Genomic DNA, 72089 nt, shown 5'->3' on the forward strand with positions numbered 1-72089 from the left:
GCTTGGCTTGGGTTAGGTCTTACTCCTGTGAATAACTATGTCAGAGGAGGGTAGCCCTGGGCTAACAGAGTGGACTCTACAACATCCATGCAAGTGGATAGGAGGGGGCAAATCTTTGAGGAGAGCTGAAAAAACATAAGTTTCTTCAGAAGTTTCCAATGACAGAAAGGTACCAGATAAAAAGCCCTGCAGATATCCACTGCACAATGTGCATGTGAATGTTGGTGGGACTAGTTCTCTTAAACTAAAGACCAACCTAAAGCACCAAAAAGCAGGAGAACACTCAATCCAAAGAGATATCTAAACACTGAGGAAACAGAATTAGTAACAAAGGGAGGCTCTGTATTTTTCTGCTCACTGTTATCTGGGTAAGCCATTTCAGAGGAGGATTGACTTCTTTGCCTTCTATATTTAAATGATATGCTAATTTCCATGAGCTGGATTGTCCTATAATGAGGGAAAATGCTGATTTATCAAGTTTGTAAGAGAACAAAGTCCCTCTTAGCCTCTCCCCTATCTTCCCAATCTGCTGGATGAAGACATTTACCCCTGTTAACATATGAACATACAGATAATCTACACAAATAAATCATAGACATATTTTGCATTTCAATACACATAAATCCTATGGGTTTTTAAAATACTTTAGATATAATTTCACACTTAAAGAACACCATATCCCCCCATCCAGATTCTCCCTGACTGGCATTTTACCACATTTGCTCCTTCATTTTCTGCCTTTATAGATGCGGATATGGATACAGATATACCCATCATTGCGAAGTTTTTCCTGAATCGTATGAGGGAAAGTTGCAAATATGATGCTCTATCATATCTGGATCCTTCAGTGTCTATTTTCCCACATCCTTTCCCCAAACAAGGACACTTTTCTGCATTCTACCATACACATTTGCCAATCAGGAAGCTGGCACTGATGCTACTGATAACACTACTCTCTGATCCACCATCCACAGATGCCATTCACATTCCTTCAACTGTCTCCGAAATGTCTATTCCTCTATCTCATTCAAGATCCAATCCAGAATCATATGTTGCATTTAGTTCCCTTTTATCTAGAGCAGTTCTCATTCTTCCCCTGTCTACCATGGCCTTGACGTTTTAAATTCCTTATCTGTGTTTAGCTCTATCTTCATTCCATGCAATGTCCTTCAACTTGAGTCTGTGCAATGATTCCTCAAGCTCAAACAATAATGCCCATGCATTCTTGAAAGCAATACGCCCCAGAAACGATGCTACACTGCTCTTCTCAGGGCACCACACAGGAGACAATGTAATGCTGACCCATTCTACCATGGTGATGTAAACACCGATCACCTTCTGTGGCAGGCCTTCAAAGATGTCCGAGCTCTAACCCCAGGAACCTGCAGTATGTCACCTTAAGCGGCAGAAAAGACTTGGCAGATGTATTTAATGTCAAAGACTTTGAGTTGTTAAGGTCATAGTGGATTTTCCAAATGGGTCCAATCTAATCACATGAGTCCTTTATAAAGAAAGAAGTGAAAGTTGCTCAGTTGTGTCCGACTCTTTGCGACCCCATAGACTGTAGTCTGCCAGGCTCCAGGCAAGAATATTGGAGTGGGTAGCTGTTCCCTTCTCCAGGAGATCTTCCCAACCCAGGGACTGAACCCAGGTCTACCAAATTGCAGGTGGATTCTTTACTATCTGAGCCACCAGGGAGAAGAGACTTTATTAAGTCAATAGAGAATCAGAGAGATGGTGGTGTGAGATGGCAATCCAACATGGCTGGCTTTGGAAATAAAGGCAAGGGGCCAGGAACCGAGGAATGCAGACAGCCTCACGATGACAGAAAAGGCAAAGAAATGGAATCTCCCAGGAAGCCTCCAGAAAGCTACAGAGTCCAACTTTAGCCCAGTGAGAATCCTATCAGACTTCTCACCTACAGAACTGTAAAGAAAATATCAGTAACTGAGTATTCTTTAAGCCCCCAAGTTTTTGGTAAGTCATTGCAGCTTGCAGCAGCAACTGTAAACAGATATACTTGGTCAAAATGATGTGTTTGGTTGAAAACTATTGCATGGGCTTATCTGAACACAACAGGATATTAAAAGAGCATTGTGGTTCTCACAGATCTGATCAGAGGCTTGAGAACAAAGGCTTGGCCATGGTCAGAAATCAAAGTAGCTCTGAAATTCCAAGAGATGGGATGCAGAAGCTATAGTAATAATTCCATTCTTAGGTGTTATTCCACCAAGCCTATGCACAATGGGGAATGAATAGCTAACGCATTTCGCCAAAGGAGTTTAGATCTTATCCCAAACAGCTCAGAGAGAGAGAGCCCTAAGCATTTTGTAACTCTATAAAGATGAGGTTTTCCATTCAGCTTCTCCCTAAATCTGTACATCAGTTTCCCCTCTTTTAAATGTAGCTTCTGGTTTTCTCTTGGAGTTCAAGTCCACACTAAACTCAAGATCGGTAGCAATCTTGATGCTTTTTAAGTCTTTGCTCCTTCCTTCCCTTTCTCTCCTTTCTTCTTCCCTCCCTCCCCTTTTCTCCCATGTTTTTTCGTTGTCTCTTCTCAGTCTTTATGGAAAAAGAGAAAGCACATTCCTGGGAAGTTCTCCAACCTGTTTTCCTGCTATATCTTTGCACTTACAGTCTTCTCTGCCTGAGTTGCCCCCTCGCCCTCTCTGTTGGCACTTATCCTTCACCAAGAGGAATTCTCTGCTCTTTCTCTAAGTCCACCAGGAGGAATCATTATCTTTTTTCCCCCCACTGGTGGTTTTTTTAATCGAGGTATAGTTAATGTATAATATTATGTAAGTTACAAGTGTACTAATATAGTGTTTCACAATTTTTAAAGGTTATACTCCACTTATAGTTATTATAAAATATTGGCTATATTCCCTTGGGTTGTCCAATATAACCTTCTACCTTATTTTATGCACATTTGTGGCTTAGTCCCCTACCCCTATATTGCCCCTCTCCTTTTCCCTCTCTTCACTATTATCCCTAGTTTGATTTCTATATCTGTGAGTATGCTGCTTTTTTCATGATATTCACCAGTTTGTTGGTTTTTTTTTTAGATTCCACATGTAAATGATGTAATACAGTATTTAGCTTTCTCTGTCTGACTTATTTCACTTAGCAAAATGCTCTCCAAGTTCATCCTCTTTGAGGCATTACTGTGTCTTCTCTGACCTTTAACTACAGCATCATTAGTGACATTAGTTTTCTCTCTTTCTCCTTCTCCCAGACCCTAAGCTCCTTTCAGGAGTTATCATCAGCAGTTTAGCACTGTGACTGGTCTGTGATATGGGCAGTATGTTCTCATACCAACCTCCACATACGGTTTATCATATGAAGTGTAAGATGTGTTTGCTGAAAGAGGACAGTATTTTCACTCATTCCTACTTTGCCTCAAGTAAAGATTCACAGAAAACTTTTAGAGGAAGCAAAGTTGATTAGATCTTTTCGATATAATCCTAATTCTTTAGGATTCTCAAAGGGGCAGATACATTTAATGTCCAGCTCCTACCCACTTCAAGAATCACTTCTAGGGGGCTGGGAAGGAGCAAGTGTGACACAAGTGTGCTGCTAACCTCGTTTTTATTGTGCTGTGGAAAGGTGGGAGCAGGAACAGGGGATCTTCACTTAGATTTTAATGTGGGACACAACCTTCTGGAAGAGTCTGAGCACCAGGAACTCTTAAGATAAGTGCTTCAAGAAACCTGGAAGGTAGTAACAAGAATGTCAAAAACTTACAAAACTAGAATTAACCTTTAAGTTTCATGACTGCTCATAGAATTATAGGAAACAAATAAAAGTTTAGAGCTGGAAGGGATTGTCACAAACATTTTAAAACAATTTCTAACCCATCAATTGTTACGGATTACTGATGAACTTTGTAGGTGGACTTCTTCAGTGTTCCTCTCATCTCTTATCCTGACATTGCCAGTGGAAAGTTCCCAGTGAATCGCTGCTTTAGGGACAGGGATAGGAGGGGAGAGAGATGCAGCTACTTGCTTTGCCCACACCCAGAGGGTAGATTCAAAAGATAAAAACACTGGAGACACAAGGACAGTCTATCCCCATTCTCAAGATCATTTATTTATGTTTTCTATCCTTTGTTTCATTCTAAAAATTATTTAAGAGTCTATGTGAAAACATATTTGCAATGCTACTGTACACATGTGCAGTATTATTGAAGGACAACAAAATCAGAGACAAGATTAACACACAAAATCCTTGAAGTATATTCCCTGAAGAGGATCAAGACTTGGCTCTGAACTTCCTAACTGCCAAGTAAAGTGAAATGTAATTGATTACAACGTGTAGACTGTCTAAAAATGAAAACAAATCCCTTTTTTTCAGAGACGCACAGCTCTTGATATTGGGAATTGCGAGAAACCTCTCCTGTGATTTCCCATGGAGATCAACATCCTCAACAATAGTTTCTGCCATAAATAAAATGACAAACTTAGAATGACTTCCTCCTCTTACCTTCCTGTATGCAAGTCAAACAGGCACAATGCCAAGGCATAGCTATTAATAGTACGCAAAGGGCCAAAGCAGTTAAGTCGAAAGCAATGTTTTTTTCCCCTTAGCTCTTTAAGATTCAAGGGGGAGGAGCGGACTCCTGTAGTCTTAATGTAATCTTCTTTGAATGACATTTTTTACAACTAAGTTTTTTATTTGAAAAAGTTCCACAAAGAAGAGTATATAGTCTGTTTAGAACCTAATTTTCAGGTTACTGAGAAAGGGAAGTTTCCTACATACATTTTAAGAATAAACTGAGAGAAGGGCAGGTTTGACACATCTTTAGACATTTTATGAATAATAAGGGGTCTAACCAGGACATGTGACTGTCCTGGTGGCAGTCCCACCTTCACACAGGGTTATCCTTAGGCAGGGCCAAGATCTCCCCCAGAAACTAATTAATTATTTAACCTGAACACACAGGCAGTTCATACCAGAAGCATCATGGGTTAACACATGTCCACAAAATTTTCACTGGAAAATGTTTCCATTAAGTGATGTACATCACCTGAAGTGGCTATTAAAAAAAAAAACAAAACTCAAAGATATAGTCTAATTTAAAGAACTAATGTAAAATATTATTTAATACAAACTAGTTAAAATTTAGAATCTCTGAGCTCAAAATGACAGGATTCTGGAAGGGCTGATGTTCATTTGTTCTTTCTGTTTATAGGAACAGCTGTCTAGTTTATGACATCAAGCTATGTCATCAATTTCCAGCTATGATAGAACACCTGTGTTTCTGCTGGAAAACAAAGAACCATTAAAAAAAAAATAGAGGAAGAAGACTTGTTGCATCTTGCCAAAGCAATCAAGACATAAAGATCCAAGGAAAGGGAATGGCAGAGAGGTGAACTAACTTCAGTGTCAGTTTTTCTCCTGGGGCGTTTTCTGAGCCTCGGTCTAGAGTAAGAGATGAGATTTTGGGCAGAGAACTGCTAAAAGGCAGATGATTTAACAACTAAAAACATTAACTTCTGTAAAGAGAAAAGTAAGTGAAGAAAAATTAAAACAGGCATATAGAAGTTACTAATTATACCCAAGTAGGGAAGATAATCTCCCTTCCCACAAGTGACCCCCAAGGGATTGTGACCTCTGCACCCTGATAAACTCAGTACCCAGGTCAGGGGTGGGTGGGAAGTTTACTCCCCACAGAGTCACCTGCCTACTGCACCTGGTACTGCCAGCCCGGATGCCACCCTGGAGTGCATGTCCTGTCCGAAGGTGGCGTGGAGCACATCCCACACTTTGGGTGGGAAGGAGGCAGGAAGAGGAGGCTGAGCATGTCCTGAGGTGCCAGGGAGTGGGAGAGTGGGTGCTGAGAGCCTGTCTGAGAGAGGGGAGCTGAGATGGGCCCTTCTGTGGGCCAAGCCTCCAAGCCATCAGCACATGCTCAGCTGACTCCTAGACTTCATTTTAAAAACATAAGTCAGAGATAAAATGAAGAGTTTTAAGACAACAGCATTAACCACAAGCATAAGGCCCTTGTGGGCACAGGACACTGTGGCTGCCCTGGCAGCATCCCCATGAACCTGGCCTTGGTTAGAAACGCTGTGTTCAACATTATGCAGCCTGGGCATCATCTGCTACCGGGTCTTCCTCCTGTGCCAAGTTATTTCCTGCTTCAGCCTCTGTTTTCTTGATGTTTTGTGCTTCACTTAAAAACACATTTTTTTTTTCTTGCTAGTAATTAGCTTTAACAATTCCTCATGTCTAAACTCTTCCATAGAAAATGCGGAATGAAGGTATGGCTAATTTTCAGGGATAGCATGTGAATATTCTTAAATAAACAAACAAACAAGCAAAAAATATATATATATATACATTTTCATTGGTTTTAACTAGGTTGGGTTAAATTTTATTTCTATGATTCCCCATGCTATTTTATTTTGATCATCAAAGATACTATTTAATTCTCCAAGGGACTTCTTCTGACATATTAGTTTTCCTGATTTTAAGTGGAAAATTAGAATATCATACTGGTTTGCATACCTAGATCTGATGAATGAAAATATTAAAAACTGAAGTTTTATTCAGAAAAATACATTTCAAACTCCCAAAGAGGTAGATGTGACTTTTCTGTTGGTTGTTTTTACTTTGGTTTTCAAGATTTCTGATAAAGAGTGAAGCCCAAAGCCAAATAATCACACTGAAAACACGCTGGGCTAAGATTGACTAATGTCTGTAATGGTCCTCTTTTAGAAACTTGTGTGAGATTCTAACTCTGGCAACCAAGACAGGATTGTGAAATTATAACTTCTCATGGCACAGCTAACATACTTTGTTTCCTGGCTCCAAAGAAAAGTATAATCTTAACATGTATCCAGTACCTCTTAAAATACACTCTGACTCATCTCTCAAACTCCAGGCCCTATATTCCTGCTATAAATTTGATATTTAAGTACACATTGAAGCCTCAGGGGATATGAGCTTGGTTAGCAGGGAGCCCTATTTATAATCTGAATCTCCGTTTGTTTTTCTTATCTTTCTAAGAGATTTCTGGCTCAGTTATCAAGGTGGAGTTGGAAGCTTTAGCAAAGAACTCGGCAGTTTAGGCAGTATAATGAGGGAAAGAGGCCTTAAAGGAGGGGAGGTTATTGAGCCCCATGACGGTGAGGTCAAACAATACCAAAACATTGGCGTTTGGAGCACAGAAAGGTTTATTGTGGGGCCTTGCAAAGAGCCGGGTGCCTTATGCCTTTAAAACTCTGAACTCCCCAAAATGTTTTCCAGGCAAGCCCTTTTCTAGGAAAGGTGTGTGAAGGTGTGTGTGTGTGGTAGGGTGTGGCGTGGGGTGTAACTAGTTGTTGCAGACTTCTTGATATCAGATCCGGTATTCTTGAGGTTAGGTCATGGTCAGGTCATGATATTCCTGCAAATCACCACCAAAACAAATGCTATTCTCTGTTATGACAAGAAAGGGCAAGGTTCCAAAGCTCAACTTTCACCCTTCGAGGTCCAGGCCTTGGCTAAGCGGAGGAGGGGTCTCTGTGCAGGCCAGTCACCCTGCCCGGGGAGCATTTGTCTGGCACCGGGACTGGGTTCACCCGCCAGTGCCAGGGCTGGCTGAGGAGGCAGATCTCAGCTGGCGGGGCCAGGTCTCCAGACCCTACCCAGCCTCATCACCGAGGCAGGCAGAAGCCCAAGACAGAGCCCGTCCTCAGGCTTTTCATTTACACCACAGAGAATCAGTTGCATGGGATCAATAGGAATACACATTGTAGCAAATACCAGTTAGGTCAATTCCCAGCTCATAATTGCCTTTCTTAGAAAACAGCCCCAGCCACAGGTGGAGCTGAAATAATGCTGTGCAATGCCCTGAAGTAACGTTGTGCAATGCCCTTGGAACTTAACCCTGACCTCTGGCTACCTCTTAGGGGTCGACAACTGATCTAAGCTGTACCAATTTTGAAGCTTGAATGGAGAGACTGAAGCTGGTTGAAGCTCTTACCTTAATGGCCGCGTCTGTACATACTCCAGTTGCTGGGCCCTGCATGAGTCACGTAGGGGGTGCCTGGGGAGAGGTTTGCTGCTGCTTCAAGGCTTGGGCCCGGCCAGGGGTGGCCATGGAGAGGGCCTGGAGCTCTAGAGACACAGCCCTCAGTCTCTTCTGGGGTCCCCCAGCTCACCCGCAAGTCTGGGCCAGGGGCCTGCAGGGCCCGGGGCGAAGACCTCAATCCACCTCTTACCATGCTCTGGGGCAAGGACCACTGGGAGCTGACTGTTGGCTGAGCTGGACTTTTAAATTCCCAGCTCAGGGTCTTGCGATAATGACTGGGTGCCTGCCCTGCTCAAAGGGGCAGCAAGACTTGGTAACCAAGCATAGACAACTAGACAACTAGACAACTAGACAGGGGAGTTAGAACTCATTCTGTATTTCCCACCCCTCTACCCTCCACTTCTCTTGCTAAGATCTCCAAAACATACCTTGTTTTACCTGTCGAGTATGTGGGAGGGGTGGCGATAACTCTGACGATGAGGTATTGGGAGGCCGTGGTGACAGGAGGAGAAAGGGAGTTCCCAGAAGCTTGGCTGGTATGCCCCAATTCAGTGTTATGCTGGAGAAGGTCGTATTGACTTGAGAGAATCGACTGTTACATATTTTGGTAGCTTGAAATGGCCCAGACATCCTGGAATGTAAAGTCAAATGGGCCTTAGGAAGCATCACTACAAACAAAGCTAGTGGAGGTGATGGAATTCCAGTTAAGCTATTTCAAATCCTGAGAGATGATGCTGTGAAAGTGCCGCACTCAATATGACAACAAATTTGGAAAACTCAGCAGTGGCCACAGGACTGGAAAAGGTCAGTTTTCATTCCAATCCCAAAGAAAGGCAATGCCAAAGAATGCTCAAACTACCACACAATTGCACTCATCTTACATGCTAATAAAGTAATGCTCAAAATTCTCCAAGCCAGGCTTCAGCAATACGTGAACCGTGAACTTCCAGATGTTCAAGCTGGTTTTAGAAAAGGCAGAGGAACCAGAGATCAAATTGCCAACATCCGCTGGATCATCGAAAGAGCAAGAGAGTTCCAGAAAAACATCTATTTCTGCTTTATCGACTATGACAAAGCCTTGGACTATGTGGATCACAATAAACTGTGGAAAATTCTGAAAGAGATGGGCATACCAGACCACCTGACCTGCCTCTTGAGAAACCTGTATGCAGGTCAGGAAGCAACAGTTAGAACTGGACATGGAACAACAGACTGGTTCCAAATAGGAAAAGGAATACATCAAGGCTGTATATTGTCACCCTGCTTATTTAACTTCTATGCAGAGTACATCATGCGAAATGCTGGGCTGGAAGAAGCACAAGCTGGAATCAAGATTGCCGGGAGAAATATCAATCTCAGATAGGCAGATGACACCACCCTTATGGCAGAAAGTGAAGAGGAACTAAAAAGCCTCTTGATGAAAGTGAAAGAGGAGAGTGAAAAAGTTGGCTTAAAGCTCAACATTCAGAAAACGAAGATCATGGCATCTGGTCCCATCACTTCATGGCAAATAGATGGGGAAACCATGCAAACAGTGTCAGACTTTGGTTTTTTGGGCTCCAAAATCCCTGCAGATGGTGATTGCAGCCATGAAAGTAAAAGACGCTTACTCCTTGGAAGGAAAGTTATGATCAACCTAGATAGCATATTCAAAAGCAGAGACATTACTTTGCCAACAAATGTCCATCTAGTCAAGGCTATGGTTTTTCCTGTGGTCATGTGGTCCAACTTCCTGCGAGAGTTGGACTGTGAAGAAAGCTGAGTGCCGAAGAATTGATGCTTTTGAACTGTGGTGTTGGAGAAGACTCTTGAGAGTCCCTTGGACTGCAAGGAGATCCAACCAGTCCATTCTAAAGGAGATCAGTCCTGGGTGTTCACTGGGAGGACTGATGCTGAGGCTGAAACTCCAATACTTTGGCCACCTCATGGGAAGAGTTGACTTATTGGAAAAGATGCTGATGCTGGGAGGGATTGGGGGCAGGAGGAGAGGGGACGACAGAGGATGAGATGGCTAGATGGCATCACCAACTCAATGGACATAAGTTTGAGTAGACTCTGGGAGCTGGTGATGGACAAGGAGGCCTGGAGTGCTATGATTCATGGGGTTGCTAAGTGTCGGACGTGACTGAGTGACTGAACTGAACTGAACAGATCAAACCTCCCATTCACCCACCCAGTAGCCCAAGATTTGATTGTTTTGGTTGTTTACCAGGGCTATGGTTTCTGATTTTACTACTTTCTAGAAATGTTCTCTGGCTGCCTCTTATTGGAGGGAGTTCTGTGGCTCTTCCCTGGTGATGGTCTGAGGCCCTTGTCTCCATTTATTACCATTATTTATAGACCTGCCTTAATTCCTAGTCATGTGGGCCTCCTTGTCCATGGCTAGCACATAATAGATGCTTCACAAACGTCCCTTGTATCAGTGGGCCCATAAAATACATATTTTCAACTCACATTAAAACTAGGAAAAGATAGATCTTCACTAGCAGCATTGTTTTTTCATTCCTTTATTCATATATGGAACATTTAACAATGTACTTGGTCCTGGGGATTTACCACAGAGTAAAGCATGTTTCTTTCCTTCAAGCTCACAGGTTTTATGAGGAAGACATGTATAAATAATCACATTACACTTACATCTATGTATTAATAATAAAACATGAATAAAGAGTCATGTTCAATTTTAAGAATGAATGTGTTAGAGTATGGGTGTGTTTTTATAAAGAGTGTGTTAAGAATCATCTGTAATAATATGAAACTTGAAATATTGTAGGTATCAATCAGTAAGGCACTGGTTAATCAAATAATAATTACCAATAAAATAAAATAATTACCAATAAAATGGAATGCTATGAAGCCACTAGAGTCAGGTAGGATTGTGGGTGCTGATATGGAAAGAATCTCAAAGATGTATTTTTTCAAAGGAAAGAATAGTACAATGAAAAGTTGCATGTATATAATAATCCTTTTTTATTAAAACAGTATCTATATAATATATTTGGATGCAAGAATGCTATTACATGCATACCCCAAATTTTAAGGAAACATAAGGTTGTTATCTTTAGAAGAGATTGTGGAGAGATAGAGTTTTTCACATTTCAGTTTTGATATTTATATATTTCAATTCTCTATTATCAGTAATTGTAAATTTTATATAACCATTTGGTGGTGGTGGTGATTTAATTGCTAAATTATGTCTGACTCTCGTGACACCATGGACTATAGCCCACAGGTCTCCTCTGTCCATGGCATTTCCCAGGCAAAAGTACTGGAGTGGGTTGCCATTTCCTTCTCCAATAACCATTTGGTAACATTTATCAAAAATGTGCAAGTGCCTACCTTTCATTCCAGTATTTTTGGTACTAGGTACATAACCTACCAAACAAGAGCACAAAGATTGATAGGCAAGAATGTTTGGCCCATCACCTAAACTGGTGAAAATCAGGAGTGAAACACCCATAAACAGCAGACAGTTTAAATGAACTGTTACAGTGCATCTAAGCAATGGCATATCAGGTAGTGGTAAAACTAGATGAAGTCTTGGAAAAAAATGCCCCTGGTTACAAAGCAGTGTATTACACCTTCATTGGTGGTGGTGGTGGTTTAGTCACTCAGTCATGTCTGACTCTTGCGACTCTGTGGACTGTAGCCCGCCAGGCTCCTCTGTCCATGGGATTCTCCAGGCAACTATACTAGAGTGGGTTGCAATTTCCTTCTCCAAGGGATCTTCCAAACTCAGGGATCAAACCCGGGTCTCCTGCATTTCAGGGAGATTCTTTACCAACTGAGCCACCAGAGAAGCCCATCCCCATAATAATGAAAATATATATTCATATGGACAATAGAGTCACATCCAATGAGGGGATTCGGTCTTGGAGCAAAGTCATCAGCTGAGAATCAACTCCAGTCAGAACTGCATCTATGAGCGCTAGGAACACACCCAGCTCAGGCTCACCCTCCACAGGCCTGGAAGCAGCTCTCCGGAGGGTGAGTGGAGTCCTGGCTTGTATTTCACAGGCTCTATCAAGGCTCTGTGAATTTCTCTATTTGTCTTGCTTTCTTTTGCCATTTTCTCCATTTCTACATATTTTTATAACATGCTCATTCATAGGTTTGGTAGGTTGTGATACAATTACAACAGGTAAAGGTTCATATGGAGAAAAAGATCCAAAGGGCTATGTGCCAAAGCAGTTTACTTCTGAGAAAGGGGTGGAGATAGAAAAAGATAAAATACTTTTTCTTTGTGCCTTTTATACTGTTTGAGTGCGTATTGTTTTATACTTGGTAAAGTATATATTATTTTACACTTAATATTTTATGTTAAAAAGAAAATTAAAAAACTGATATGGCTAACACAAACGTAAGGAAGTGTGGAGGGGTATGAGACAAAGGTGTGTTGAGAGACTGGATTTGATTCTGTCGATAATGAGAAGCACATGGAAATTTTTAACCTCTAAGGGTGCAACATTCAGAAAACGAAGATCATGGCATCCGGTCCCATCACTTCATGGCAAATAGATGGGGAAATAGTGGAAACAGTGTCAGACTTTATTTTTTGGGGCTCCAAAATCACTGCAGATGGTGACTGCAGCCATGAAATTCAAAGACGCTTACTCCTTGGAAGAAAAGTTATGACCCACCTAGACAGCATATTCAAAAGCAGAGACATTAGTTTGCCAACTAAGCTCCGTCTAGTCAAGGCTATGGTTTTTCCTGTGGTCATGTATGGATGCGAGAGTTGGACTGTGAGGAAGGCTGAGTGCCGAAGAATTGATGTTTTTGAACTGCGGTGTTGGAGAAGACTCTTGAGAGTCCCTTGACTGCAAGGAGATCCAACCAGTCCATTCTGAAGGAGATCAACCCAGGGATTTCTTTGGAAGGAATGATGCTAAAGCTGAAGCTCCAGTACTTTGGCCACCTCATGCGAAGAGTTGACTCATTGGAAAAGACTGTGATGCTGGGAGGGATTGGGGGCAGGAGGAGAAGGGGACGACCCAGGATGAGATGGCTGGATGGTATCATGGACTTGATGGACGTGAGTCTGAGTGAACTCCGCGAGATGGTGATGGACAAGGAGGCCTGGCGTGCTGCGATTCATGGGGTAGCAAAGAGTCGGACACGACTGAGTAACTGAACTGAACTGAAGGGTGGTGAGATTCAAGTGGTATTTTTGGGAGATAGGAATGAAAATTATAGCACTGGTGAGAGGCAGACTGAGTTTATGAACTAGTTATCTTTCGGTTTTTATTTATGATATGAAAATACTCCTTATCTAATTTTGGATGGAAATACCTTGGGCTGGAGGTTCCTAGGGCACAGTGAATAAGTCCCGACGTGGCTTTTAAGAGTAGACGGAGGGCCACACGCTCAGGGCCCCCCTCTCTCTGCGGTCACCCTCATTTCGAGTCCTGGCTCCATTAAGTGTCTGTGGGTGTCTTAGTAAGAGGGAAATTCAGGCTCCTCCTGAGTCATGCAGGTGGACCGACAGTATTGCAGGAAAGAAAACCTCCCAGCAGAGGTTGGCCTTTCTGGAATACAGAGCTGGACCATCCCCATTCTGAGGGTATCAAGGGTGTCAGGGAATATGGCAGTTGTCATTGAGGGTGGCCTGCACTGTGCTCAGTGGCATTGACTCCTGGCAGATGGACTGGGCTCTTTGACTCAGAGTGATTTCGATTCCTTCAGCTGGTGAGGTTCACAGTATGTCACTCTCCTCCAGGACAGGCTTGAATGAAAACCACCGTGTCAATGTAAGGTGGGTGAGAGTCCAGTGGAGGACCAATCACTGGACTTGCAGTACTTCATGTTAGGGGAGGTGGCCCAGAAACTCTCCAGCAGAAGAGGCAGGAAGGGAGGTTATGTATCATTTGTGTGTTGATTTGACCCAGAATATTGTCTGCTCTTGTTGGCAAATACTGTATGCTGTCCAGGAACGTGGCAGTGGGGCTGGGTGAAGTCCTCTGCTCTGAAAGAGACCTATTCTAACCCCAAAAAGCTTCGGGGGGAAGGTCACTTCCTATCCCTTGCTCAGATGAGATAGCTTTAATCTATAATAAGTCTGAGGCCCATGTTGACACCATTCATAGAGACTGGTTATTTCATTATATACCTCACCAGTTCCTAAGACAGGCCTTCCCAGGAAGGGTGGATCAAAACCATTTCTAGTGTTGGTCACATCATAGAAATTAAACAACTATCTCCCTTTCTGTTTCTAACTCAAATCCAGTCCACTGGCTTCATTTCTTTCTACCTTTGGGGGTAACTTTATGTTGGACTTTTTTTAATCCTCTCTGCCACTTACCTTGATTGTGCATACATGCTAAGTCACTTCAGTGATGTCCAGCTCTTTGCGACCCCATGCACTGCAGCCCACCAGGCTCCTCTGCTCGTGGGGATTCTCCAGACAATAACATGGAAGTGGGTTTCTCCAGGGGATCTTCCCAACAAATGGATTGAACCTGCATCTCTTCTGTTCCCTGCACTGGCAGGCAGGTTCTTTACCACTAGTGCCACCTAGGAAGCCCTACCTTGCTCAGTAACCCCCAAATAGATCATTCCAATGTACTCATTCATTCATACATTCATTCATTTACTGTTCCAACAAGTACTGTGTGTGTTGAGTGCTTGTGTGGATCAGATACCATGTGAGGCACTAGGAACACAATGCTGAACAAAGGGAGTCATGGCCCTTGCCCTCATGCTGCTTGAAGCTGGGAGCAGGATTAAAGCATGAAACAAAGAATAACAGGAAAACCCAAAGCCACACTGTGAGAAGGCAATGATGGAGTGGTAGAAGGAGAGATTACACAAAAGGAGAATCATCTGGGGAGGAAAGCTGGAGAAGGTTTTGCTGGGCAGATGACTCTACTGAGCTCTTTTTTCAGAAAAGCCTGGCTTTTGGCCAAAGTTGATGAACTTCCTACCAGAAAGTGAAACAACATTTCCCAAGTCACTTTAAAAGAATGAGAAATAAGAGAGTCCTGTTACACCATAGTTCTAGGTCAATGGTACTTAGGCAGCTATAGTCACAGAACTGAGGGCCACTCAAGTAACTCTGAAGGACAAAAATAAATAAACAAACAACCAAAGACAACAAGCAGAAATACCCTGCTCTGCTTATTAAAGGGTACAGTCCCTTCCTAACACCTGAATCTATGAAGTTAAAAAGACAGCCATTTTCCACTTACTTTGGGCACTTTTTCCTTCTGAATGTTTTGTTCTGTCGCCAGCCTATTAAAACCCATTTCCAAATTTTTTTTTTCCAGTTTTTCAAGGTCCTTTGGGATTTTGACCAGCAGTTATTTCTCTTCTCGCAAAGAGACCTGCATTAAGCTGTCTCTAACTAGAACGGATTGAGTTATTTGACTTTCAAACTGAAGGAACTTTGGGAGGTAAATACAGGTGTCAGGCAACACCTTCTGCTTTCTGGAATCCCAGGATGGAATTTCCAGCCATAAGCAAAGCTAGTTAGCATTTCTGGATGGAGAGTCTGACTAACAAGCTCCTTTCTCAGGAACCAGGAATGACAGTTGTCTGGCAGTAGTTATTTGCAGCTGCAGAAGTGGACCACCCTGTTGACGTGTTACAGAGCTCTCTTCAGAATTCCCCCAGCCAAGAGGAGACTCATGAGGCAGGATTTTAGGAACTGCATGGGTAGCCATCTTGAAATTTCAGACAAACCTGTCTGGCTTAAAATCATGAAAATAAATAAATGCTATGTATTTTGAAAGAGAAACACGGCTATCTAAATGTGGGGAGATTGAAATGGATGCAAACATATATATACTAACTTCCTCTTTACCGACAAGACCCTGAAAAGACAATGGCTTCCAGGGCAGATGGATGAAAATGGTCACAGTTAGTTTGAGGTGTTTAAGTCATTAGATGCCGTACAAGCCACAGTGCAGTGGACTCACAAATTATGCAAGAATGACTGGTGGCAAAAGAACAGGTTAGCCAGTATATGGAAATGTTCAGCTCTTAAGAAACTGATCATTGCTAACATGTAGGAGTAATTGAAATAATTCCAAACCAACGAAGCTCATTAATATGGAAAACAGGGAGACAGTTCACGTAAAGTACATATATTTTGTACTTAGTGTAGTTAGCATTTCACATCCTGTGAGCATCAGGACAATCCATTTTTACATGTTGATATGAGTTTATTTCTCATAAACAAAACATTTTTATCATGAATAAGTTAAAGAGATGGAGAGATCTAAAGTTAAAAACAAAATTTACAGGGAAATCCCAAATGAGATCACTATTGTTAAGAATTTTGTCAACATACTTACAGACACTTCAGTGTGTGTGTGTGTGTGTGTGTGTGTGTGTGTGTGTGTGTGTGTGTACATAGGCTTCCTTGGTAGTTCAGCTGGTAAAAGAATCCGCCTGCAATGCAGGAGACCCCGGTTCAATTCCTGGGTCAGGAAGATCCTCTGCAGGAGGGCATGGCAACCCATTTCAGTATTCTTATCTGGAGAATCCCCGTGGACAGAGGAGCCTGTCCCTATAGTCCATGGGATTGCAGAGTCAGACATGATGAGCGACTAAGCACAGCACGGCACAGCGCATATATATATATGCTAATAATATATATATTAGATCTATATAGATAGATATATATAATAATTATATATATATATTAGATACTGGTATAATAATTTCGTATTTGCTACCAGGTTGAGACATTGCAGTAGATACACCGTCAATAAATATCTTTTTTCCCTACTTCTTAGGAAAGAAATCTGGTTCACTTATCATTTTCTTCTACCTTCTTATTCAAATTATGGTAATTACTACGAAAGAAAGAGGGAAGAGAAACAAAAAGAGACGGGTTGATCAATTTGGGAGCAAAGCTGGTGGCTGAGACTGCAAAAGCTGTTGGGGAGAGAGAGGCTTCAGGAAGGAGCTGTTACAGTGTGAAAGAGAACAGGCGGAGAAAGGTGGGGTGCAGAAGATCTTTTAAGATATGGTGCTGTGAGCTAGGAGCTGTATGTTCTTTACTTTTTTCTGGAAGGTGAGAGCAAAGACTGAAATTGCTGGCTTGGTTAAGTCTTTGGGTAGCTGGGCCATTTCTGTGAAGGTTGTGGAGCTGAGACTGGATCACAGTGGGATCTGGGATTCAGTTGATTTAAGCACAAATGGGATTATATCAACTCTGCTGCTTTGTAATTCCTTTTCTCTCAAAAATGCCGTGGTGCTTCTTCTCAAGTCAACAAATGTGAGTCTCTGTGATTCTCTGAAGTGCAGGCACAGAGTCTCTGGAGGGGAACAAATCACATCTTTCTAAACTGGGCCCACGTTGGTGGATGTTTAGGTTTCTAATGATGATGAACGCTATCTAGTCAAGGCTATAGTTTCTTCAGTGGTCATGTATGGATGTGAGAGTTGGACTGTGAAGAAGGCTGTGTGCCGAAGAATTGATGCTTTTGAACTGTGGTGTTGGAGAAGACTCTTGAGGGTCCCTTGGACTGCAAGGAGATCCAACCAGTCCATTCTGAAGGAGATCAGCCCTGGGTGTTCTTTGGAAGGAATGATGCTAAAGCTGAAACTCCAGTACTTTGGCCACTTAATGCGAAGAGTTGACTCATTGGAAAAGACCCTGATGCTGGGAGGGATTGGGGGCAGGAGGAGAAGGGGACGACCGAGGATGAGATGGCTGGATGGCATCACCGACTCAATGGAGGTAAGTTTTAGTGAACTCTGGGAGTTCGTGATGGACAGGGAGGCCTGGCGTGCAGCGATTCATGGGGTCGCAAAGAGTCGGACACGACTGAGCGACTGAACTGAACTGAACTGAACAGATGATGAATGTCTTTATATATCTTGGCATATTTATGTGACTATCTCACTGGGATAGACTATTTATACCTAATAAATAGGCTGTTTATTAGGTATGATATTTTACATTTAAAATTTTATTACATAATGCCAACAGCAAGTCACACTAAATTGTACATCCATGGAGTATAAAAGTCCCATAGCCACCCAAACTCATTCTTATCATCTATTAATACTTTGCAGGTGAGAACTGCCACGATTTAGACAACATGTCTAGAGTATACATCTGAAGAAGCTGAAACTGAGGAAGACTGAGGGACTGTCATCTAAGATGTTAGAACTGAATCGTTCTAGTCTGGTGAGCTCTCTAGAGGTGTCCTGTGCCTGGAAAAGCCGAATGACAATGATATCTGTTAGGCCACATGGGGGACTAACGCTGCCCAGAAGGGAAAGGGAGATACTGAAAAATCGTGAATGAAACCATTTTCAGTTCACCTCATCTGTGTAACCGGGGTATACACTAACCGGGTGTATATTAACTTCCTCTTTGCCGACAAGTGCCGTGGACTCACAAATTAAGCAAGGTGGCAAAATGACAAATTAGCCATCTGTGTATAAAGGACAATGTGTATAAAAGGACTTTGCGGGGCTTCCCTGGTGGTCCAGTGGTTAGGAATCTGCCTTGCAGTGCAGGGAACACTGGCTTAATCCCTGATCCGGGAAGATCCCGCATGTCACGGGGCAACAAGGCCCGTACGCCACAACTCCTGAAGCCCTCATGCGCAGAGCTTATGCTCTGCAGCAAGAGAAGCCACCTCAGTGAGAAGCTCATGCATCGCAACTGGACAGTGGCCCCACTCTGCAACTAGAGAAGGCCCACACGCAGCAACAAAGACCCGGCACGGCCCAAAATAAATAAACACAAATTTGTAAACGGTACTTTGTACATTGTTAGAGACTGAGGCATCACTTGCGAAAGCAACTGTCCCCTTCATTGGCACAGTTAGAGCTCTGCTTAGCTAACTGAAGAACTATAAACACTGTGCTTTGACCTTGCATCTCAGTGTCATTCTTATCTTTTGCAACCTGATAGCCAAGTTCCCAGTAAATGAAGTATTTATTACTAAAAAGTGCTGACAGGGTCATTGCCAATCTGGACCATGTTTCCTTGTGACATCCTGATGATTCAAAGCCGGAACATCTGATTCTGTGCTGTCCTGTAGCAAATGTACTAACAGACAGTATCTGCATCTATCAATTCACATCCCCAGTTGCCTCTGACCTCGGCCTAGGGGGCTTGTTGATTCTATGCTTATTTATGTTCATTTTGTCTCTAGAAAAGTGGTTCCAGATGGTCCTCTCTGAGTTTATTTTACCAGCTCAGGTCTTGCCTGATTCTTAGGGTTTTCGGTCACCCGAGCAGCTGTGCTTAACCTTGTCTGTTAGTCCCTGCCCAAGAAACCTATCCGAATTGGCAATACTTCTGAAAACACAAGTGAGACTAAATTACAAATGGAGAAAGTGTCTGGGTTAAAATAAACTGTCACCAGACCAAAGCTATCTCTTTCCAGTTTCTTTTATTCTGTAAGAAAAACAGGGAACTAGATCTGATCTTATTCTTAAGTGAGATTTGTCGTTCAAATCTTTTTAAAAGCACGTATCCTAGAATTTCTGTTCTGTAAGAACGGGAGGGAGTGCAGTTCAGTTGTCTGCTTGTATTAATAAAGCTTCAAATCTAATTTCTGCAGTTCTGCCTTTGGTATTTTATTTCGAACAAAAATAGCACAGAAAAAAAAAATGGATAGGGGACTTTGTAATTGGAGCGTGTCTTGTGTTGCCTAGTTACTGGGACCTTCTGGAGATTAGATTTTCAGGATGCTTAAATGCACAGAACAGCAAACAAAACTCTTACCTCGCCAGTAATTCCTCTGTGAGGACAGGACAACCTCTATGGTTGGAAACTTAGATGAAGGGAGAAAATCATAATAAATAATAATTATTTTCAACTATATCTGCCCCTAAGAGATGCTCTTGCCATCCCAGAGACATGGTCAATGAGAAGTGTTCTCATTCTATACGATGAACCTCATCCCGCTTTAATTCTGGGGATCCTATGATAAGTATCCACTGGCCCGCTTATCTTCAAAAGCTGCCCCTGCAATCTGAAAGAGAAGAGGGCCTTCTAATTCACTGGTCTTGAAAAAAGTAAAATAGAAACAGGCTTTCATTTCAAGTATCCCTAAGGAGGGCGCTATAGGATTTTTGTTAGAAATGGACCTGAAGACAGACAGCCAAGCCGGTGAGGGAAGTACACAGGCTGATCCTCCTCCTTCAGCTAATTTAGAATGAAACTTCTGCCAAATGATGCTTTTAGCTCAGCATCGTCATTGCCCCTTTCTGTGTTCTCTCCTGCATCACAGGAGGGAAATCTAAAATGTCACTTTCCTGAATTCCTTTCCAGGAGAATTCTGGGTTAAATCTGCCAATGATAGGAACTCAGGTGAGATTAGGAAGGAGAAAAGGAGAATGTGTTTTCTCCTGCGATAGCCACGGTAGGGAGCTAAGATCATTGCTGACAGCTTCCCTAGGATACAGAGTTTGGGCAGAGGGGCAGCCCACCAGACAAGCAGTGAGGTCACTGACGATGGTTTCCCTGCCATCACTGCATCTCCAGGTCTCCTAGAGTGCACTCTTGACCTTTGCCCCCTCAACTTTTCCAAATCTGTCTAGTTTTCTATATTAAGTAAATCTCCACTCAAAATGCCTAGTCATTTTTTTATCCTCCCTGAATAATCCTGAATGACACAGAGGTACAGAAACAAAGGCTCAATACTCTGGTTACCAAAGTTAATAAACCTGAATTTTTATTATCACCAAATTATAGACCAGTATATGGCTTACAGACATAAAAATACATATGGTATGAATTCATTTCTATAATGTTCAAAAGCAAAGTAATTTGTGGTGTTGGAAATAAGGACAGAGGTTATGTTTCGAGAGTACCAGGAGGGTCATCGGAGAAGGCAATGGCACCCCACTCCAGTACTCTTGCCTGGAAAATCCCATGGACGGAGGGGCCTGGTGGGCTGCAGTCCATGGGGTCGCTAGGAGTCGGACATGACTGAACAACTTCACTTTCACTTTTCACTTTCATGCATTGGAGAAGGAAGTGGTAACCCACTCCAGTGTTCTTGCCTGGAGAATCCCAGGGACGGGGGAGCCTGGTGGGCTTCCGTCTATGGGGTCGCACAGAGTCGGACATGACTGAAGCGACTTAGCAGCAGCAGCAAGAGGATCATGATTTGGTGAACAATTTGAAGGGTTTTGAATGCTGGTAATGTTTGATTTCTTCATCAAGGTGGTTCTTAGATGGCTGAATTCTTTTTGTAATAATTCTTTAAGCAAGAGAACTATAATTTATTTTAATATGTATTTTAAAAATGTAAGGCCGGTAGAAAATCTCATTTTTTAGTTTCGAGCCTAAAATAACAGTGTTGTATTTAAGTTCAATCTTACTCTTTGACAATTGCTAAAGAAAAAGGTAACTAGAGACGTCTGATTGAGAATTTTAACAATTAAATCAGATTATAAGTGTATAGAAGACCGAGCTCGAAGGCAGCAAGTGACCCAACTTCCTTAGCCAAAGTCTGCCTTCAAGCTCAGTCTTCTATCCACTTCTAATCTGATTTAATTGTTAAAATTCTCAATCAGACTTCTCTAGTCATCTTTTTTCCCAATTAAAAAAGTTTATGGTTAAATCAAAATCAACAGTATATAAAAACAGGTAAGTGGAATCGATTAGAGCTAATTTGTCATCTCAGGCATTGCTTAAGGAATGTCAGGCTCTCCAGTAAAAAGGTCTACGGGTAACATGGGTAGAGAATGTGCAGATCTTACCAAGGCATTCAAAATTTAGGAATAAGAGGCAGAGAGGCTGCTTCAACAACGGGCTATCGTGAATTGAATGTGGCTCTAACTCAGGCAAAAAACACATGCTGTAAAACATCACCATGAAAAATTAATTGAATCCTGCTTGAAAGCCCACTCTAATTTTGCCCACTTGGTCATTTCCCACAGCTTCTGCTACCACTGAGCTGCCCAGATAGTCTTCTCTCAGGGCTTGGGAATCCTAAGGCCTCCTGGACACATCAGCTCAGCATTCCCTTCCCTGCTGTTCTTGTCCAGAGAGTATGGGCTGACCGTGAGTGCCCTCTGAGTTAGAACCTTAAGTTTTATTAAGGGACCACTAGTTCCTGGAGAGCTCTGGATTCATAGTTAACAAAGGATAAGAAGGTTCTTTTGGCAGAGTTCTCCCTTGCCCCACACAACTTTTGCTAGGATCAAAATCTTAACATATTCCAGGACATTCTAGGTTCATTACAACACACATATGGTTTTGAAATCTTTAAATCCATGACTTTCAGAAATCAGCAATAGTGTGAATTTTTGAGCTCCTTGACTTTTTTTGAACTTGCATCCAGCATAATCCAGAAAGGACTACTTCTTACCATCTGTTTACTCAATGTCCACTATATTCCTGGCAGTGGACTTGGTGCTGAAGTCATATGATGACTAAGATGTAGGCTCTGTCTCCAGGAAGCTCTTGATTGGTTGCAGAACCGTCATGCAAATTGATAGTCTAGTCACAGGAATGAATTTTGGTGCTGGTTAAAGCACCAAAATTTAGATCCTGACTATGACTTTTAAAGACTACCCTGGTGGCTCAGACGGTAAAGCGTCTGTCTATAATGTAGGAGACCTGGGTTCGATCCCTGGGTCAGGACGTTCCCTGGAGAAGGGAAAGGCAACCCACTCCAGTACTCTTGCCTAGAAAATCCCATGGACAGAGGTTTCTGATCGTTCTTTGCTGGTGATCTTCCAGTGTAAGGCTAACTTCTATTTTGATTAGGGGCTTCCTTAGCGGCTCAGGAATAAAGAATCTTCCGGCAATGCAGGAGCCTCAGGAAACATGGGTTCGATCCCTGGATCAGGAAGATCCTGTGGAGAAAGGAATGGCAACCCACTCCAACATTTTTACCCAGAGAATCCTATGGCCAAAAGAGCCTGGTGGGCTACAGTCCATAGGTTTGCAAAGATTTGGACATGACTGAAGAGACTTAGTATGCATGCACTATTTTGATTAAAGAATTTTTTTCAGAGAATTCATCCTGCTCAACTTCATTTAAAAGTACTGAGCCTAGGCATAGTTTAGGAGTATCCCAAGTTCAGAAGATGAAAAGAATATACACATAAGTATTGGGCTGGGACTTCTTGCTTGAAATTGATACTAATTAAAAGTCCTGCTGCTACTGCTAAGTCGCTTCAGTCATGTCCGACTCTGTGCGACCCCATAGACAGCAGCCCATCAGGCTCCCCCGTCCCTGGGAGTCTCCAGGCAAGAACACTGGAGTGGGTTGCCATTTCCTTCTCCAATGCATGAAAGTGAAAAGTGAAAGTGAAGTCGCTTAGTCGTGTCCGACCGTTAGCGACCCCATGCACTGCAGCCTACCAGGCTCCTCCGTCCATGGGATTTTCCAGTACTGGAGTGGGGTGCCATTGCCTTCTCCAAATTAAAAAGCCCTAAGAGCAGGGAATCTTATGGCAAGAAGCTCCTATAATGGTGACTTGTAAACTAAGTTTGAGAAGGTTCTGAGAGATATATTGATGTTGTGTTGAAAGAAAGGTCAAAGACAGTGCCTAGTATGTTTAACTGTCACCTGTCTATCAACAGATGATACTTCAGTGATACTGCTGCTGCTGCTGCTGCTAAGTTGCTTCAGTCGTGTCTGACTCTGTGCGACCCCATAGACGGCAGCCCACCAGGCTCCCTGTCCCTGGGATTCTCCAGGCAAGAACATTGAAGCGGGTTCCTATTTCCTTCTCCAATGCAGGAAAGTGAAAAGTCTAAGTGAAGTCGCTCAGTTATGTCAACTCTTCACGACCCCGTGGACTGCAGCCTACCAGGCTCCTCCACCCATGGGATTTTCCAGGCAAGAGTACTAGAGTGGGGTGCCATTGCCTTCTCTGAGTGATACAGCTGAAAGCATGGAAATTTAACATAGTTTTTGTAGTCTCCAAGTTTCTATATCTTTTCAGAGCAGAACATTCTATCCTAAGTCAGGAATTATTCCTGAATTTTTTTTTGTCTGGAAAATAGATTAGCTGCCAAATTTGATCAGAGACTTGAACCAGAAAAGATTCTCAGTCACGCAAGAGGTTTTTTTTTAACTTAATATTTATTTCCCTTGGGTTCAAACAAATCAGAATTTGGTTAAAAAATCTGCTGAAGGACTCTCCTTCAGTCTTAATGGAAAGATCTGGTGATGAATATCCAAAAGATCAGGAATTACAGGTCATGTGACTTGGGCTGGATGACAGGAGTAGAAAGAACTGGGTGGAAGTTGGGGGTTTCCACCTTGAGTAAAGGAGAAGCCATTGCTTGGCTCACTAATCACTGCAAGTAAGGACTAGAGAGTTCAAGAGAGCCTACTTTCAATAGACGCTGGAAATCTGCGTATGTCTTTGGGTTTTCCTTATTTTTAATTATGGTTAACTAATTAGGAACTAGAAAAAGGTAAAAGGAAAATAACTTTGCTTCTAGTTAGGATCTAGAGACATGTAAAAGCCTTTTGCTTCCATGGGTAACAAAAACAAAGATCCATACAAAATTTAAATCATAATTTTCCATGGGGCAAGCAAAGAGCAGTGGTTACTTGGAAGCCCTGATGAACAGAACTGGCTCAATAATTCTCCTTCCAAACCAAATTTTATGGAGAAGTCAACAGTAAAGAAGGAGGATGGTAAGTAGAGAGGAAATAACAGAAAACCTATGTTCCTATGGTAACTGAATTCTAGGACCCTGATTGAGCTGGCTCTAAAGATGAACCAAAAATACTTACATAAAAAGTATTATGTATTATTAAGTATTATTACTTATCTTTCTTGTAGCTCAAATACTGAAAATCAAAAAGGCAGTGACAAGGAAGATGGCGTTGTGCTCAACATGAATTTTTATTTGAGAAATGCAAATTAAAACCACAATGAGATGCAATTTTAGAGCCACTTAGAATGACTAAAAGTATGACATCAAATGTTGGCAAGAAGGAGAAACCACTGGAACATTTATACTGGCTGGTGGGACTATAATTACTTTGGAGCACTCATTGGCAGTTTCCTATAGTGTTATGTATACCTATTCATGGCAAAGCAGTTCTATTCCTATGCATATACCTAAGCAATGTAAAAAGTTTATCCACCAAAAGATTGTAAAGTAATGTTCTTTACAGCAGCTTTATTCTTAGTAGCTGAAAATACTCCTAAAAATATAAGCTTGTTAAAAATATAAGTGCCTGGGACTCCAGGCACACACTTTTGGATCAGGAATGGCATTGAGGAACACTGTACATAGACCAAACACATGTTGATTGATACCATCAAGAGACCACTGAGTTCAGTGACTACCCTCCGTAGTGGATGTGTTTGCCTTTCTCAAGAAAAGCACCAGGAGTCTTTGCACTTAAAATAACCAGGCACCAAGGGGTCAAGTGGTGAACCTTGCTACTATTGGTTAACATCTGGGTCATGCAAGTGGCATTTTCTTCTTCACTGTGCTCTCCTTAATAAATGTCAAATATTTCTCTCCTGGCAATCAACACTGGGGAGTAATCTGCTTTCCAGCTTCCATCCAGGGTTAAAATAAGTTTGAAGTCCTTCTCCACAAAAACAAGTTTAGCAAATATCAATCCTTTCAGCAAATAATTGAGTTTTAAATTGTGTCTTAATAACATTCTTCCATCTTCCAAACAGCTGGGCTGGAGGAATTTTGTGGGAATGTAAATCTGAAACCCAGGGGTAGGAGGTGGGCTGGGGAGGCAATTTCACAGGGTCTAGTCAATGAGTTGTCATGCCAATCCACATTTGCAGTGTTTCTGCTTATTCAGTGAGTTGAAACTAGAAGGAAGTATTTTTTCTCCAAACATTTCTCCTAATCACTTTCATGTGATTGCCGTCTTTTCATCTTGTGCAGAAAGTCTGAGCCCAAAAAGCAGACTTCATTTCTGTGCTATTGATTGAAAGAGAAAAAGTGTGCCAAGAGTACCATAGGAACTTCCATCTAAAGAGACTAATCATCTTTTATTTCTGCTGAAGAAATAAAAAAGCAAGTGGGTAGGTGCTCAGGTATGTCCAGCTCTTAGGGACCCCATGAACTGTATAGCCTGCCAGGCTCCTCTGTCCATGGGATTTTCCAGGCAAGAATACTGGAGTGGGTTGCCATTTCCTTCTTCAGGGGACCTTCCCGACCCAGGGATCGAACCCATATCATCTACATCTCTTTCCTTGGCAGGCGGATTCTTTACCTCACCATAAGAGAGATAGGTAAAGTGGATTTTTTTTCCTAACCCTACCTTGTGAGCACACATGTGCAGGTGTGTGCCTTTATGTGTATGCATGTATACCCACAGATGTGAACCAATGAAGTTAGCGCCCTCCAGGTTACAATGGGAGGCCTGGAGCATTCCCTATGGACTCAGGCACGTAAGTGTGTAAGCACACAGGACAATGGTTGGCAGATCTCTGATAATTAAAACATTAATTAAGACCTCTGATAATTAAGACTCTGATAATAGCCTGGCCAGTGTGCCAAGGCCCTGGGAGAAGTACTGCTACAGATACTGAAGTCTAGCCCGGTGAAGCCTCTTAGGCTGACAGATAGGAGTGAATCTCGAAAGTCCATCAACTCTGCCAACTCACTTTCAAATGGAAGGCACGCCAGGCTGACTCAACAAATAACTCAGCATCAGCCAGTGGGAAAGTCTGCTGGAGGAAATGAAGGAAGACAGAAGGGGTGAGAGAGCACAGGTCTACATGGGAAGAAACTGATGATTTGTTAGGTCTGACTTCTGTCAACAATCAAGGCAATTCATCCTGGTGTCATCTTAATTATCTTCTATGCAAAAAAAAAAAAAAAGGCAATAAGGGGCAACGATTAATTTGTACTGTAAATTGATTATTATTTTCTCTTTCTAGGAATTCTTCTGACTCACAAAGCATATTATATAACCATCTGTTTTTCCCTAAAGATTAATTCTGCTGCTGCTACTGCTAAGTCACTTCAGTCGTATCCAACTCTGTGCGACCTCATAGATGGCAGCCCTTCAGGCTCCCCCGTCTCTGGGATTCTCCAGGCAAGAACTCTGGAGTGGGTTGCCATTTCCTTCTCCAATGCATGAAAGTGAAAAGTGAAAGTGAAGTAGCTCAGTCGTGTCCAACTCTTAGCGACCCCATGGACTTCGGCCCAGCAGGCTCCTCCGTCCATGGGATTTTCCAGGCAAGAGTACTGGAGTGGGGTGCCACTGCCTTCTCCGAAAGATAAATTCTAATCTAATCTAAAGATAGATTCAGTCATTTCTGTCTCCTCAGAAAAGGTACTAGCATCAATACTGAGCATCTGTGTGTGTGTGTGTGTGTTGATGGGGAGTGGTATTTGGTGGTTTTTCTTTTGCATACAGGTAAGTTTTGTGTCCTTCAAGGGAACTCATGGCTTCCCTGGTTCCTCAGATGGTAAGAATCTGCCCGCAATGTGGGAGACCTGGATTCGATCCCAGGGTTGGGAAGATCCCCTCGAGAAGAGAATGGCAACCCACTCCAGTATTCTTGCTTGGCGAATTTCATGGACAGAGGAGCCTGGTGGGCTACAGTCCATGGGGTCACAAAGAGTCAGACATGACTGAGTGACGAACACTTTCACATAAAATTTCTCTTGCTTTCTGGTCTCCAAACTCTAATGACCAGTTGTATATAGGACTACATGGTTTACAAAAACCAGGGATCTAACTTATCTTACTCTGGGGGCTTAGAAGGAAAGAGAACCTTCCTCAAGGTGATGATGAGGAATTCACACAAGTCAGTACTTCAGAGGGGATATGGGTTCTCACCTGGCTTGGCACCATTCTTAGAAGTGATATCACTTATCTACTCAGGTTTGACTTCTTTTCTAAGGGAATAGAGACAGCAGTGCCTCCCACCTCTTTTTGGAAAGCAAGAACAAATGAGCACGATCATCTGCTTTTCTACCTTCTGATTTCTCCTGTTTGCTTATTACATACTCTCTAATAAAGGGCCAGTGGGCATATTTTATCTATTTATTTAACACTTATTTACTGTTTATTTATTTAACACTCATCTATTGATTCAACAACTTTTGCTAGTATCTGGCTAGGAATTATATCTGCCCAGGTGTAGCTGGGGGCAGTGGACTGGGCGAGGTGGTGGTCTGCTCAGACACTGTCACCTGGAGTAAGTTGTGTCTGAAATCAGGAGGGGAGAGCACCTGTTTGGAACATGATATAATAAATGACTTATAAGTAGCTTCTTTAATCTCTGCTCCCACTTAGTCCCTTCATCCTTTGGTCTTGGACCCTGAGGATGCTAAGCTCTCTTGTTTTCTACACAAAATTAACCCAAAGAACTCTCAGACCAGAGCAGTCAGCAGAGGAGCTGCATGGTCTCCACACATGTGGCCAGCCTCCCAGCCCTCCCAGAGACCCACGTCTTCACTCCCCACTCCCAGGAAAACCTGGCATCCTGACCTGTGCAGAGAAAGGACTGAACTGTTTGTTGAGTCAGTGAGAAAGTGGATAAAAAAGTGAGTTCACTTTTTTGTGACACCTCTGCTCTTCCGTTTTTAGTCTGAGTGAAGACGATTCAAGAAGAACATTCTCTGACAGAGGTGAAAGCCAGCAGGCATTTGTTTTATGTCCTGGAGAACAAGCAAGGGGATCTGAAGCAAAGCCTTCCTGCGGAGCCCTGAGCTCCTAGGGCCACTGGTAATGATGTGGTTTTGAAGTATGGGCAGTGGATCAGAACCCTGAGAAAGGAGGTTCCTTGGGACCCTGGGCTCTCTGCTCTGCTAGCCTGGACATCCTTAACAAGAGCACTGGCGGGGAAGAAGGGCAGCAGTCAAAGGAGAAAAAGTTATCAGTTACACTCTGGATTTGGCCATGTTGTTTAAGAGACATCTTTAATGAGCAAATGATAAAAACGTACACCGTACATTGAGTGGAGAATTCTGTGGATTCAATCTGAGAAGTGGATCTCTGTTCTGGCTGTAGGGCCAACAGTCATGCCCAGAAACACGAGTTCAAGTTTGGTAATAACACGCAGGATTCTTCTAACAGCTAACCTTCAGACTCTATCAGGTGGCTCTTTCCTGACCAGCTATGTCATTGGAGGTACGGGCCTTCAAGAATTGTCTCCTCAATAGCTCCTTGCTTACTTACAAACTTCCATGGACACCCAGTTGCTTCTGTAGCCCCTGTAAAAAACCAGATAAACCATGACACTTAGCAACTCATCATTCTTTAGAGATCAGCAATGCAGAAATAATATCTATTGTTTTTATCATTTGAGTCTGAAGAAGCGTCTGAGAATCTATAACCTGATACACTGAATGTAACACACCAGGCGAGCAGCTTAGTCTTTCAAGGAGATTTCTGCATATCAGCTCTCTGGAGAGGCCGTAGGAAAGCCTGTTTTGGATTTTTCTCTTTTCTGGCCTAACAGAGTTTTGCATGCCCACGACAGCTCCCCTCCTTGGGCTCATGTGTTTCTGAAAATTCTTCCTTGCTCTTAGCTTACCCTCTTCTCTGTGAGCCAGTCTTTTCATGCCTTTAAATGTTAACATTTAAAACACATCCTCAAGCCTTTGGCCTCCTAGAAGACTTTTCAGAAAACTCCTCTCTAAATTCTTCACTTTGGTTGGTTCAGCTAGAGCTGGTTTGAAGTCGTAAGAAGCCATATCTGTGATTTCTGTTTATCATTTGCATGCTGTCCTGTGTTTGCATTTAAGTTAGACTTTGTATCTGTTCCAGGTGGGCAAGGAAGGTCTTTGACTTTGCCATAATCCAGAGAAGTTCATCATGCATGTAACAGATGATGTGAATGGGGTCTAACTAATCAGCATAAAGGGTGGACAGACTGAACTTGGCAGAGAGGAAACGAGACATGAAGGCCTGACGGTGGCTGAAGAAAAGACAGAGTTATCCCAGTGGACTGCACTCCTCTGACGGGTTCCTGTTCAAATATGACAGAGAACAGCAGGGACTCGACGGATCAGCATTTACCACCTGATGGATGTTTGGTTGTTTCCTGTTTGGGGTTCTCAGTTCAGTTCCTGGAAGACATAAGCCCTGCAGACTGTAAGTTCCAATTAGAGGGGAATTACATCTTTTAAAAAAATACTGTTTCCAGAAATACAACATAACTAAATAAAATCCAGTTCTGAAGGCAGGAAGAAACACCCGTCTCCTAATGTTTAGCTGAAATAGCTTTTCCTCCACCCTGTGGGACACATATTGTTCAGTTCCTTCATTGAAGACAGATTGGAAAAATGAGAAGCAGTTGAGCTGGGGAAATTAATTATTGTGTCAAATGCTGTAATGCTTTAAATGTAGGATTAGATGGACTTCATCTGGGGACTAATTGTTGAGAGGCAGCATAAGATAAAGGAAGAAACCAAAAGCAAGATGTTCTTGAGTCAGTCATTTAATCATCCTCCTAGACAAAAGGTAACATTGTGTTATAAGTCTTCAGGTTATAGAGTAAAAGATGCCTTTTATATTTTCTTGTACACCAAGGGCATAATCTGACCCAGTTGTAACCCAACCTGTGAATCAAAAAGGTGCTTTATAACAGGATTTAATTGTTCTTGTCTGGAATTTTTCCCCTCATTGCAGTTGTGGGATTTAATTAATTTTTACCCAGAGGTCAGTCACTTCAAGGCAAATGCCATAAAAGGACACAAAATTGTCTTAATGTGGGTTAGGATTAGATGCAGGCTGTTTCATTTTATTACTATTATCAATTGTTTAAAGAGCTTTGCTGAATGATCTCATTGTACGTGTGCCTTGAGGCTTTCTAGAGCAATTTGGAAAATACATTATAGAATAAACCACAAGATTATTAAAACGACTTTAAACAGCATGAGTGCAATTTCCAAAGGAGGTTATAATACCCATATTTACTTATATTTCATCTTCTTAAGTAATTATTCACACCCCATATTTCAAGAATAAAATTTGTAAGAATGAATCCCCACTTAATTATCTCATCCCTTCTTTCTTCTTTTATTTCTGTTCTTTTTATTTTAAGAAGCAACTTTCTATCTTCTAGCGAGAGCTCACAGGAGAATTTAATAGCAAGAGTCTGAGTGATTTAGATGAAAAGATCAGAATCCCTCCTTCATGTACTTTCCTTTCTATACATCTAATTTTTTCTCCATCAAGGAATACCTTTTGAAAAAAAAAAAAAAACAAGCTGAGTGGGTTTGTTCTCACCACGGTTGGCAAAGGATTAAATACATGGTTTCTTCTTACTGCTCTTTTATCGCCTGTTTCTTACCTGTTTCTGCCCCCATGTTCCCTGAAGTGTTAACGACTGGGCTGGAGCCTCTGATAACTGCCACGGAGAACGATTAGAACAAGGATGGAGCAAAGAACAGCTTCTCCAGGGACATCTGCTGGCGTCTCCAAACCCCTGTGACCCCAGGGGCCACAGGAACAGACTGGATGCAATTTGCCTGAAGAGGCTGCCTATCACTAACCTGTTTCAGACCAAACATACCAACATATGAAATATGAAACCCGAAAGAAAAGGATATTCTAAATAAAGACCTTTTCATCACTTCATAAATATATTTTTTCCTCCTTTTCTAATTCCTCTTTTTTTGCCTTTCTTCCATATTAATGATCATAGATATATTTCAAATCAAGATCTCTATCGCAACCCCTCTTTTATTTCTAGGTAGAATGTTTGACATGAAAGGAAGATTTTTCATGAAAATATGAAATAACTTGCTTGTCTCCATTGCTAAGAGAGATAGAGTGTTGGATTCTGTCTTCAAGAGTTCAAGATCCAGTGATGATATTAACTACTGCACATAACTACACAGTACCTCCGTTTATTTCGTTGTAAAATAGGTGTGTGTGTTAGCTGCTCAGTAGTGTCTGACTCTTTGAGACCCCATGGATTATAGCCTGCCAGGCTAATCTGTTCATGGAATTTTCCAGGCAAAAACACTGGAGTTTGGGTTGCCATTTCCTTCTCCGGGGGATCTTCCCAATCCAGGGATCAAACCTGGGTCCCCTGTATTGCATGCAGATGCTTTACCATCTGAGCCACCAGGGCAGTTGTAAAATAGGTATGATATCATATTTAATACCTCCATTGCACAGAGCCTGGGTGAGGCTGGAGTGAGAGAAATACTGAATAAAACTTAAAATGGAAAATCCATGCTACAGAAATATGAAGTATAGTCATGGTAAAGGGTAGTGTCATAACTTGATCTTGTCTTTTATTCCTTATTTGCTTTTTAGTTTGCTTTTGGCATTATGCCAAGCAAATAATACCAGCCAATGTTTATGTTTCAAGCACTGTGCTAAGTGGTTTGTATATATTATTTATTCATATAATTATGGGTTGCTATTACTATCTCATTCTTACAGATGAGGAAACAAAGGCACAGAGAGATAAAATAAGTTGCCCAAGGTCACACAGCTGGTAATGTAGTGGGTTGAATTTTGCCCCTGCAAAAGAAATGTATCCCAGTCTTACCCTCTGTACTTGGGCAAGAGACTATTTGAAAAAGCGTCTTCATAGATATAATTAAGTGGAAGATCTTGAGATAAGGTTATCCTGGATTATGGTGGGCCCTACATGTAACGTGAGCATCGTTATACAAAAGACAGATGGGCACACAGACATAGAGGGAAAATGACCACGTGAAGACAGAAGCACGGACTGGAGAAATGCTGCCATAAGCCTGGACATGTCCGGGGCCACCAGAAAAGGAAAGAGTCATCGCTAAAGCCTTCAGAGGAAGCAAGGCCCCGCTGACTGCTTGATTTAGGAACTTGAAGTGACTAGAACGGTGGGAAAGTGCCTTCCTGTTGTCTTAAACCACCCTGTTTGTGGTAATATGCGAAGGCAGCTGCAGGAAACCACCACAGGGCCCACCCCAGGATTCAGAGCAAGTATGACACCAGAATGGAAACGCTTGGTCATTTTCTCTTAATTTCCTTTTTATTTGAAATACAAGTAAACTTGGGAGAAAAGCAAAATTTCCAACTCAGTGTGCTATGATTGTTTCCGTGAAATGAAAGGGTTAATAAATTGTGGGCCTGTGCTCTTACACAAACTAAGACATCAAATTCATTTTTATGTGAGGACGGGGTTGTTGAACACTAAGCTTTTCAAAATATTTGGTCCCGAAGTTCAGTTCAGTCGCTCAGTTGTGTGTGACTCTTTGCGACCCCATGAACTGCAGCACACCAGGCCTCCCTGTCCATCACCAATACCTGGGGTTTACTCAAACTCATGTCCATTGAGTCAGTGATGCCATCCAACCATCTCATCCTCTGTCATCCCCTTCTCCTCCTGCCTTCAATCATTCCCAGCATCAGGGTCTTTTCCAGTGAGTCAGTTCTTCACATCAACTGGCCAAAGTACTGGAGTTTCAGCTTCAACATCAGTCCTTCCAATGAATATTCAGCACTGATTTCCTTTAGGATGGACTGATTGGATCTCCTTGCTATCCAAGGGACTCCCAAGAGTCTTCTCCAACACCACATTTAAAAGCATCAATTCTTCTGTGCTCAGCTTTCTTTATAGTCCAACTCTCACATCCATACGTGACTACTGGAGAAACCATAACTTTGACTAGATGGACCTTTGTTGGCAAAGTAATGTCTCTGCTTTTTAACATGCTGTCTAGGTTGGTCATAACTTGTCTTCCAAGGAGTAATCGTCTTTTTATTTCATGGCTGCAGTCACCATCTGCAGTGATTTTGGAGCCCCAAAAAATAAAGTCTGACACTGTTTCCACTGTTTCTCCATTTATTTGCCATGAAGTGATGGGACCCGATGCCATGATCTTTGTTTTCTGAATGTTGAGCTTTAAGCCAACTTTTTCACTCTCCTTTTTCACTTTCATTAAGAGGCTCTTTAGCTCCTCTTCACTTTCTGCCATAAGGGTGGTGTCATCTGCATATCTGAGGTTATTGATATTTCTCCCAGCAATCTTGATTCCAGCTTGTGCTTCTTCCAGCTCAGCGTTTCTCGTGATGTACTCTGCATAGAAGTTAAATAAGCAGGGTGACAATATACAGCCTTGACGTACTCCTTTTCCTATTTGGAACCAGTCTGTTGTTCCATGTCCAGTTCTAACTGTTGCTTCCTGACCTGCATATAGGTTTCTCAAGAGGCAGGTCAGGTGGTCTGGTATTCCCATCTCTTTCAGAATTTTCCACAGTTTATTTTGATCCACACAGTCAAAGGCTTTGGCATAGTCAATAATGCAGAAATAGATGTTTTTCTGGAACTCTGTGGCTTTTTCCATGATCCAGCAGATGTTGGCAATTTGATCTCTGGTTCCTCTACCTTTTCTAAAACCAGCTTGAACATCTGGAATTTCATGGTTCACCTACTGTTGAAGGCTGGCTTGGGGAATTTTGAGCATTACTTTACTAGCATGTGAGAAGACTGCAATTGTGTGGTAGTTTGAGCATTCTTTGGCATTGCCTTTCTTAGGGATTGGAATGAAAACTGACCTTTTCCAGTCCTGTGGCCACTGCTGAGTTTTCCAAATTTGTTGTCATATTGAGTGCAGCACTTTCACAGTATCATCTTTTAGGATTTGAAATAGCTCAACTGGAATTCCTTCACCTCCACTAGCTTTGTTTGTAGTGATGCTTTCTAAGGCCCACTTGACTTCACATTCCAGGATGCCTGGCTCTAGGTGAATGATCACACCATAGTGGTTATCTGGGTTGTGCAGATCTTTTTTATACAGTTCTTCTGTGTATTCTTGCCATCTCTTCTTAATATCTTCTGCTTCTGTTAGGTCCATGCCATTTCTGTCCTTTATTGAGCTCATCTTTGCATGAACTGTTCCCTTGGTTTCTCTAATTTTCTTGAAGAGATCTCTAGTCTTTCCCATTCTGTTCTTTTCCTCTGTTTCTTTGCACTGATTGCTGAGGAAGGCTTTCTTATCTCTCCTTGCTATTCTTTGGAGAAGTAACCTACAATAATTTAGTTTTTTTAAAAAATTTAGAATCCTTTTCAGAAAGAGAAAATAGTATATTAACCCTCAGCAAAGATAAGCAAACTTACTAACAAATAAATCCTATAAGGCTCAGTGGCTCAGTGGTAAAGAATCCGCCTGGCAATGCAGGAGATGTGGGTTTGATCTTGGGTCATGAAGATCCTCGGGAGAAGGAAATGGTAACCCACTCCAGTATTCTTCCCTGGGAAATCCCATGGGCAGAGGAGCCTGGTGAGCTACAGTCCATGGCATCACAAGAGTCGCACATGACTGAGAGACTAAAGAGAAACAACAACAAACCCAGTAAGAGCAGAACACAAGAACATTTTACTTGATGAGCTAAGATCTGTGCTATTATTATCAGTAACGATGACAATGTCAGCTTGGGATCAATACATTTGTCTTGTGTACTTAGAGAAAAAACAAAACAATTCCTTAGAGATACTGGGTCTCTTGGGCCAAATTAAAACTCCTCTGAACAATCTAGCATTTCTTAACATGGTTAATATATTTTACTCATGAATAAATTATTGTTCCAGAAAATTCTCTCCATTTCCAGTGATTTATAATACACCATTAGAAAGCTTTTATAAATATAATTCTTTGGAGGTTGAGTAAAACTTTGGGTCGCGGCTGCTTCCTCTCTTCCTTGCCTCTGGGACATCAGCTATGCACGATGGCAATTCTGCTAGATTGCTCAGGAATCGCTCCTTCACCTTCCTCTGAGAGACACAGAGGAGCAGCGAGTTTCAGGGAAAGAGGAAGTGAGCACCACAGCGAGGATCCCAGCCTACCTCTGAAAGCATGCGGAGCAGCTACTAAGCTTTGTCTTTTCATGCTCAATAAAATTTGAATCTGCTTGAGCCCATTCCCTAACTTCATCTCTGAGGTCTCGCCTAACTCTGACTCAACATTTGAGATGGTTTTTGCAACCCTCCCCTTAGTTTTCACAACCCTCCCCTTGGTTTTCCATCTAGTCCATCAGATTCAAATGTCCTTACTGTAGCCCTTCTTTTTCCCTGTCAGTTCAACCTCAACCTGGGGCTTCTCTCAGTTACTCATGCTGTTGAGCTCAACACCGTTCTCTCTGGAATCAAGGCTCACAACTTTGCCGTCATCTTTGATCCAGATCCCCTATTATTTGGGCTTCTGATCATTTGCCAAGGGCCGGTAATCATACTCCATTATGTCTCTCCTATATAAGTTGTCCTCTCCATTCCCACTGTTCTTAACTGCCAGGGTCAAGTTTTGACCCTGCCTCCTGCCTTGACTGTTGAACCACCCCACAACTGGACTTTTCCCCACGTAATACGTCACACACCTGCAGTCAAGGTTTGCCTGTGTTCTACAATTTTCCATTTCTCTCTCCAGTCTACAAGAAACATTTCAACTTCTTTGAGACAATCATTGATCTCACCTGACCGTCTGGTCTCAGAATAGGATTTCAGACTTGCTCCCTACTCCTGCCTTCGTTCATGCAGCCAGGCTTCAGTACTTCCTCTTTCTGCAACAGCACTTCCTTCTCACTTCCTGCTTTCTATTATTGCATTTCCTCAGCCTGCAAATCCAGTTCTCCCCACTCCGTAAGCCTGAATTTTAGCCCATGCAAATTCCTCTCAGATTCGACTTATTCCAGGATTCCAACACTCCCCTCTGAAATAGAGGCAAAGTATTATGTGCATGCAGAATGCCAAGTCATTTGAGTCATGTCTGACTCTCTTTGATACATGAACCATAGCTTGCCAGGCTCCTCTGTCCATAGGATTCCCCAGGCAAGAATACTGTAGTGGGTTGCCATGCCCTCCTCCAGGGGATCTTCCTGATCCAGAGATTGAACCCACATCTCCTACACTGCAGGGGGATTCTTTACATGGAGCCACAAGGAAGTCCATTAACTATTATACTAGGAAATGAAAACACAGAGAAAAACAGGACTGCTTTTTCAACATTTTACAACAGTGAAGAGGTAGATAGGTAAACAGACAACCAAACCTGGGGTGATATAAAATTAGATAAATAGGGTACTATGTAAGGATATCTGGTCTTTATTTGGAGGAGAACAAGATCAGGGTTCCAGAAAGGGCAGTTATTGCAGGTCCATGCTGTGAGTGCACACAAATTTGAAGATTATTGAAGAAGTTCTGTCTTGGTTGTTAAGAAGCTGCTCTGATACCCTGGATGCCTGGGCCCAGTTCTGTGATCTCCCCAGGATTCAGCTGGGCAGGAGGTCTCCAGTACCTCTGCCAGCACTCCAGCCCACATCTGTTCTTGTTGCTCAGACCTTGACATCCATTAAGTATTTTCAGTATCTCTGCTACCTGTCTCACTAAAAGTTTGGGATTGACAGAGATGGTGAGACAAATAATCTAGCCCGCTTGACCAGGGCATGGCCCAGCTCTCGCCAACTTGGCTAGTCTCCCAGGGTTGACACTGATATCTGAAGTCAGTGCTCTGTGATCACCAAAACCCATCTTGTGTCCTCTTCCCTTAGAATGTTTCTCATCCTCATAATTTCCCATCCTTATAATTTCCCACTATTCTGCTATTTTCAATATTTATGCATTTCTCTTTTCTTATGCCTTTACGACCCTGCTCTAGGCTTCAAACTCTTGGATGTATGATCAATAAAGCTAGTGAAGTAATTGAATCTTACAGATATAGAGCATGATGTTATGTCTTTAGCAGGGAGGCACTCGCCCATAGGTGTCTCTTTCTCCCTATAAGGAGAGCCTCCTTCTGATGACACGTCTTGCCCTAGTCATTGCTGTTCCTCCCCTGTGTCCTGTCTGCCAACGCTGGACTCCTGACATCCAAGTAAATTCAGAGACCTCGCTGGAATCACTGAAAGAGTTACTGTTTGACTTGACAGTCTCACTATTGTCCGCTGAAATTTTACCAGTAAGTTCAAGTGACAGCTGGGGGACATAGCAAAGAAAAGGTTTTCATTATCAGAGGCTTTAGTGAGATGTGCTCATGGTCAAGGTTCAGAGGGGCTGGAAACTCAGAGGCTGAGTCTTGGGGAGGTCAAACATCAACTGACTCTCACCACATTGTCGACGCTCCGGGTTTGCCAAGTTTCTTGTACAAAATGGTGCTGGTTTTCTCTAGAGCAGTTTATGTGCTCAGTAGTAGAGCCAAGGCAGGCTCACTGTTTGTTTTCCTGCCTTTTTTGGGAGCTTAACCTGTGTGATCTGCAGAGGTCTGGATTACCAGACCTTTCACTAGGCCTCTCACAGGTTGGGTCAGTTCTTGGCCCCTTGGCTGACTTGTGGGCTCCAGCAAGCAGCTGTGATAGTCATTACTTCCCATCTGCTTGTCCCCCTCCACTCCTAAGTTTGAAATGAGAATGCACTGCTCTTACTGCTGACCTGTAGCCTATTCGTACCCTATCCTTTTCCAGAGTATTTTCTGTTAGGCAAAAGCAAACACAACAAAAAAAAGTCAAAAACACAACAAAACTTGAAACATCACAACTCAAGGCAGTTTGGGATAAAATGATGGATCTGTGTAATCAGTCCTTAGCTCTTAAGGGTGTTGCAAATTGAGACTCTATCCTGATTTCATCTTATTTTTGAAACTCCTGTACTCCAATCTCTATTCATTTTGTTCTGTTCCTTCCTTGAGGTTAGAGCTTAAGCTTCCAGCTGTGATTAGTAGCTCTTCCACAACTGTTTTGTCTACATTATCTGTCTGTCTGTCTATCTATCATTGATCTTCTCTATTTTTATCATTTTTTATCTTCAGAATTATCTCATAATTCTCTTATTCAGCACTATGCTTTACTCTATTTACACATATGTAGTATTTATTACAAAGAAATCACTAATACTTTTTATGATCGTAGGATCATCTCTTCCCTTTCATTTGCACTTGGAACTAAAGTAGCACCTGCTATATTAAATATTTCTAGTAAAATAGCTTGCTTTCACATCATTTTATCAAAATTATTCTCCTTGAGTGAGGTAATTGTGGTAGATTTTTGTAGATCACCTATTTGTTGTTGCTATTTCTTTAGAAGCAACTTTTTTCCTGAATTTTTGATATCAAAACTCTTTATTTAATAATTTGACCTACCCTAACATATTCAAAGTGAAAAGTGAAAGTGAACCCACTCCAGTGTTCTTGCCTGGAGAATCCCAGGGATGGCAGAGCCTGGTGGGCTGCCGTCTATGGGGTCGCACAGAGTCGGACACAACTAAAGCAACTTAGCAGCAGCAGCAGCAACATATTCAAAGCTGAGAGTGGAAGAATTGATGCTTTTGAACTGTGGTGTTGGAGAAGACTCTTGAGAGTCCCTTGGACTGCAAGGAGGTCCAACCAGTCCATCAGATCAGTCCTGGGTGTTCTTTGGAAGGACCGATGCTAAAGCTGAAACTCCAATACTTTGGCCACCTCATGCGAAGAGTTGACTCATTGGAAAAGACCCTGATGCTGGGAGGGATTGGGGGCAGGAGGAGAAGGAGACAACAGAAGATAAGATGACTGGATGGCATCACTGACTCGATGGACATGAGTTTGAGTGAATTCCGGGAGTTGGTGATGGACAGGGAGGCCTGGCGTGCTGTGATTTATGGGGTCGCAAAGAGTCGGACACAACTGCATGACTGAACTGAACTGAACATATTCAAAACACTTTTATATGGAATTTTTTCCCTGAATTAAAAATTTTACCGAATAGAATAAACATATAACTTTATATTAGTTTTAAGTGTACAAGATAATGATTCAATACTTGTATACATTGTAAAATGATCATCACAATAAGTCTAGTTAATATCTATCACCAGACATACTTACACATTGTTTGTCTTGTGATGGGAACTTTTAAGTCATACTCTCTCAGTGACCTTCAAATACACAAAGCAGCGCTATTAACTATAGTCACCATGCTGTAGATTACATTCCCGTGACTTACTTATTTTGTAACTGGAAGTTTTGCACGTTTGATCCCTTTCACCTATTTTGTTCATAATCTATATTTTAAAAATTCCAAACAGCTGGGTCTGAACTGACCTCTTCATTGCTGCACAGATGTCTCTCTGCTTCACTCATCCCATATGTCTCAGCCTGGCTAATAATGTTTCCATTTGACCTGAGCCAAACTAGATACTTCACTGTTCTTTTTTTCTTTAACCCACTGTATTCCATTTGTGTTCAGTGGTTGCAGATTTTGCAACATAGTTCCCCCGTTTTCCCTGTCCACTGAGCCTGACTTGGCCCAGGTCCTCATCACAGTTCACCTGGTGGAACCATCTTCTATTGGCTCCACTGTAACCAGTCGGTCTGGTCACTGTACTCCACTCCTTTCCCCTCTCTGCTCTGCTTGTGTTCATCATTGTTTTGTTCCTTACTTCCTGCTTTTTTTTTCTGCCCTCAAAGCACTTCTCAGCTGGGAACAGCCCAATTGAAAATTGCTTTAATGCCTTTCGGGGCTGTGGTAAAGTATGAAAGCAAAATAAAACAAACAGCACAGACAACCCAAGAACAAGAGTCCACTGGTTCTTCAGACTCACGTTCCCAGAGCCATTCATGACCCCCCACGCCAGGGTAGGCGGTGTCTTCCTGGTACCCCCACAGGACTGGTCAAACTCTGGCTGCTTCTCTCCCAAGACTGGAGGTTGTTTGACTATGGAGAGTGGGGACCATGTCTCACCCACCCTTTGTTCCTCCTTTTCCAATTACTGTTTAACACGTTCACACCAGCTAGGTCCTGCTGTGCCCAGGGTGGTCTCCATTTGATTCTGCAGCCCCTCCCTGCTCTCCTGAGGCTCCTCCTGAGCCAGTGCCTACAAGAGAGACGTAGTTTTCCTCTGGGGGCCCACTTGGGCTCACTGGCTTCAAACCATGCACCTTCTGTGGCCATCTTCTTTCTTTACTGAAAATTATCCTGATTCCTGACTAAAACACCTATATCTTCTCCAGAATCTGGACTGTGCCTGATATGAGAATAGGTTCTTGCTCTCTGTCTGGTATTGTGATTTGTAAACTTTCTGGGTAAGCTAGCCAAAAATGCAGATTTCTGTGGCTTGTTCCCCCAACATTGTGATTAATACCCCAGCAAACTGTAATATACATTCTCCCATTCATGTCTGGGATCAAGAAAGGGCCTCCTTTCCATCACCAGAGAGCCCACCTCATTAGCCTTGCTCTGACTGTGGCGCTGCTCACCCCAAATCAATCCGGTGGCCAGAGTGACTACCCATAACTACCCATGCTGTTGATTCATTCGCATGACTCAAAGCCAAGAGCTTAACATCTTTAATCAAATTGACAGAATTTAGTTTGGTTTTGTGATCCATAAGTCCCAGTTTCCCCAGGGGTGCAGGTAAAAATGCTTTACAGACAAGAGTGGGAAGTGACTGAACCCAAGTGAGTTGAAAAAGGAACAAGGTTTTCAGAAGAGAATGGATGCTGGTTGTTATTCACTGTGCCTTCTTATTCATCTTTATGTTTGGCCACTAGCAGATGCTTGGTGTAATACATGGTTAAGGCTCATTATGTGTTTGTCAAGGGAATGATAACTAAGTGAATATATCTTTACTGTAAGTAATTGAGATGTGTTGTAGCAAATTCATTTGGTCCTCTAGAGTTTCATCTACTTTAAATTCCATAAGGTTTTGTGTTGGTGTATTTCTGTTCCAGGCTGAACATCTTTATGCTTACATAATCATAATCCTCTCCATGTAATCTAATGTTCTAGAGATATCAAAACACCAAAATTGTTCATCACAGAGTGACACAAAGCTGAACGCAAAAAATGTCAAAGGTAACAACAATAAGACTCCTATGTTAGGAATAGCATTATCAATTGAATGGCCAACAGTGTTCTATTTTTGTTATCAATGTTACTGCTTTCAATTTTAAATATGCAGAATATTGATTTAACACAGCTTGCTATAAAACACTGATATCAAATTCATGTTTGCTGCAAAATACCACATCTCAAATCTGGTTTCTTAGATTTCAAAATTGACATTTAATTAGAGAGAAATTTGTTTTAAGCCTGTGGCAAGTTGATGGTATCAGTTATACACTGCTGCTTAATAATCCACTCTAAAATTCACTCACTTAAAACAACAATAATTTATTTTGATCATGAATCTTCCATTTGTCAGGGCTCAGCAGGGATAACTCATTTGCTCAATTAGAGATCAGCTGGGGTAAACTTGACAGGACTCATGTGTTGCTTGGGCTTCCTGATAGCATGATAGGTGGTTCTCAAATATAAGCATCCTGAGAGCGAGAAAGTGAAAACCCAGTGCCTTAAAGGCCAGTATATGAAAACTAGCATAGTGCCTTTATCTCTGAATTCCATTAGTCAAGCAGTCATAAAGCCCATATTTATGGAGAGGGAATACTTATGGCAAGTATGTAAATGCCACAGCGATCTCAGTCTTGGCTTTTGCCCATATAAATGAAGTTTTACTGAAACACTGAATTGTTATCATATCAATTTTCTAAGACTCTCAGAACTAATTCAACTTGTTAGAATATTAGACATCTCCCTTTGATTCAAGAAATCTGACTCTAATTCTTCAATGAAATGATCCTGTGTGTGCCTGGGTGTGTGTTAAGTCGCTCCAGTCGTGTACAACTCTCCAACTCTGTGGACTGTAGCCCGCCAGGCTCCTCTGTCTGTGGGGTTCTCCAGGCAAGAATACTGGAGTGGGTTGCCACGCCCTCCTCCAGGGGATCTTCCTGACCGAGGGATTGAACCTGTGTCTCCTTTGACTCCTGCATTGCAGGTGGATTCTTTACCACTGAGCTACTGGGGAAACCCCAAAACAATCCTAACATGCACAAATTGCCCCAGGAATCTGTGCTAACTAACCCTCCTATGTCAAGGTGGCCTGGTCACTGTACTCAGTTGGAATTTTCCTCTGGGCCATAGAACCCTACCCTGCAGCTGGAGAAGCGGGAGGTGAGCTTGCTGAAAGACTTGTCAGCCAAGGGATGCCTACTCTTCTTGTGTGAGAAATAGACCCTAACTTGGAACACTACAATTCTTGCCAGAAAATTGTCCAAGACAATTCAAATGTGAATGCTTTACAGTACCTCTTTGCTTGAGTTATTTGGGGGCGTGACTGGTTAAATACAAAGTGAACACGTAAGCAGCTTCCTGAGAAAACAGTGATGCTCTTCAGCGCATCCCCAGGAAACACAACTCTTTTGGAAATGTTGAATCTCCTCGTGAGAAAAGACTGCAGAGATCACACAATTTATGTTCCCCTGCCAGGGAATGATGCCAAGTGGCGAGTACATGGTGGGGTGGACATGGGAGTGGGAAAGAACAGGGTGCATTTCTTTGTAATAATCAGGAAAGTTTAATGTGACTCTCTGGTATGTGCATATTCATCTGCCATGCAAAGCTGTACAACGGATGTGGAAAATCCTCTTTGGCGACCCAGATATAACAGAAAGAAACGTACCTTTTAATTTCACTTTGCTTGCTGTTTCTCTGTTGCTAAGATGACTGCTGAGGGCTTCCTCATGACAGGAAGCAGCGCTAGTCAATGTGTTTGGTTGGTACATGGCATCCGGTCCCTGGAAGTACCGTGGTCCCAGTGGGCGGCAGAAAGGAGAAGAGAACAATGTGGATATTGTCACCAGCCTTTGTCTACTCCAAGATTTACATGACTCGAGAGGGGTAAAATCCTAGAGACTCTCCTTTTCCCAAAAGGAACTTTTCATTTGTCAAAAATGTACATGTTTTCTGGATGTTGAGCAGGAAAAGTTCTCTAATGTGTACGTGCAGGGAAGCACTCTCAGTATTTGCAAAACGCCATTCCCCCAAATTTGGCTGAGATCAGGTAATGCAGATTTTTATTTCCTACCTACCCTTTGCTCACGTTTGACTCTCCCCTGGGAGCGTCTATTCTTTGAGCACAAATTTATACCAACATTAGTAGAAAAATACCTGTTTTTTTCCTAAGTCACGAACTTCTTGTGTGATGGTGGAAGAATGTCAGGCAGAACACAATTTTGTTATATTTCCCTTTCAAGGAACACCCACAGTCAATTTGTCAACGAAACTGGAAATAAATCTAGGTTGAGATGATTGTTAATTGGTTTTTAATTAATACTTCTGAAAAACCTATAATTATGAGCAACTGGTTCTTGGAGTCATACCAAATTTATTCAAAAACAGGAAGCAAATATTCATATTACCTTTGAAATATATTGTCCCTCTATCTTCAAACTTGAATATGCTTTGAATTTACTTCCAAAGAATTCTCATATAAAGGAATCTATTGTGACCCTTTTCAACCTTATGCATTTCTTGTGCTAATACAGTTCTATTTTAATCTGTTGTTACTCTTTTAAATATCAGATTTCAAAATGCAGCACATAAAGATGCAGTTTGTTATACTTTTTTCCTCAAGTTAAGAATATAATCTGCCTACAACACCTGCTGTCTTGGTGGTTATGATTTCTTTTCCTCTCTGTTCAGTGTTGACCCATAAGATCCAGAAACTGCATCTTCAGTTTAGCTGGCCATTCTTCTTGAGCAGAGAAGGCTGTTTCTCTGCCACTGGGACATAAAATCTACATTTTATTTATTTTGTTTCTTATTTCAAATATCTGTCCTATGCATCAAGGCTTTAGAGTTATTTTTTCAATTTTCTCTAGAAGACAATGTTAGCTTTGTTTTCCAAATCTTCTTTTATATTTTATCTAGAATGTGGATTGAGAGTTCTAGCTTCTTCATGGCTAGTCTCTCCATGTCCTTCTCTTTCTTTGGTTTTTCCTGATTGTCTTGTGTTTACTTTTATTGACTTCCTAAACTGGATTATCCAGATTATCCCTTTTATTTATGAATCTTGGGTTAGTGTCCTCTCTCTCTCTCCATCTCTTCCTTTCAGCCAGGAGCTATAGAATGGATGGGTGACCTGTAGATAAGGGGTTAAGAATGCTGTTCTATATCTATTAAAAAGTTGATTGATAGGATTACAGGATGCGGGATAACTGGATTAAACCACAGGAGCTAGTCATCACACAAATGTGAATTATTTCTGGGAAATTTTCTTTCGACGTCTATAGAGAGAGGGGATGCTGAGGTTAAGGGCTCAGTGATGAAGATGCCAGATGAACACCTACGAAGGATAACAGAAAAGAACTGTATCTCTATGGTTATGAAAATCTAGAAGGGATAAAACTAGTCGTCAAAGAAAGAAAGAACTTGAACTGAGGTGGAGGGCAGAGGGAAAGTTAGGTCATAGAGTTTCAAACATAAAACCTAGAAGATGGAGCAGATTGGTACCAATGATACAGAAAGAGGTTAACATTAGATTCAAACTAAGGAGAGTGTATCTGATGTCCCACAGAAAAAAGAGAATTATCTCCAGAACAGGGGCAAGAAGCATTTTGAAAATGGAAAAAGCCAGACTTGGGTGCGTGACCTTCAGGCTTAGCCACTGGCTGAATACCTACAGTTTAGGCCTTGGGTAGAATTCATCGCCTGAGACAGCAAGGCCTCCCAGACAGAGCAGAGTAACAAAGTCTGTGTGTGTGTTAAGTCACTTCAGTTGTGTCTGACTCTTTGGGACCCCATGGACTGTAGCCCACCAGGCTCCTCTGTTCACGGGGTTCTCCAGGCAAGAATACTGGAGTGGATTGCCATGCCCTCCTCCAGGGAGAGTAACAAAGTATAAGGATTGATGTTTGAAGATGAGTTTGAGCCCTGACAGTATGTTTTGGCTGGTCTCTGCCGAAAGGGGGATTTGCGGAACTCAGTGTTTCAAGGGGTCCTAGGCAGATACTTTTTGTTATTCTTCTTTAATTTCTTCTTCATTTCTTTTTTAATTTCTTCTTTTGCTGCATCTATGCTCTGAGTCACCTAGAGTTAATTACAGGTGCTCCTGCACCTTCTCCTTTTCCTCTATCTCCCATGTGTCAGGAGTGGGGACATTGTGAAGATGAAATGAGATGTGGCATTTAGAAGCACTGTGAGCAGAGAAGCATAAGAGTTGAAAGTGGCCCATCTAAATTGGGGTTGGTTTTCTACAATGCTCTGACACCCTTATTTCTCACCCTCGGATTGTATCAAGATACCGTAAATTCTGGGTGTAGCATATTGAAACTGTTGGATGTTTTTCAACAAACATTGATTAAGCCTGTAGTAAATATCCGTATCTGGTGTAAACAATGGAGCTACCAGAGGAAGACCTAGGGCTGTGATGTAGGTCTGCAGGGGAGGCCAGGGGGCAGCCAGGCTTATAAAGCCTGAAGTTTCTGTGATTTACAGGGTTCTCTCTAAGGAAAAAAACAAATCAACTTACAAATATAAATTTAAGTATAAAAGAGAAGTGTTATTTGTTTAGGGTGAGAAAAAAATTCCAACAAATTCAAATTTTAAAAGTCAGACAAATAACACAAATATAAAATCTAGGTAAGAAAAAAATATAGTATTTTTATTAACTAACCACATAACAAACTATTACTTTTTTCCCTGTATTTTTTGACTATAAATTCTTTGATCACATCTTCATATGACAATGATTTTTTAAAATTTATTTTTAATTGGAGGATAATTCCTCCACAGTAATGTGTTGGCTTCTGCCATACAACAATGCCAATCAGCCATAAGCATACATATGATTTTTTACGATTAGTTTTCATAGAAAGACAGAAATGTAATTCAGTCTTTCCGGTCACATAGTTCCAAGTGAATTTTTTTTATTATTGATCATTTTGACTCAGTATGATTAAAGGCTGAATCACTTACTTAACAATTTTATGTATTGAAAGACAGCTTGCACATTGCAAGCCTTGTTTCACCTCACTGCCCTCAGGGTCCGTGCCTAGCACGGCAAGCTGTTCTTGTTAAGGTGCAGCGCCCGGTCCCTTCACTGCCGAGTGTCGTGGTACAGGGTGAGTCAGCCCCGTGGGTAGGAGGTGTGTTCCTGGAAGCCATTCCTACATTGGGACAGCTAGTGTCACTTAACTATACATGGAAGTGTTTATGAATCACATAAGCATACCTGATTAAATCCAAATAAATGTCTCTCTATATCAACTCTCTCTAAGCTGGATCCCTCAGATGCCCCCAGCCTCTCCAAACTACCTGACATGTGAAGCGGGATGGGCTCGGTCAGAGTGGGACAGAAACCAGTGGACTTCAGTCATCGCAGTCAAAATAGATCATATATGCAAGTTTTACAAAGATTTACGACCTCATGAATGCACAAGGCCCAGGGCCTTTGCAAATGAAGTGTCCTGACACTTGAGTTTGTAAATCCACCTGTGGGGAGGAAGGTAGATAACCTGAGTGAGTGAATAAAGACGTCACAGCGATACTGAACTTGGAGCCAAGTCTTGAAAGATAAGGGGAGAATTTTTAGCAGGTCAGTGGGAATGGCCAGGGCTCCTGGGAGGTGCCAGTGAAAGAGTCAAAGAAAGAATGGGAAGAATGAGAGGAGAATCAGATGAGTATGGTGGCTTTGGGGAGTTTAGAGCAAATTTCAACAAGGGATGGTTAAGTGCTGTGACAAGTCCAAGCAGATGAGAACATAACGGGGTCTATTGGATTCAGCAATAAGGAAGTCACATGGTGACCTTTGCCACTGTGGTCTCAGTGTTTTAAAAGTGAAAGTCACTCAGTAGTGTCGACTATTTGCGACCCCATAGACTATACAGCCCATGGAATTCTCCAGGCCAGAATACTGGAGTGGGTAGCTTTTCCCTTCTCCAGGGGATCTTCCCAACCCAGGGATCAAACCCAGGTCTCCCACATTGAAGGTGGATTCTTTGCCAGCTGAGTCACAAGGAAAGCCCGATGTGGTGCAGTGGGTGTCAGTGGTGGGGTGTCAGTGGAGCAGTGGGTGTCATAGTGATGTTCTGTGGGCTGAGAGGGGAACAGACTACAAGGAAGCTGACATTGAAGAAGCTTAAGGAAGCTTCCATTAAGTGTGCTTGGGGAGGGAAGAAGAGGCAGAGTGCTGTAGGTATAAGAAAGCATCAGGATGAGGGACTCTTCTTAGCACTGTTTTTTGATTAAAGAGGAGGGTGCCCTAGCATGTTAAGAATGTCCTGGAATGAAGCTGGTAAAGAGAGATGTTTTCCTGGTTTGTGCAGAGGGCGTGTGGGTTCCATTTGCTCACCTGCTTCTAATGACTCGGAAATTCTCTAGGATGACTTCCAGTCCCAACCAACTAAGCTTGCATACAGGTCCTCATAAGAGTCTGTACCTGCTCATCCCAACATCCCAGGTGGTGGCCCACAGCTCAGCCCTGCCCTCTCATCCTGCACATTGAAAGTACTGAGTTCACATTCAGTTTCCCCTCTGTTTCTCAATCTCATTTCACCTCTTCTTCCAGTCCTCTGCTTCTGTCTCTGTATCTGTCTCTACACTTTCTTTTCTGATATGACATATTTCCCATGCCATTATATTCTTCAAAGATATAACTTTTAAGTGATGGCATAATATTCTGTAACATGGATTAGCCACGTGCTGTGTTGTGCTATGCTTAGTCACTCAGTCGTGTCTGACTCTTTGTGACCCCATGGACTGTAGCCCACCAGGCTTCTCTGTCCGTGGGGATTCTCCAGGCAAGAATACTGGAGTGGGTTGCCATGCCCTCCTCCAGGTGATCTTCCCAACCCAGGATCGAACCCAGATCTCCCACATTACAGGTGTATTCTTCACGAGCTAAGCTACCAGGGAAGCCCAGATTAGCCATTACTTATTCTAAATCTTTGTTGGACTTTTTGTCTGTTTTAAGATGAATTTTCAGTTGTCTAAATTTTATGCACATTAGTTGCTTATTCCCTGAGGACCAATTTAAAAAAAATTTCAAGAAATGGAATCACTTACACAAAGATATGCATGTTTATATGGCTTTTGACATATATTGCCAAATCGCTTTCTTGATCTCTCAAATGTTTGATGATAATGAGGTACTGAAAGATCAAAAGCATTTGCATTTGGTGAAACACATTTGGATAACATGATAAAATGGAAAGTCTTAAGTAATCATCCTGATACATTTGGGTAAGAGCTGGATTTGATTGTTTTTGTCCATATTTTGAATTGACTAAGGAATGGAGAACTGGCCTCCACATTTTCTAACTACATGTTGTGAAAATTTATTAAGATAAATTGCTTCAGACATAAAGTTGGATCTTTCTAGTTCTTAGATTGTGGTTACTGCCAACTGGTCAGCCTGGGGTGAAAAACACTTCCTGGCAGTTAGCAGGCTCACTATTCTGGGATCTAGAAATATGAGAACCAACAAGAGGAAAGCTAATCCACCAAATAAACAAACTGGCATGGTGGACACAGAAGGGGCAGTCAGCTCAGGACAGTAAAATACCCTCAGGGAGAGAGGCTGAAAGACCCACCTCCTCCTGCCTTGCACCCCAGGGGGCCCTAAATCCTGACCCCTGCTGGGAGAACTCAGGATGCTTGCCACCTTTCTGGTCCTCTCCTGGTCCCCAGGTTCTAGGATCTTGCAGAATAGCCTGAGGGCCACTCAGAGGCCAAACAAAGGACGAGAGCTTTCCAGAGGCTTCCTCTCGGAAGATTTTGCCAAATTTCTGGGAATATATGAGAAGCTTAGGCTGTGAAAGCCTGGGTGATCCATGAATATAAATACATCACTAGGGGAAATCCAGCTTTATATTTTTTAACCAAAGCTCTTTTTAAAATGTTCCCTTTTGGATTTCAAAATGCTCTCTTTTCCAAATTACAATCACATAGAAGCATCAAACAAGAAAGCTCTTTGATAATACCCTGCCTATTTGGGGAAGGGTGGAGATGAGAAAGACGTGGGTGGGAGCTGTTGGGCTTGGTCACAGTCTAAGAAGCTGAACTTTGATCATTCAGCAGAGAAGGGGCAAGACCATGATGCCTCCAATTCACAGCCTCAGACCAAAACTCATTAATAAGTCATGTCTCACCCACTCCATTAATGATCAGCAAATGATGGGAACTCTAGCCAAGAGACCCAGACTTCAGGACAGAGTGTCAAATAACAGCTGACACTGTCAACTAAAAATAGTACTTTGGATTCAAATGAGTGATTCAGATTTGTTTTCTTACCTTTGCCTGGAATAGTATTATACAGAGGAGGGGCTGTTTTGAAATGTTTCTCTTTTATGTGAAAGGAAGGTTTTATTGCAACCAGCTGGCCAGTGAGCTCAGATTCAGCTCGGCAGGAATTGGATGCACCCACATGTCCATCTCTAATGCTAAGGGCCTTTGGCACTGCTGGCCTCCTAAACATACGCATGCACTTGACTCTGTAGACCAGGTCACCAAGAACAAGAGATGGTTTGGGAAGTTACGTCAAAGTTTTACACCATTTCCAGAAACTTCTCCCTTTGTACTCTTCCCATCATTCTCCTTTTTCATAAAATGAGAGCAATTAAAAGGCTAACTGGTCAATGATGAGTGACACAAGCTAAACAACTTAGGATACTCTTTGGCTGAGATGATACCTGAAGAACCAAATTGAGCTTTCCAGAATATGCCCATATACTTAATCACTTTAAATGTGTTGACCAAACTGACCAGATAATTTAATAAAATCTACAATAAAGCATACATTTGTTTCTGATTGGATATTAGTAGTCTTTTTCATCAAATTTGTTGGTACTGGGTAATCAGATTGATCAATGTGCATTTCTGAATTTCGGTCAGTATCAGTACATGTTAGGCCCATGAAGGATGTCTAAGCTGTACGTTCCCAAGGTTTTGTCCGCTATGAAATGCATACTCCTTGAATGTAGATGGATTTCTATTTTGTATAAGCTTCTCTTCCCCTTGGACATTTTTCTGCCACGCAGCCAATTAGCAGATTCCATTATATTTAGGGAACATTCCTGTGTCTACATTCCTTGCCTGGACTGTTGGTGTCTTGGGCAACGGTCCTTGGTATCATGAGAAGAGAATGGAGTCCAGAGGAAAGTGTGCAAGTCAGTTTTCTATAGGGACTGCAGACCAGCAGTACATGTTCAGAACCCAATTATCAGTTCCAAAAGGGACAGCACAGGAGGGGCTGTCACACTGTGAAAGCTGCTAGAGCAGAAGCTGAGTGGAACCCGCAAGAGATGGAGTCAGAGTTTAGACCATGAGGCTTCAAGAGAACTCCTCGGGCCAGGAATTCACAGAAGCTCTACAGCAGCTTCTTAGTCCTCAGACATGGGTGTGGGAGGAGCAATTAGAGCGTGACTACAATGGCAACCCACTCCAGTATTCTTGCCTGGAGAATCCCAAGGACAGAGGAACCCATTGAGTCGCAAAGAGCCACACACAACTGAAGCAACTTAGCACACACACACACAGCAGATGCAGCCAGTGGGAGGCACCAGACTTCAGGATCAGAGTCCCTAACAAAACCTCGTTAGGAGTTCCTAACCTATAGACCCCAGTCCAAACACACTGGACTCTTCACACAGACATGCAAAGAGTACCGTGGGCCTAAGTGTTTCATGAATGTGATAGAAACATCAGTGATGCCATCAGTTCCTGGTCTCACTGTTAGACTGAGGTTCGACTGGCATGTGAGCTGTGAAAGTCTGTGTGTGGTGGCCTGCAGCCCCAAGGAGAGCTAACCCTCCAGCCTATTTCTTCCCAAACCCTTTCTCTTCTCTTCCTCACCCCTTTCCTTTCTCCACCGGGTCTCAGAACTGTCATCAGACTCCTAAATCCTGATGTTAAGACCTGTAGAAACCCCTCAGGTGTGTCTGCTGAGTGGCCAGTCTCTGCAATGGGGCCCTTCAGCTGGTCCGTTGGGGCTGGGACCACTCTCCCCTATGCTTCCTCACCAGCACCCACGTGAGGACCCTACTGCTAACACCATGTTGTGGCAATGGTGGTTTTGGATCTTTGTCAACAGAGCCAGAGTTTGTATCCCATGCAAGAAGCATAGCCCCTTCCTGGAGAAGTCCCTTCCTCCTTAAAGGAAGAAGAGTGGGAGGTTGTGCAAACAGGAAAGGAGAACACATTTTGAGCTCCAAGAAGTTCTGTTCCCCTAAGAGCAAGAAATGACACTCACTGGTCAAGAGAGAGCAGCCGTGCTTCTACTGGCTCTCTCTCCAACTATCCAAAGGCAGGCTGGTTAGTGGCTTCTCCGGAGGGAGAGATGGGAGGGAGGGAAGGAAGAAAGGAGAGGGAGGGAGAGACAGGCAGGGCAGAGAGTAACCCTTCATCTTCTTATTGCAAACGAAGTGCCACAGAAAATAGCAATGCCTTCAGAAAAGTAAATAAGGCAGCTTGTACCCTATAAACTCAAGGCAGGCTTGGGGTGAACAATGGGGTTCTCATAAAATCTGAATGCTGTCAGTGGAAACTAGTAATGAGTTAGGCAGGCTTGTAAGTTGTGCAATCTTTCAACAGGTTGGAGGATAGAGAGGTTACTTTCAGGAATTTTACTCATTCCTTAAATTCTTTTCTGAGTGGATCTGTGTTAAACAACTGAATGATAGTGCCAAGCAGAAACTGCAAAGCGGCCAAGAATGATAAAGAAATGTGAGGGAAAGCCCAGGAGAGGGCAGGATCTGAGTGTTCCGGCACCAAAAGCAGAGCTTGCAACCTAAATCCTCTAATTCTGCCAGTTTTTTTTCTTACAAAACCATGGCTACTTTGTCTAGCTGACACTTTGGAATTGCCCTGTATTATTAACTTTTGAATGATTCTAGTATAAAATAAAATCAATTCCTGACTCATTAGACTCTACAAATATAGTGATGGTTTGAGTTGTGGTAGGCACATTTGAAAAGATCCTGATGCTGGGAAAGATTGAGGGCAGGAGGAGAAGGGGACGACAGAGGATGAGATGGTTGGATGGCATCACTGACTCGATGGACATGGGTTTGGGTGAACTCTGGGAGTTGGTGATGGACAGGGAGGCCTGGCATGCTGCGGTTCATGGGGTCGCAAAGATTCAGACATGACTGAGTGACTGAACTGAACTGAACTGAAGGCACATTTGACAGTATTATTAATATAAAGGTCTAAAAGTGACTCGGTAAACCCTAGTTAAAGTTACATTTTTCTTAGACCTTCATGTGAAGTTTTCTCTTTTGGAGACTGATTTAACAGCATGTTAACACTGATTTGATGAGGAAGAGGATGGTAATTATGAAATTTTGAAATACGAATGGCCAAGGAAATAGAAGTTTCATTAATGGAAATGGGAACGCCCTCAGAAATGACTAGCTTGAGAGAAAGCTGATGTATTACACATGAAGTGTGAGATGTGGCTAAAACACCAAGATAGAAACAGCACGTGGGAAGCAAGTTTAAACCTGGAGGAAATTTTGGTAATTGGCATATTGCAGAAGCCAAGGAAGCAGATATAATCGAAATGGGAGAGAAAGTGAGGGAGCAGAAGAGGAAGATCAAAGAGCACGTGGAGAATCCAGCTCCAAAGAGATCAGCTGAGGATAAGCTTCCTGACGGAGGAAGCAAAGGAAGAAACTAAAGAGAGACAGTACAAAGCTTGTGCCAGGGAGGCCAAGGGGGAACGTGAGCAGCCGAGATGGCCTGCGGTCTAACAGCTCTGGGACTTGTCTTATGACTCTCCCCTCAACTCTCCCCTCTCCTGGGCACTGGCTTCCTTGCCATTCCTTGAACAGGCAGGTAGGCCCCACCATAGGGTCTTAGCCCTGGTCAGCCTCTCTGCCTGGAGCACCCCCCACCCTGGAGGTCTACACAGTTGACTCTCACTTCCTTCAGGTCTCTGCTTGATTGTCACATCCTCAGTGTGGTCCACCTGCTCTCTTTCCTGTTTTCCCTAGGACCACTTAATATATTAGGAAAAGGAAAGTGAAGTTGCCCAGTCGTGTCCAACTCTTGGTGACCTCACGGACTATGGCATACCAGGCTCCTCCGTCCATGGGATTTTCCAGGCAAGGGTATTGGAGTGGGTTTCCATTTCCTTTTCCAGGGGATCTTCCCGATCTAGGGATCAAACCCAGGTCTCCTACATTGCAGGCAGATGCTTTACCATCTGAGCCATCAGGGAAGCAAATATTACTGGAGTGGGCAGCCTTTCCCTTCTCCAGGGGATCTTCCCAGCCCAGGGATTGAACCCAGGTCTCCTGCATTGCAGGCAGATTCTTTTTTTTTTTCTTTCTTTCTTTTTTTTTTACTTTTAATATTCTTATGGATTTTTTTTTAAATTTTAAAATATTTAATTCTTACATGTGTTCCCAAACATGAACCCCCCTCCCCTCCCTCCCCATAACATCTCAGTGGGTCATCCCCATGCACCAACCCCAAGCAAGCTGTATCCTGCGTCGGACATGGACTGGCGATTCAATTCTTACATGATAGTATACATGATAGAATGCCATTCTCCAAAATCATCCCACCCTCTCCCTCTCCCTCTGAGTCCAAAAGTCCGTTATACACAGCTGTGTCTTTTTTCCTGTCTTGCATACAGGGTCGTCATTGCCATCTTTCTAAATTCCATATATATGTGTTAGTATACTGTATTGGTGTTTTTCTTTCTGGCTTACTTCACTCTGTATAATCGGCTCCAGTTTCATCCATCTCATCAGAACTGATTCAAATTCTTTACCAGGTGAGCCGCAAGGGAAGCCCAAGAATACTGGAGTAGGTAGCCTATCCCTTCTCCAGTGGATCTTCCCCACCCAGGAATCGAACTGGGGTCTCCTGCATTATAGGCAGATTCTTTACCAACTGAGCTATGAGGGAAGCCATTTAATATATTGATGCTAGATAATTTACTTACTCATTTGTCTACAAAATAATAACTGCTTATGCTGTTTGATATCAGTCTAATCAAATATAAACATCATGAAGGCACCTTTCCTGAGTGCCTACAACAGTCCTTTAGTATACAGAAATATCAAATGACTATTTGTTGAAGGAAAGAATGAACAGTGTTGGACAGAGCTGAGAGGACAAGGTGGCTAGTGCAGGAGAATGGGCAAGGTCACTGGACTTGGTCTTGGGTGATCTCAGCCTGCATCAGCTTGGAGCAGGGCCAGGGTTCCCAGCAAGAGACTGAGACACGGTCGCAGTGAAGGAACAGATTCTAACTACTAGACCAGTGGTCAGTGAGAAGGGCCCTGGCCTTCAGCTTTGCAGAAAAAAATTTCCACAAAGACAGAAAGTAGTGAAGTAAAGTGTTTATTAAGAGGATAAAGAGTATATATAGTACGTGTGGGTAGGCGCACAGGCAGACTGATAGAGAGTCACTGAGTTGTGGCCTTGTGGTAGTTTGAATTACTTTTATGGGGCCCAGCCTTCTCCCTTAATTGTCGTACTCTTCTGGTCTTGGGAGTTTTGGTCCACAGGGAATGAATCTCCAATGGCTTTATCCTGGTGGGGGCCCATTCTGCCTCCTGCCTCAGACTGATGTTTGGGAAACCTTGGCAGATCTAGTGAGGGAAGTTTGGGGATGGTAACTGGGGGCTGGGCAAGTGGGCAGGGTAGAGGACGTGGAGGCAGCAAGGTCAGAGAGTTAACTCAGTTACATTTGGGCATAATATTTAAAACTCCAGAACTGCAAGTAACTGGATCTGCTCTTCACGCTGCCGGTTTTGGAAGACAAATCAAAGGCACGCACTGGGTTGGCAATCACAATGGGCTGGTCTGTGTGGAGTTGCAACTTAGAGGGCGGGCTGTGACCTGCACTGTCTGCAAATCCATGTGAGATTGAGCTGTTCTAAAAAGGAGGGTACACACAGCCTGTTCGAGGACCACCTATTTTAAGACAATCCAGTTTTCTGCAAAACCCAAAGCTGCAAATCTCGTGAGTCAAGGGTGATAGATTTCAGAGATAAGAGAGAAAAGGGAGGTGGGAAACCAACTCAGAATGCAGCTAGGGCTCCACAAAGAGCACAGGAAGAAGGGGGAAGAAGCCATCCCCTGCTGAGATATGGCGACAGTCTGGGCCTGCCCCAGAGAAAAACAACCCCGTCCAAGGGCCACGGGGGAGGAAAGGGCGCAGGGAGGAGGCCGTTCTCGGAAGTGAAGACAGCCAGAGGAGAACAACAAGCTCAATTATAGAAAGATCTGCAGGAAGAGGATCTGCTGCAGGAGGGAGGTTTGGAATTTGAGACGGTGAATAAGCCAGAAACTGAGGAGTCAAAGAGGAGAGGGGAAGAGAAAACCCTGAGAGCAGTCAAAGGAGAGTTAAATTCATTTCAAGAACAGGTTCCAACAATAGGAGAAGAGGCAAGGCCGCGGAGAGAGCGCAAGGAGGAACTTGAGGAACAAAGCAAAAAATAAATAAATGGAAGAGACGAATGGAAACTCTGAGGGTACCTTTCGTACGGGAGCCTGGGAAGTGTTCAAGGGTGTGTGGAATTTGTTTGATGTTGGGTCATTAATTCATTCCACTGTGCCGTGTATTTGCATAAGTAACACATCAACACCTTGTGAGAGTCAAGTGCAATGCGAAGAAGTGGGGGCCCTTGGAGATGGGGGGAACGATGCTCACCCAAGGGTTCAGTAGTGTTTGACCCTAGAGAACATGGAAGGTGGGCTCACTGGAAGTCCACTCCCTGGTGGACACTGGAGCCACTGGGGAAAAACTCACAACACTCTCTATCTGGTATGGAAGGCTTGATCAATGAACCAGAAAATATTTCCATTGGTTGCCATCAGCAGCAGGTAGCACTGGAATCTCCAGCAACTGTTGCGGGGTGGTCTCCTTGTGTCTTAGGCCTTGGCAGGGGCTTGTTTTAACTACATTCACACAGGAACGACAATGGTTAACATTAACTGGTGGCGGGGGAGTGGGGGAGGTCCATGTCATATGCTGAGCTGAGCTCTTTATAGACAGTCCATCCCGATTATTTGTGAATTCCACATTTGCTTATTTGCTAGAATGTATCTGTGACTCCAAAATCAATACTCGCAGAGCTTTTGTGGTCATTCAGGGACAAGGGCAGACAGAAAAATCTGAGTTCCCTGACATGCATGTGTGTTCCCAGCTGAGGTCAAATAGGGTGACTCTTCTTGTTTCGACTTTCATATTGTAAACAAGCAAACTTTTTGCAGTCTTTGTGCTTTTTGTTGGTGATTTCACAGTTTGATATGGGCCCCAAATGTGATAATGCTAAAGCGCCTTCTAGTATTATTGCTAAGCACAAGAAGGCTGTGATCTTTTCTAGAGAAGAAGGTATACATTAGATAAACTTTGTTTCAGCATGAGTTCTGATGCTATTAGCCATAAGTTTAACCTTAACGAATCAACACTACGCATTATTATTTTTTATTCTTTCTTTTTTAAAAGTTCTTTATTTATTTTAAAAATGTTGGCTGCACTGGGCCATCACTGGTGCTTTTGGGATTGTTCTAGTTCTGGTGGGTGGGAGCTACTCTCTAGTTGCAATGTTGGGCTTCTCATTGTGATGGCTTCTCTTGTGGCTCAGGGACTCTAGAGCACGGGTTTGTATATTTATTTATTTGATTGTTTCGGGTCTTAGTTGTGTTGTGAGGGATCTTTTGTTGCAGCACACCGACTCTCTAGTTGCGTTGTGGGCTCAGTAATTGCAGCACCGAGCTCTCTAGCTGTGGCAAACAGGCTCCAGAGTGCACGGGCTCAGTAGTTGCAGTGCACAGGCTTAGCTGCTCCACAGCATATGGGATCTTAGTTCCCTGACCAGGAATCAAACTTGTATCCCCTGCATTGCAAGGCAGTCCCTTAACCCCTGGACCACCAGGGAAGTCCCAACACTATATATTAAATAAGTTGTTTTTAAACAGAAACACACACAAGACAAGATTATGTTTTGATTAGTTGAGAAAAATGTGTCCAGAGGGTCTCGGGAATCTAAATCTGTATTTCCTCTCCTAGTGATAGTTCAGTATTTGCTAATTTAGTGTTCATGGTGACTCTATAGACCATAAGTACCATGAATAATGAGAACTGACTCTACATTATTTCACTAAATAATCATGGTTCCAGAAATTAATTCTACAAGGGGCTTCCCTGGTGGCTCAGTGATAAAGAAAGTAAAGTCACTCAGTCGTGTCCAACTCTTTGCAACCCCATGGACTGTAGCCTACCAGGCTCCTCTGTCCATGGAATATTCCAGGCAAGAGTACTGGAATGGGTTGCCAATTCCTTCTCCAGGGGATCTTCCTGACCCAGGGATGGAACACAGGTTGATAAGTGATAAAGAATCCACCTGCAATTCACGAGACATGGGTTTGATCTCTGGGTAGGGAGGATCCCCTGGAGAAGGAAATGGCAACCCACTCCAGTATTCTTGCATGGGAAATCCCATGGACAGGGGAGCCTGCCGGGCTACAGTCCATAGGGTTGCAAAGACTCTGATTTGACTTAGCTACTGAACTACCAATTCTACAAAGGTCACATTTTACAAAAATGCCTAGAGAGGTGTTAAATATTGTGTTCAAAGCTTTAATACTGGCAAGGAAGTAGAACCTAGTTCTGACTCTGGATCTCCAGCTCATGATGCTGATATTACCCTGGCATGAAGGTGGATGCTGGGGAATGATGGATTCCCCACAGTGTACGGAGGATTTTATTCGTGAACAAAACATAAGTTGGTCTGAGAAAGTTCCTAGAAATTGCTTAATGGGAATTTTAAGTAGAACCAGAATTCCTAAAATCACAGGTAGAGAAAGAACCAGGAAACTAGTTTGTTGCTTTTGCTATGACCTTAGTTTATATTCCGAAATGGGATGGCCTGGGGAGACCTGGGTCTACATGAGGTTGTGATCATGCTTTGAAGAGAACAAAACACTGTAAAAATACGTGATTCAACGGGAAAACACTGAGCTGGGAGCAGGAAGTCCTATTCGAAACCTAATTCTGCCAGTAACTGCTGGTGAGCTGTGAGGAAGACTACACGTTTGCTGCTCCACCTGAAACATGAACTTTCTGGTGGATGATTCCCTCTGCTTGATTTTCGGCTCTGAAAACTGTATAGTTTAGGCTCTGAAAACTACGTAGCTTCTAACGGAGTGACGTCAGTTCTATTCTGCCTGGGATAGACCTAGTTTACACCTTTTGTCTTGGCGTAATTATTCATAGCATCTTTCACTCTCAGAAGTGCGACAGTCTGGACAATAAATTACACGATTGTCCTGTGCTCAACCCATACTTGTTCTGTGTGTTTCCTTGGCTAGATCAGATACCAGGAAGCCTGTAGGAGTGAAGACCAGCTGAGTTTCTCCTTCTAGATACCCTGGGTTCCTGGTATCAGGTCACTGAGCTGCTTGACTGCTACCTGCTGCCAGGTTCCTGGTCTCTCCAACCTGGCATTTGCCTCACAACCTTGGGTCTCTATACCAAGCAATCTGCTGCTTAACCTGGGGAAAAATTCTGATTTGGCTTTTGATTCCCCCAAAAGAAAATTATATTCATTGGACTGTAAAAAGAGGACAGTCTTTGATACAGAGAAGTAACTTGATACGGCATTGCAATTAAACGACACGGTGTGTCTCAATGAGGTCATTCCTAGTTGTACTAGATGATACCTTTTTAAACAAATTGCCTACATTCACGGTTTAATTCTATCCACACTGATTGAATGCAACAAAAATAAAATTTCAAATGTAGAAATAAAAAAGCTAGTCTGAGATGTGAAATGTTGAAACAAAAACTTCTGGTAGACTTTTGAGTCTTCTGAAATGTACTATTTGTCTTTCTAAACACTGTTTCACCCTCTTATTGTCATGTAAGAAAATTACATGAATGAATCACTATTCAAAAAATAAGGAAATGGATAAAATCTTCTCTTCAACAAAATATATTTTCCTTCATGCACTCAAATTTTATAGAAATAAAGCACACACAAAAAGAAAATAATTGTGCCCTATTCTTTTTGGTTGGTTAAAATGCACTAGATAATTTTATTATACTGTTAGCCAGACACTTCTTCCCAGACAGTAAAATACAAGCTTTAACATAGATCAGATTAAATAATCCTAAACTTTTTGAATATAGTTTAGAAAGTGAAATAATCAATTAATCTAATTCTCTAACCTGTGTTTCAGGTTCAAATGCTCTTTTCCTATCTTTCTGGGTAAACTTCAGCTATTCAGTCCAGAAAAATGTAGCATGTTAATGACTGAACAAACCTCCAGACTGGCATCTTAATTGAAATCCTGTTTCTGTGTGCTGCTCACAGGTTAGGAATGAACAGTTTCTCAGTAGCAGTTGCTTGCTTCCTGGAAAGAGCTCTGATTCAAAAAGGAGAGCTGGGGGAGAACTTGTACTTGGTGCAAACCTAACTGACTGACTGTGTCTCTTATTACAACCCTTGAGATCATATCAAAATGGATTATGATCACATTCCTTCGAACCTGCCAACTAGAAACTCAAATGGAAGACTGCACCCTGGATGCTCTGAATCAAAGATGTCAAAGTAGCCTTGGGTTTCTCCCTTCGTGAGGATTGCTCTGTGGTCAGGAAATGTGGTCAGGACCCAGGGAATGCCAAGGCCTGGCGGGGGCTCTGCTGGTCTACACCCTGAAGAGGAAGAAACCATCAGCAACTTTTATCTGATTCAGTTCAGAAATTAAAACCCCTTGTCTTTGACCCAGAGGGAGAATTTTATTTTATGGGCAAATAGCAAAAGGCATTTTGCCTTAAAAAAAGGAAAGAAAGAAAAATACCATCAAAAATCTGTTTGCCATTGGTTTCTTACAGCTTCCACAATTTTCTTATGAAATGCTGTATGTTTTTTAGAACATTTTACTTTGTTGCTGACATGCGTTAAGTGAAAATCTCTTATGATGTTGGGCTTTTATACTTAATCTGTTTTCTGTTAATAATCCTTCTCATTTGATTATGAAAAAATGAAACAAATGTTGTCTCTTTGTTTTGTGCCTGGTTCAAGATATTTGACTTTTAAGTGTTGGCCAAAGGAAGGAGAATGTGGTTGCTGTTTGCTGAGCTTGGATGAAGAAATTCGCTATATGTGTTAGTTGAACTCATTGGTACTCCTGCTTACATGCTACCCATTTTCCTCCCCAGCCACTTTCTCCTTAAATGTTTCACCAACACGTACCTCGTGTTTGGGCATAACTACACGCACCGTTTTATCCGCTTCTTTTATCTACGTTTGGAGTAAAGTAAAAGTTAGAGGGTAACCGATTCACATCTTGAACTATCGGCAAAGACTGACCAGGCCAAGCCCAGAGACACAGATTATATTTAAGATCAAGATTCAGAAGCAAGGTAGGTGAAGAAGGTCCAGGGTCAGGGAGGCCACAGGTTTGAGGTCAGCCTCTTCTAGGTTTTCTGTGAGCAGGTGTCTCTGGGCCCACCCCAGGTAGGCAAACATCCTGGCAATGGGAGACCAGAGGTGTTCTCTGCCTCTGACTGGAGGTACCAGATTCAAGTTCTAGGAATCTTGGTGGGTTTTTACCTTTGTAATTTTTATTTTTTCAAGGTTAGAGACAAAACTAAACAATTTAAGTAATTCAGTAAAGGAAAAAGAAAGGTCACTAGGAAGTCTGTTCCATATCATGCACAGACCATAATATTCATATAAACTGGAAAGGATGCTCAGAACTGAGAATATTCTGTATAAAGGAATAATAGAAGCAAGTCCTCCAAAACATTCTGATGAACCCAAATATATTTAAAGTAGTGAAAAAATAAAGAGTGCCCTTCTTCCATTACAAATTTGACAGGTTTAGTGAAGAACTGTTTTTACACTTATGGTATGACATTGTTAAAGGAGGAGCAGGGAGAGAGTTCATCAAATGAGTTTAGTGAATCAACGAGGAGGACTTTTTCCTGTTGGGGAGGAAACTATCAAAGGTGAGAAGCCTAGGAGAAAAGAGACATATTTTGACCAAGGTTTTTTTTTTTTCTGTTCCCATGGTCTGACCTTGAAAAGAGAGATCACAGAACAGGGAAAAAAAAAAATAGTTTGAAGCTTCCCAAGAGATGAGTTCCGGGAGACAGTGAAGGAGGACAGGGAAGCCTGGTGCGCTACAGTCCATGTAGTCACAAAGAGTTGAACACAACTGAGCAAGTGAACAACAAACAGGTGGGTAACTAGCTCTTCTTCAATAAAGAAGATGCTGTTCCTGATCCTCAGCAGGTAAAAAAATATGAAATCTCAGTAGCTTTCTAGGAGGAAGGGCAGGAAAAGAAACAGTGGAGGGAATTTTATCCCTAGCTACTGGAGGTCCCACAGATGCAATAAAGATCTGGGACCTGAGTGTGATAAGTGATTACCTGTGATGAATCAAAAGTGCCCCAGGAAGGGAAAAGAAAGACTTGGGCCTTTTTGCAGTGGCTGACAATATTGGAGTGTGACAAAGAGACTGATAAGGAGATCACATACTTAAGGGTACGCCCTCAAATTTTATTCTGTAATTTATTATATCTTATATATGTAAAATAGCTAACTCTGAAAATGAAATTGTTTTAGAAAACATTTTTAAATTAAAAAATCTTTACTAGGCATTTTCCCATTTTTCCTGATTAAAGAAAGCTGTCTGCAGACCCTCCAGCCCTTCAGGAGATACTGGTGCTTATGGTACATAATCATTTCATATTTAATGCACAAATAATCAGGCCCTGGAAGACTGGCCTTGAGCATCTATACTTATTAACTGATGGCAAATGTTAAACTCTAGGAACAAACAAACGCTCACTCAGATCATCAAGTGGGGAAAAAAAAATATGAGCATACAAGCCGTGGAGCCAGAGAGACACAGGTTCAAACTCCAGCTGCAAAGTAAATAGCCATGTCACCTATAACCTCTGAGACTTTTGTTTCCCACCTGCATCAGCTATGATTTATAATAAGGTGTACAGTTGTAGGAATTATATATAATACATACCAAGTGCAAACACAGCACCCCCAGAACTTTAGGGCCTCAGGAAGAGCTCATTACTGTTAATACAGGAGACTGTGAGGGCATCCATATTTTTAGAAATATGGATACTTTATAGATGCAGTATCTTAAATCTTGTGATTTTAAAATCCCTTTGATCTCCTAAATATAAAGCCATAATTCAGCATTCAGGAAAATGGTTTTGGGAAATGTTAAGAAGTACAACATTTTAATTCAAACTAGAAGTATTTTTGGCCTCACTAAGGGTGACCAACTTGACTGCTTTGATCTGAACTGAAGGAGTCCCTGGGATGTGGGACTTTTAGTATAGAAACTGGGAAATTCCCAGGCAAACCAAGATGAGTCAGTCACTCTAGCCTCACCTCAAAAGTACCTGACCTTTTAACAACACCTAGGATCCTTACCTGGAAACCTGTAGGAATCAAATCCTTGAGTCACAACCCGGACCTATTGGGTCAGAAAGTCTAGATTAAGGTCTAGTGATTGCATTTAAATGAGTTCTCCAGGTGATTTCGAGACGTGCAGCATGCTAATGTTTGAGAAATGTTTGTTTATAATATGTGATTTATGTCAGACTAAGACATTTCACAGAGGAAATGTGAATAAAAAGAAACAATGTATTAACCCTATTTCAAGATACTTCAATCAATATTTTCACAGCTGATATTTTCCATTATTAATATTTCCCAAGTTCTCTGTCATTTCATCACTGAGCTATGATCAGTGAGGAATGAGAAAGAAGACCAAGATACTGTAACCAAGAGACTGTAATTCAGCTCAGAAAGTAAGCTGCAGCCAGTTAAAGCTTTGAGGGAAGGTTGGTAGGAGAGTAGTTATGCAAACTAACACCCAGGTTCTAGTCTAATGGTTTCTCTACCTTTGCAAAACATCACACAGTGAGTTTCCAGGGCTGGGTCTAGGACAGTAAATGTGTAGGTAGGGCCAGAGAATATCTCTGCAGGGAATCACCCAGGAGACTCCCAAATTAATGCCATTTTAGTTCCTGCAACAACCACACCAGTCAACTCCTCAGAAGGCTCTGGTTACTTTTGCAAAGCAAACCAGGGGAATTTTCATAATACTTGGTCGTTATATATGACTACAAATATTTGAACGTCTAGGACACGGGACTGGGCAACAATCCATTTTATCCAATATTGAAATCATCACAACAGGCCCCTCAGCAGCTAACAGAGTTTTCTCAGTGAAGGGCAACTGTTTTTGGTACTGAGTGAAGAGGGATGAAAGAAGAGCCAGATAACAATGATGAGTGTAAGTGAGGAGTGGAATGAAAGGAAGGTCACTGAGCCCTCATTGTCACCACTATCCCAGGGGGAATTGTGGGATGTCAGCAAATGACCACAGAGCTATGACTTGATCGTTTTCCACTGTTGCCTGTTGCCTTGATTTTTACATACAAATATGACATAAGTGTATATCATTACCAGATTTGCCACAGATCCTAAGTTTTCCTCCAATAATAGGCCTAATCATACCCTTCTATCCCAAGAAGGATGATTTCTGTTTGACCAGGGATAGAATCAGCTGAGGCTTCTTCAATTGGCATACTTTTCCCCTTCATCCCTCTGTGAAGTCCTAAAGGTCAAGCCCTTTTTTTTGCTAAACCTAAGGATCACAAAGGCCAAAGTTGTTGCTAGAGTATACTAACTTTTGTCTCAGTTTAAAATATGTAACTTTTCTATTATGCTTAGCATAGCCCCTTCTGTCTGAAAGACAGATATATATTCTTTTTTATATTCTTTTCCAGTATAAATAAGATACTGAATATTGTCATTTTATCCCATTCAGCAAAGCAAATGTTCTTCATTGTTCCTTCATGATTTAATTACTGTAGGGTATGAATGTAACTTTCCCTGGGAAAAAACAAAACACTAAACAGACAAAAATTCAGAAACAAGGTTTCAGGCTACTTTCATTGATTTTTGAGAGATGAAATGGAGGAGATTTGTGTAGGGGAGATGCTGGGAGGTACTGTGTGGGTTGGGCCTGGCAGACATTCAAGGCATTAAGTCTGGATTTGAATCCAGACTAGAAAATCATTACTTGCTAAAGGTCTTTAGAATTTGGGCCTAGAAAAGTCTATGTCGATAGATGTTAGCTTTGAAAGAATTTATGATTTTGCAGAACTAAAAAAAAATTTTAACTATTAACCTTTTCTGTCCTACTGTAGAACATCTCTGTCTTGGACCAACCCAAGCTGTGTGTAAGAGCCGTCAGTTATAATTTCTGGCCTCACAAGTCAGCACTTAAATTCTAGAAAAGGAGCTCAAAGCAGCTCATGGAATATAGTCTCTCACCATAGCAGGATTTGAAGTCTGCTTCTGAGTTAAATTCATGCCTTCTGGAGGCCTCCTATAAATTAGTGTCAAAATGAAAAATTATTTATACTTTAAGAACTTACATAATGTAAAACTTGGTGACTATAGTTGATAACACTGTATTATCATTGAAATTTGTTAAGAGAGTAAAACTTTGTTCTCATCAAAAAATAAAAAAGAAAGATATATATGTGATGTGGCAGATGGTGGGTTTAAAAAAGTTATGCTTGACTATCAAATAGGGAAGTAGCATATTAATGTCACTATCATATAAGCATAAATGACCAAACATAGTCTCCTCATTTCTTTGAAAATTATACCCTGTCTAGGTTCTTAGGGATACAAGTGTGAAAGAGGGAAAAATAATAATTACTGTTTAGTTCCCTGGGTGCCAGGAGTGAAAAGGACTAAACTAACTTTTAATGAGCACCTTCTGTATGCTGGCTGCTTAGCATATGAACTGAGATGAAGGCATCTCCGTTAACATTCACAACCACTTTATAAGGTAGGTATTTTTTCTTCCCATTTTAAATGAGGACACCATGGCTCACTGCCTTTTGTTAAAATACAACAGCTAAGCATCCAGAAGCTCATGGGGCCAAGATGTGAACACATGTCTCACTGATGCCCAAGCCCATGTGCTTCCCAATGTGAAATGATGCTCCCCAAAGTGGTCCTGGTTTGGGTCTAGTCCTGGGCCTGGATTTCCCAAAGCAGTGAACACTGGTAGAGCTGTGAAGCTGAGCAGGTTATTGAGTTTCTTCCCTCCCAGTCTTCTCCTAAAGTCTAATCTTTAACTTGCAGCTGTAACCCTGCACTCCAAGGCTCGCATTGAGCTTGGATTTCCCTCATTACCTTAGCAATTACTTTCTCACTCGCAGTGAGCTGATCCCATCTCTGGTCACTGTACCACTAGTTCCCGGGTCATTCCTCTTACCCACTGCCCACAGTATAGCTGTTTAAAGCCCTACACATGAGCGACTGGACAATGTTAACTGTGATCACTCCTCTTCAGTAAGCTCATTCACCAGTTTCTCAGTGTATTCATTCCTTGGGCTACTGCAACAAATGACCCCCAACCTGGGTGGTTTAAATAACAGAACTATATTCTCCCAAAGTACTGCAGGCCAGAAGTTCAAAATTAAGATACTGGCAGGGCCATGCTTCCTCTGAAAGTGCTAGACAAGAGCTTTCCATGTCTCTTCTTGGTTTCTGGTGGTTTCTAGTGGTTTCTAGTAATCCTTAGCTTGTAGGTACATCACTCCAGTCCTTGTATCCACCCTCTATCTCTATCTTTCTTCTTATAAGGACAAAAGTCATTGGATTTAACCCCCACTCTTATCCACTATGGATCCAGTACTCCAGGCAAGAGTACTGGAGTGGGTTGCCATTTCCTTCTCCAGGGGTAGTGAAGTTGCTCAGTTGTGTCCGACTCTTTGCAACCCTGTGGACTGAAGCCCACCCGGCTCCTCCATCCATGGGATTCTCCAGGCAAGAGTACTGGAGTGGGTTGCCATTTCCTTCTCCAGGGATCAAACCCGGGTCTCCTGCACTGGAGGCAGACGCTTCAACCTCTGAGCCACCAGGGAAGCCCCCATTCTTAACGAATTATATCTCCAAAGACCCTGTTTCTAAGTAAGGTTACATTCTGAGGTTCCAGGAAGACATAAGTTTTTTCTTGGGGTGAGGGGGCACAATATCAATATAGGGCACTTGAGGACCTACTGGCCCTCATTCTCTGCTGAAATTCACCATATGGGGTCTCCTGGTGGTGACAGTGCCTAGAGCAACAAATGGGCTCAAATTTGCCTGCAATGCAAGAGACCTGGGCTCCGTCCCTTGGTCGGGAAGATCCTCTGGTGGAAGAAATGGCAACCAGCACCAGTATTCTTGCCTGGACAGTTCCATGGACAGAGGAGCCGGGTGGGCTACAGTCCATGGGGTCACAAAGAGTTGGACACGACAGAGCAGTTAACAATATTTTAACAGAAAAAATGCCTTGAAGATATAGCAAAATGCCCTGAAAATAAGGCAAAAAGTTTATATCATCATCAAAGAAAAAGTATATCAGTTTAACAGATGATAGAAATAGCTTAAAAAAAAAAAAAAAACTCCTGAATGAAAAAAAGCTAACAAATTTTAAGTTGCGCTTGCCAAAACATAGCTCTGATAGACAGCCATGTATTTGGTAACTTTTTCAAGGGCTTGAAGTATTGGGATGGCCAAAAATTTGTTCAGGTTTTTCTGTAGGATGTGCCTGTAAACCTGAACAAATATTTTGGACAATAACTTGAAAGAAAGAGTTTTTTAAAAAAAATTCAGTTAGATCTAAAGTTCTACCCACCCTCATATACAATGTCAACTGAAATTCTGACAAACTGGCCACACATGTTTACAGGCAGAATCAAGATTTTGTACTATGGTCTCCAAGTGAATTACACTGGAAAGAAAGCAAGGACATTTTGCTTATTATCCTCCATTAGCCAAAATGGATTTACAGCTCATAAGAACAGTCACAAGAAACTGCAGAACAGACCAGGAACTTGCGCTGATGGAAATCATCTCAGTTTAAACAAACTTTAAGAAGCTTGCTGAATATAACTGTTATGGCAGCCTTTCAAAGATCACTTTCCCAAGTGGATTTATTTGAAAAGAAGTTAGCCAGACTGGAAACAATCTGGAAAACTCTACTTTTGCTCTATTTACTTTTCCTCTGGGAGGGAGGGAGGGCTCAGGGTAGTAATGTACAGGGGACTAGAGAGACACCATCCTTCTCGAAACCTTGAGATTTGCAAAGAGGTGGAAGAAGTAGGCATTGCTAAACAGGCAGAGAGTATGTACATCTTGAAGACTGTTTTAAAAGTGTGCAAGCCTCTGGACTACAGAGCTTGTCTCGCAGGCTATGTTAACGCCTTAATGTTTGTCAGGAAACAACACAGGCAATTAGCTAACAGCATGGACTTGAAAACCAGTCAGACTTGTAAAGGAGTCCCTCTAATGTCTCTATGAGTAACAAGATTAATTTCCATACATTTCATCATATTGAAATCAAAGCTTGTGAAAGTGTCTATTACATAAAGTTACAACATTCCTTACATAAGGTAACACATGCAAAATGAACGACACGTAAGGGTTCAGTTCATGTTGGCAATTACTGGAAACCCTTTTCTCATTTGTTTTGTTTTGTTTTGTCTTTGGAATGTTCAGAGACAACTTTCTAATAGTTAAACACAATGCTTAGCTGCCTTTTCAGGGGAATTTCCACTGCAAACTTTGTAGGCATGAGGCCCAGGGGTCTGTGTTCTTGGCCTTGAGGTCCCCTTAACAGCTGTGCAGTGGGGGGTAGGATGCTTCCAGAGTTAACAGATTTGCACTGGAGTGCTGGTGCTGCCACTCACAAGTCAGCCCAACTTCTCTAGGTCTGATTTCCACCTGCAGATGGAACTTGTGCCATTCCAGAATGCTGGGTTTGTATCCATAGCTGATATGACAAGTAAGCCTACAGAGAGAACTGGTGAGAGGACATAGAATCAAATGGGGGTCATGGTTAGTAGGGTTAGAATACAGATAGATGGTGAAGTTTAGGGGAAAAGGAAGATGATGAAAGAAAAGGCGAATCAAATGGTTGTAGAGGAAAGGGATGAGGAAGACAAATGAAGAAAAGAGAGGGAGAAAGAGGAAGGAGAGTAGGAAAAAAGAAGAAAGGGTTGACTGGGAATCCCGATTCTGCTTGATTGTGTAAGTGATGAGCAGTGGCTGGATCCCTGCAACCTGACTGAGAGCTCAGGGCTATGGCTGACAGTGCTGACTGCCCTGAATGAGGAAATTCTGTGAAGTCAGCATTGCTGTACCTTTCCTTTCCAGGAATTAGGATTTGGAGACAACAACTTTCTCCAAGGGGTAAGTGCAGTATCAGACCAAAAACAGGAGGACTGTTTGAAATGTTCTTAGAAAAGGAAACAGAAAGGAGAGGGGAGGAAGTTATTACATAAATAATGCAAGAAAATTTCCCTGGAGAACATAAGAATTTGGAGAAAAGGGCCCTTCAAATACACAGCAGCATAATAAAATGAAAGGCACAACAAAGTTCATGATAGTCCTGAAATTTTATGACATTCACGAACAGTAAAACATAAGCATCCAAGAGGAAAAAATAGGTCACACAACATAGATTAGGACTTAGAGGGGCATCCGTCTCCCCTCTAGAAACTAGAACTCCCCTCCAACACTAGAAACTAAAATACAATAGAACAATGTCTTCTGTTCATCAAGAAACTATTTTCTAACCTAGATTTCTATACCCAAGACAATTAAGTATTTTCAGATGTAGTCAAAAGTTGATTTCAGTTGTAGTCAAAAGTTTCTTAGGGAGCAACAACATGTGTTCTATATAAGTTAAGAAAAAGAAAGACAGGAGAGAAAGAAGCAAGGAAGAGGGATTCAGGAAACACAGGCTTTATTACAGGAAAGAAGCAAAGGAAATTCCCAGGCTTCTGCTAAGGGTAAATTCTTCAGAGTCCTAGAATGAGTGAAGACTGGAACAGGAAGGCAAGGAACTGTGAGAAGGCTGTAGGAAAAAGAAATTGACGCTGATGTCACCGGATGCATTCAATCATGTTGAGAAACTCTGTAGTTCAGGTGGAGACTTGAACGAAAAACAAATAGAAAATAGAATAACTTCTATTTATTGCTGGGGGGAAGGAGTTAACTAAGAAAGGAATGTAATCATAGTGAATGACATAGCTCAGCTCCGATGATGTTTACTGCCCTAATAGTATGAATACTGAATCCTTATGTAATCACAAATCATAATAAGCTACACTGGAAGCATGAATGAGGGGAAAGCGTGTGTCTGGAGGGTAAAACAGGAGAAGCAAATTCTAATCTTTCAATTTAATAATTTAATATATACTAAGTGTGAGAAGGAAATGGCAACCCATTCCAGTATTTCTTGCCTGGAAAATTCCGTGAACAGAAGAGCCTGGTGGGCTTCAGTCCATGGGGGTCACAAAGAGTTGGACATTACTAAGCAGGCACATTACACCCCATACCATCTAAGTGTGAGAAAACACTCAGAAATAGATACAAGCATGTTATAAAAATGGACATAAACAATTAAAAAAGAGTTAATAGTAGTTGGCCCTGGGAAGCAGGAATTTGGAAAGAAAACACTGCTTTTTTTCATTATTGTTGCTTTGAGACTTGTAACAATATTGAGTTTTTAAATTATATATATCAATTAATTTAATAATTATAAAAGTTATAATTAAAGTGTATTTGGAATGTAGAAAAAAACATACCTAAATATGATGAATGAAGTCAAAACCCAGAAAATCCTTAACAGATAAGTATTATATGTTCACTTTACATGGGAAGAAATTGAAGCCCAGAGAGCTTGTACACACATATAGTTACTAAGTGGTAGACCCTGAGCTCAAACCCAGTCTTTCTGATTTTGTATTTCAGGCTTCCTCACAATAACTTCCTGTCTCTCATTATCTTTTACTTTAAATTTGTCATGTTGCTATAAATAATACCACCTACACAGGGTTTCTCAGGTGATGCTAGTGGCAAAACAAAACAAACCCACCTGCCAATGCAGGAGATGAAAGAGACATGGATTCAATCCATGGGTCGGGAAGATCCCTTGCAGGAGGGCATGACAACACACTCCAGTATTCTTGCCTGGAAAGTTCTGTGACAGAGGAGCCTGGAGGGCTACAGTCCATAGGGTCACAGAGCTGGACGCAACTTAAGTGACTTAGCAAGCATGCATGCACACAGTAGCAACGAAAAAAATCTGAATATACAAAATGACATCCTTCATTAGTCATGTCTTAGCTAAATGAATGGAATCTAATGTCACCATTGCATCCTCGGTTTGGAACAGAGATGAGCATTCAGGTGAATAGTAGGTACAGCTTTAGAGTCTAAAGCTTTCTCTAGTGGATAGATGCTTCTCTGTAGAACACCCCAAGACACAATAAACTGATATCACTTCTCAATTTGAATCGGTGCATCTGGGAAATAACATTTCTATTTGCTCTCATGACTGCATTAAACCTTAATGATGTACCTAACATGGGGGCTAGACAAGAATATTTTAATTGAGTGTCAACTATACCACTGGTGCACTCTTCTAGATTCATTTTCAGAAAGCTATAAGCTTTGATAAGTTCTCAGTTCTCATCTATTAGTTTGAGGTAGGCCCTGGTTAATATCACCTCCCTTCCCCAAGCACAAGGCATCACCAGCCTTCTCCTTGGTAACTAAATATGTTTTACCTGCTTTGACACTAATTCCTGGATGCGCTATTCCTGGATTCTTCTCCAATTTGAAGAATTCAATGGCAGCTCCAGTAAAATAAACAAAATCTAATTATGTCAGGATTGGACTTGGCCTGATGTAGGATGATTGGTTTTCATTCTATATATGTGAACACCTGCAAAAATGGCAAATGTCAAGATGTTTCTTAGAAAACTTTATGAAAATACTACAGGAAAAATTTATATTGAGTTGCTACATATCCTATCAATTTGACCTCTCTAATATAAGTTCTGGGGCTTTAAATTTACAAACTCTTGGGATTTTATTCAAAATGGTGCATGCATGTGGATTTTGAAAAAAGATGGTCCATAACTTTCATCATAACTAGATGAAAAAAAGAGGTTCAGGCATAAAGAAATGAAGTTCATGTGAAATTCTTTAATTATATTCTCCTTGGTGAAAATATAAGGATTGTTACAATGGGGATTAGTAATTTCCAAGAGATAGAAAGTATTAAATATGTCCTTCTTCATTACTATTCAATTATTTTTCTATTTCTGGAACTATAAATCTCGAAGTTCATCTAAGACAAATATTTCCCCTCCCATCCCATCCCCTAAATTTCCTTTTTTTCTAGCTTTTGAGGGTTCACATGAGATTATCAATACTTTTTACTGCAACTTCCAAGTTGAATTTTCTACTTCTTTCTCTGCATTGTGTAGTGAGCATGTCTGTGTGTGTAAGCTAAATGGCATCAGTCAAGTCTGACTCTTTGCAACCCTATGGACTGTAGCCCACCAGGCTCCTCTGTCC

This window comes from Capricornis sumatraensis, chromosome 12, assembly GCF_032405125.1.
Source record: "Capricornis sumatraensis isolate serow.1 chromosome 12, serow.2, whole genome shotgun sequence".
Lineage (NCBI taxonomy): Eukaryota > Metazoa > Chordata > Mammalia > Artiodactyla > Bovidae > Capricornis > Capricornis sumatraensis.